The following is a 72,089-nucleotide window of genomic DNA, read 5'->3' on the forward strand; positions in this document are numbered from 1 at the left end:
TACACTGCTGGTGGAAGTGCAAAGTGATACAACTATTTTGAAAGTTTGGCAGTTTCTATAGACAACCACCTTATAGCCCAGCAACTTCACTTCTAAGCATTTAACAAAAAGTACTAACCAATCTGTGTGTGTGTGTGTGTACATGTGCACATGCAGTATTACATGTCTATATCTCGCAGATGTAAACTCCTTGAGAACAGGGACTTTGTTGATATTCTTCATTATTCTTTCTCCAGTCATTAGAACATAAGAGCAACCTAAGAAAACTTTATTACATTAATCCATGTGAACTGGTTCCCACGCCCTTCTCAGTCTGGAGGCACTTTAGACAAGGTTCAGCTTATCCATGACCATCTGGGTTTGTTCCTCAAAATTACACATAGGTCTGAGCCTCCCAATCGCATAAGACTCTTCCCTTTTTCTAGACTCCATGCCTGTATTAAAATGCCCTAAAAGGCAGAAAAATGTGCAGAGAAGTGTGTTGGCTTTGGAGTCAGAGAGACCAAAGTTCAAATCTTACCTCTGCCACTTACGAGATGTGTGTTTTCTGAGCCTCAGTTTTCTCTCCTGTAAAGTGGTGCTAATAATAGCAACCTTGAATGGTTGTTGGGAGGACAAATCTCGTGTGAGTACTTAGCACCTGGTAATCACTCAATAACTGGTGGGTATTATCATTATTGTTGTTGTTGCTGCTGTTACTGTTTTAGGACCCTCTATCTCCTGGGAAGAGCCTTGGCTGGGAAGGGACTAGCCTGGGGGTGGGGAGGGCAGCAAAGAGACAAGTGCCATGAGGGACACCCCTCCAGGGTCCACACTGAGCTCCCTTCTCAAGGCCTGGCTCCCTTCCCTACCTGTGCCTTGATTTGTTTTTCTCATCTCAACTCAGAGCCTTGCACTGCATGCTAAATTCACATTTACATGGAAATACCATCCTGTGAGTCTGGCTCAGGCTCCAGCCTGTGTGGGTTTTCTTTCCAACCCAGGTCTAGCATCCAAAGTGCTCACTCTTCTTCCAAGAACCTGTCATCTGAAATCTGAGAGCTCCCTCGCTCTCCAGTCAAGTTACCGCTAGTAGTGCTATGGGTGTCTTTCCTCTCCGAGGACTGACCTTTCCTGGGCAGCAGGGATTGTAGTTGACTCTTCAGTAACCACTCTCCCAAGCGTTTGTCTCCTCTTTTTCAACTGAAGTGTTGAGGTTATTTATAATTTTTGAAACAAGTTTATTAAGGCGTAATTTATACAAAAAGCCACCTTTGTGTTGTACAGTTTTATGAATGTTGACAACTGCATGTATTCATGAAACCACCACCACAATCAGCATGTAGTCAATCCTCTCCCCTGACCCTCAGCCCTTGGCATCCCCCAGTCTGCTTTTAATTCCTCCAATTTTGCCTTTTCTAGAATTAGAGCAGTTACATTTGATAGAGTTATTTACATGGTTAAATTTAAATAAACTAGCTTGCTTTTTATTGTCTTTTTGTCACATCGCTTCTGTGTTGTTTCTCTATTCCAGCCTTCTTTTGTATCAATTAATTTTTATGATTCCATTTTATCTCCATTATTGACTTACTAGTAATCTCTCCTTTTTTATTTTTATAATGATTGCTCTAGCATTTACAGTTTCCATCTTTAATTTATTACAGTCCAACTTCATATATTATATTTATTCACCTATAGAGGAATACTGTTATAGCAGAATATTTTCCTTTCCTCCCTCCTGTCCCTTGTGCTACTGTTGCCATAAGCCACACTTACACATGTGTTATAAATCTCCAATACATTGTTACTATATTCTCTTTTTATGGGCAATTATCTTTAAAATAGATGACACTGAAAAAAATATTTCATGTTTACCCTAATTCTCACCATCTCTGGTGTCCTTTTCTGTAGGTACCACTGAATTTCTATTAGGTATTATGGACCATCTGCATGAAAATGTTCCTTTAACATTTTAACATTTTCTGTAGTGCAAGTCAACTTTTGTTGATCTGAAAAATTTATTTCATGTTTGCTTTTGAAAGAGAATTTTTCTGGGTGTAGAATTATTGATTGAAGGAATATATATATGTATGTATATATGTATGACATATATATATGTATGTATGACATATATATATATGACCCTCCATTTTCTTTGAGACTACAGAGCTTCTGATGAGAAGTTATCTATATTCTTATCTATAATTCTGTATGTAATTTTTCTTTTTCTCTGGCTGCTTTCAATATTTTTAATCTCTGGTTTCTAGCAGCTTAACTGTGATGTATCTGGGGGGAGTGTGTGTGTGTGTGTTTTCCATATGGGTTTCTCTGAACTTCTTGGATTTATGGCATGCTTCTTATTAAATTTGAAAAATTCTCAGCAATTCTATCTATCTATCTATCTATCTATCTATCTATCTATCTATCTATCTATCTATCTATCATCTAAATCTATCTATCTACCTGTCTATCTATCTATCTATCTATCTATCTATCTATCTATCTATCAATCAATCATCTGTCATCTCACTATCTCTTTCTGTTAATCTTCTGATCTTCTGGAACCCCAGTTATATGTATGTTAGACCACAGGTTTTGGATGCTCTTTTTTTTTAAAATCATTTTCTTTCTTTTTCAGTCTACATAATTTCTACTACTTAACCTATTTTCCATTTTACTGATTCTTTCTTCTGCTATATAGTATGAAATAAACCCATCAAAGCAATCCTTTATCTCTGATTGTGTTTTGTAAAATTATTTCTTGCATTTCCATTTGGATTCTTTTTTTAAAGTTTCCTTCGTTTCTGAATTTTCTGGTCCATTCAAGCACTTTTTCCACATCTCTAACTGGATTATTTAGCATAATTATTTCAATATAATTATTTTGAAACCTCTGTCTAAAAATTCCAACCCCTGGATCATCTTTGAATCTGGTTCTGTGACTGCTTTCCACTTGTCAGTGGGTTGTTTTTCCTTGATGATTTTTATCTCATAGTTTTTGAATAAATCCTGAACATTGTGAACATGACAGTAGACGCTGAGGTCAGCAGCGTTTATGCCCAGAAATGAACACACTTATTCTTCCCTGAAGACATTGTGACGATGATTTGAGTCACATCTAGTGGAGTTGAGTTTAGTTGGGTTTTGTTTGTGCTACACTCTTAAGTGCACCCAGGTTTCAAATTCCCCAGTAATGGTCTCCCTCTACCTTATTCTCCTGTTTGAGGCCCTTAGAGATTCCAGACACAGCCTAGCTCACACTCAGTCTATCTAAGAACTCATTTAAAAAATTAGCTGTTTTCTTCATTCCAGTTTTAATGGTGGCTGCATCTTCACCAAAGCTCTGCTAAGTGCGAAATCATTTATATTTCCATCTATCCTCAGTGGGACTGGCCAGTGTTTAAATTTTTTCCCCTGTTCTCTTCTGTATTTTTAAGTTTTTTTTTTTTTTTTTAAATTACTGCCATACAAGTTATCACAAACATAGTGCCTTAAAATCACACTCACTTATTATGTTACATTTCTGTGGGTCAGACGTTTGGGCACTGTGGGCTCAGCTGTTCTCTTGTGTCTTTGTGTTAATAGTTTTTATATAATTTTTAAAAATCAGCCATTATTTCTTCAAATATTTCCCCTACTCTTTTTTCTGGGACTCCAACTGCATGTGTGTTAGATCTCTTGATAGTGTCCCATGGGTCACTGAAACTCTGTTAGTTCTTTTTCCTTACAGTCATATTTTCCCTTGGTGCTTATGTTTGGATAGTTTCCATTTTTCTTCATCAGTTACACTCATCTTTATTCTGTAAAGTCTAATCTATTGTTAATATTCCTTAGTAAAATTTTTATATTAAATATTATATATTTCAACTGCTGAGCTTCTTATCATTTCTGTCATTACTATTTAGTAGTTTTCTACATATAGATATTGTACATATTTTGTTAGATTTATACCTATAAATTTCAATTTTTTGTGCTATTGTGATGGTATTTTTCTAACTTTAAATTTCAGGGCAGGCGCAGTGGCTCGTGCCTGTAATCATACCAGTTTGGGAAGTTGAGGAGGGTGGATCACTTGAGGCCAGGAGTTCAAAACCAGCCTGGCCAACGTGATGAAATCTCATCTATACTATAAATACAAACAAATTAGCTGGGCATGGTGGCTGGTGCCTGTAATCCCAGCTACTTGGGAAGCTGAGGCAGGAGAATGGCTTGAACCTGGGAGGCAGAGGTTGCAGTGAGCTAAGATTGCACCACTGCACTTCAGCCGGGGGGATAGAGCAAGACTCTGTCTCAAAAAAAATTCAGTTGTTCATTGTTGCTATATAGGAAAGTAATTGACTTTTATTTTGACCTTGTATGTGGAAACTCTACTGCACTCATTTTCTCATTCCAGAATGTGTTTTACTTAAGATTCTGTGAGATATTCTACAGACAATTATGCCATTTGCAAATAAAGACAGTTTCATTTATTCCTTTCCAAACTATATGCTTTCTATTCCTTTTTTTTTTTTTTTTGGTCTTATTGCACTATCAGTTCCAGTATGATGTTGAATAGAAGTAGTGAAAGGAGACATCCTTGCTTTGTTTCCAATCTTCTGAGGAAAGTGTCTCGTCTGTCACTATGTAGTGTGATATTATCTGTGGGTTTTTTCTTTTTTCTTTTTCTTTGGTGGTTGTTCTTCATCAAGTTGAAAATGTTTCCATCTATTCTCAGTTTTCAGAGATTTTTTATCATAAATGAGTGCTGGATTTTGCCAAATGGATTTTCTACATCAATGATCTGATCATATAGTTTTTCTTCCTTTTTTTAGAGACAGGGTCTCACTCTGTCACCCAGGCTGGAGTGCAGTGGTGTGATCATAGCTCACTGCAGCCTTGAACTTCTGGGTTCAAGTTATCCTCCTGCCTCAGCCCCCTGAGTAACTGGGACTACAGGTGCATGCCACCATGCTCAGCTAAATTTTCTTGTACTTTTTGTAGAGATGGGATCTTGCTATGTTGCCTAAGTTGATCTCAAACTCTTTGCCTCAAGCAGTCCTCCTACCTTGACTTCCCAAAGTGTTGGGATTACAGGCATGAGCCACTGTGACTGACCTAAATTTTCTTCTTTAGCCTATTGATATGGCAGATTACACTGATTGATTTTTGAATGTATATACCTGGAATAATGCCCACTTGGTCATGGTGTATAGTTTATTTTATACATTGTTGGGTTTTATTTGCTAATATTTTTAAAGGATTTTTGTGGCTATGTTCATGAGATATACTGGTTTTAGGTTTTCGTTTCTTGTAATGTTCTTTACCTGGATTTGTTATTAGAGTAATGCTGACCTCATCATAGTATTTTAATATGATATTTAATGAAATACTAAGTAAAAAATATGTTAAATGATTAACATAAATTTTACTGTTAACCTTTATATAATGTCAATTTTTAATACAAGTGTAAGAGTATTTAACTCATGTGTAGGATCTTCAAAATCATATAAACTGTATTTTGTAGCCTGTCGTAGACATATATTTAATTCCTACCAGAATGGTGGAAGAGCTCCATAAAACAAACTCAACCGTGCTTATTTCAGTTATTGATGTATGCATATTCTACCCACACTCTACATTTGACTTAATGATGATAAGGAAGGATGGAAAGGAACTATGGTTGCCCTGTCTTTCCTTTTGGTTCTATGTCATCATTTTCAGCATAAGCAGTTGGTTAATGCAAAGAAGTAACACAGGTGAGAAAGGATGTGCTGGGATTTCTTGGTCACACATGCTTCATGCTTCTGAGAAGGCCATGGCCTTCTTCCTGTGTTTGAAATAAGTTCTGGTTCCAGTAGAAAGCATGCCATCTTGGTGCTGTCTGTGACGCCAGATACTCAATTGTAAGATGTAACATACTTACCTTATTCTTACTTTAAAAAAATTATGATAAAATATACATAACGTAACATTTACCATTTCAACCATTTTAAAATATACAGCTCAGTGACTTTAGTGCATTCCTATTGTTATGCAACCATCACCACCACCACTCTTCAGAACTTTTTCCATTTTCCCAAACTGAACCTTCATACCCATTCAGCAATAACTCCCTAGTCTGCCATCTCCCTTTTTCTTTTCTATTTTTATGAATTTGACTACTCTAGGTACATCATACAAGTAGGCTCATACAGTATTTGTTCTTTGTGACAGGCTTATTTCACTTAACATAATGTCCTTAAGGTGCATCCATGTTGTAGCATGTGTCAGAGTCTCTCTCCTTTTTAAGACTGAATAGTATTCCATTGTAGGTATATACTGCTTTTTATTTATCTATTCATCTGTTGATGGACACTTGGGCTGGTTTCATCTTTTGGCTATTCTGAATAATGTTGCTATGAATAATGGGTATACAAATATCTGTTTGAGTTGTTGCTTTCAATTCTTTTGGGTATATACCCAGAAGTAGAAGCATTGGATCATATGACAATTCTATGTTTAACTTTTTGAGGATTTGCTATACTGTTCAACATTTTACATTCCTACCAATAGTGCACAAGTGTTCCAATTTCTCCATATCCTCATTACCACTTGTTATGTTTTTCTTTTTCTTTTTCTAAAAAAATTAGTAGCCATATTTCCATGAGGTACAATGATATCTCATACTCACCTTGAGTGTCTCTGAACTTCCATGCCCCATGAATGGCAGGGAACAGTGGGCACACACATAGGGGGTATCTCCTTAGCTGACGAGTATCCTCTGTCCCTTTGGACTTCACTTTTAAAACACAAGTTCAAAGATAAAATTGTTAAAAATTTCAGAACTGTGATAACTGAACAGTAAACCAAGTGCAGGTGTCTTCTAAGCACAGGGCCCTGTGCCAATGCACAATCACATATGCGGGAAGCCACCTTGCTTCTGCTTTGTGTAGGAGAAAAGATGGAGGTGGAGGCTGGGCCAGAATGGCAAATGGAAAAAGAAGATCTAAAGTGCCGAGGCCCCATTGCAGTCTCCTAAGGCCCTTTATTTTACCGTCGCCACACCTCTGTCCGTGTCCTATATCCTGCCCACAGTGTTGTCACCCCTTCATGATCAGTCAAATCCTGCCAATCTCAGTTCGAATCCTATTTCACTAGGGAAATTTTTCCTGGCTTTCCTGACCCAAGGCATCCCTTCTCAGAACCTTCTCAGCATAAATTTTCCACATCACCCATATGACAATTAGCCTGGTCCTGACTCCTTTAAGTCAGTCATGTCTCTCCAATTATATGTGAGACTCCTGGGGGCAAGGTCTGTGTCTCTTGCTTCTGTAATACCTCACCAGGACTGCACAGCAAGACTTGCCCCTGGCTATCTTACCCTCCCCTTCCTCCTCATCCCACTGAGAATCCAGCCCAACCAATCAGACCTCTCCACGTCCTCCTCATTTGCCCACGTGCATGCTCTCAAATTCATTATCCCTCAGCTGTGAATGCCTGCCCTTCTTGTCAAGGGCTGTCCAAATCCTACCATTTTCCAAGGTCTCACACAGGGCAGTAAATATGACATGGATTTACAATTTACAAATATCTCATTCTAAATCCTGACTCTGTCACTTTCTGGATAGAAGGGCTGGGCATATCCAGAAAGTGATATTCCTTCCCCAAGACTTTGTTTCCTTCTTTGTAAATCCAGGGGTTGATAATAACCACTGTGAAGGGTTGTTGAAAATGTAATGGGGGATATTCATTTAATGGGAGAGATAACAGGACAGTATAATGAATTAGTGTATGCCAATACATTTAAAACTTAGATTAAATAGACATCTGCCTTAAAAATATAACTTACCAAAAGTGACTAAAAAGAAACAGAAAGTCTGCATAGTCCTAGGCTAATTAAAATAAATTAAATTAGAAGTTAAAAATTGTTCCATAAAGAAAAATATTAGGCATGGATTGTTTTGTAGGTGACTTCTACCAAGGGAACTTCTCATTCCAAACTTTCAGAAATTAGAAAAAAGAAGACAGTTCTCAAATAATTTATAAGGCTACTATAATCTTAATACTAGAACCCAGAGCAAGGTATTACAAGAAAAAAAGGTTATAATTCAAATACTTCTCATGATCATAGTTGTAAAAGTCACAAACATGGTCAGGCGTGGTGGCTCATGCCTGTAATCTCAGCACTTTGGGAGGCTGAGGCAGGTGGATCATGAAGTCAGGAGTTCAAGACCAGCCTGGTCAATATAGTGAAGCCCTGTCTCTACTAAAAGTACAGAAATTAGCTGGGTATGTGGTGTGCACCTGTAGTCCCCGCTACTCAGGAGGCTGAGGCAGGAGAATCTCTTAAACCTGGGAGGCAGAGGTTGTGGTGAGCTGAGATCGTGCCACTGCACTCCAGCCTGAGCAACAGAGTAAGACTCTATCTCAATACATACATACATACATACATACATACATACATACATACATACATAAAATAAAAATAAAATCAGAAGCATGATTAAATCACTGAATTACTAAATTACTGAATAAAAACCATGCATCATGACCAAGTTGGGTTTATCCTAGGATCAATTAATATTAGAAAAATCTATAAGTGATTGTTGCTATGTTAACAGATTAATCTCAATAAATGCCTTTGGGAAATTTCATATCCATTAAAAAATAATAGTCAACAAACTAGAGATAGAAGGACATCTTTTTTTTAACCTGGTAAAACACTTTTACCAAAAGCCTACAGCATATGTTGAAATGTAGACTAATTTCCTTTAAAACCAGGAAAACACAAGATGCTTTCTCTTACCACTTCCACTCAATATTGTGTTGGAGGTCCCAACCTCCCAGCCAGAGCTAGTGCATAAAGATAAGAAAATCAAATGAAAGGCTAATGAATGCAAAAACAACCAGACCAACACAAAATGTCATGATTCTAACATGTTTTGACTGCATTCATAGGAAGTCCAAAAGTATTTACGAAGAAAATTACTAGAATTAATGAGACTCAAACCAAGTGTTTACCAGCAACAGTTAGAAATCATAGTTGAAAAGATAATATTTACAATAGCAAACTACAAAATATACAAACTACAAAACTACAAAATACAAGGGACAGGAGAATACATCTGACAAAAAAATGCTCAAGATGTTTCTGGGGAAAATTATTGAAAGGTACTCAAGACTTACATGTGCAGAGATATATTAAATTCATAGATGTGAAGACTTAATATTGTAAAGATGACAGTTCTCCTTAAATAGTTCCACAGATTCAATAAAATTCCAATAAAAATCCCAATAGCATATTTAAGAGAACTTGACAAGCTGACTATAAAATTCATAAGAAAAAGGATAAGGGGAAAAATAGCCAAGGCACACCTGAAGAACATGTTGGGGATTTGCCATTTCAGATATCAAGATTTATAAGCCACAGTGATTAGAAGTAGACCTTGATTTAATTAAAAGGTCAGTGGAAGAGAGCAGGTGTCCAGAAACCCTTGCATATGGAAAGTGTACATCATGCAGCTGTCGTTGCAGACCAGCGGGGAAAAGGTGGACCATGCTGCAACAACTGGTTATGCCCACGTGGGGAAAAAGTCAAATCCCCAACTTGGAATACCAAAAAATCAATTCCAGATGGATAGAAATTTGAATGCAAAATGCAAAACTGAATATTTTAGAAGAAAATATGGACTATTTTTATGACCTCTTGTAGGGAAGGATTTCCGTACTAATGCACTAACAGCGCAAACCACAAAAGGAAAAGAGGGAATAATTTGACTAAATCACATTCAAGGCATTCTGTTCTTCCAAAGACTACAGAACGAAAAGTGAAAAGACAAGACTTAAATGGGAAGAAGATATTTACAACATGTAATCAATAAATGACTTACCCTAAATGGATATAGGACTCTTGAAAATCACTAGGATAGCAATAAACGAATGGTAGAAAATTAGGTAAAAGATATCAATAGGCATTTCACAGAAGAAGAAACCTGAAGGCCAAAAATCATTAGAAGATATGTTTCGTTTCATTAGTAATCAGGGAAATGAAAATTATGAACACAGAGAATTACCATTTTACACCCACCATTCTGGCAAAAATGTAGAAGCCTGACAAATTTGGATCTGGGTATGGAGGAATGAAAACTCTTATAGCCGCTGCTGAGAGTGGAAACAGACAGCCACATTACAAAACAGCTTGGCACCGTCTTGCAAAGTTGAACAAACACACCCACCACAAGCCAGCAATTTCCCTTCTAGAATGCACCTCAGAGAAGCTCCTAGGCAGGTGCATCAGGAAACTTGTACAAGAATGTTCATAGCAGCCTCGTTTGTAACAACAAACAAACACATGGAACTCCCCAGAGAAAGCAAAAAACTAAGACCAACTCAAACATCCATAGATAGGAGGATGGACACATGAATTGTGGCATATTCCTGCAATGGAATACCGAACATCAACAAAGCGAATGAACTGCAGATACACGTGTCCACACGGACATATCTAGAAATGATGCTGAGTGAAAAGCCAAGCCACAGAGATCCATCCACACGTAGCTAGGACATTTGTATAAAGGTCATACGCACGCAAAACTAAACAGTGTCTCGCGTGGCGATATAGACATATGTGGAGGACTTGCAAAGAAGAGATGGACAAGATGAACACACAGTGCAGGACAGTGGTCACCCCTGGGGAGCACTGGAGGAGACAGCGGGGGAGGGTCCCAGGACCTTCAGTGCCCTTGGAAATATTCCACTTCCCAAGATCTGATTCATGGCAGTTAATTTTATTGTTATGCTTCATAACTTATGCATTTGTTAAATAGAATTTTTATAAAAACCAAATAGTGTATCATAAAAAGAAGAGGTCTAGTGAAGTGCTATATTAAAGCTCAGCACAGGGTCTAGCAGACACAAATTATGCCAGCTAAGATTGAACACACTTTTTCTGGAGTCAGGCACTGCACCAAGTGGTTGACCTGCAGTTTCTTTTAGTCTTCACAGCAGCTCTATGATTGGCACCTGTTTTACAGGTGAGGAAACAGATATCCACATAGGTGATCTATGTGACTCTCCATAGGTCCCTCTCAGACACTGTATCCCCACCTCATGCACAGCAGGAGCTCAATAGGTGGTGAGGCCACTCTGATCCCTCTGTTCCTATAGCAGTACCTCCTCCATGACAAGTATCATGCTGGATCTTGCATTCCTCTTATGCTAGCAGAATTCTTTGCAAGCTCCTCTAGTACACAGTGCAAAGTTGCTACTGTGCCTGCTCTGTATTTTCTGTGCCAGTGCTGGTATCCAGCAGGAGCCTAATAGGTGCTCAATGTTGGTTGAGGTGTTGTAGAACTCATCTCATGTGTGGAGGACCCGAAGAAAGGCTCTATCCTGTTGGCTCAAGTGTCTCGAAGAAGAGAGCTCAGGGGCCATGAGGAAGGGGTAGGAGAGTCGGGCCCTCACCCCAGGAGCTGTAGCCATGGATGTCCATGAAGGCCAGGCCCAGCGCTCATCCTCCTGCATGGTGCTCTGGTCTGTGAAGCTCTGGTTTATGGTGCTCTTCATGTGTGTCCTCTGGTGGTAGTTGACAGTGGCCTTGGTCATGTTCACCGGCTTTCTGGGGAGAGGGTTTGTGGGGAGACACAGGCACTGTGTGGGGCTGGACAGCACCCAGAGGTGGGTGGGGAGGCCCCACAGTCAAGGGGCCTTGAGGCTGGGAGCTGGCAGCTGTCCTAGAAGCATCTCTAGATGCTGAGAAGCTCTGCCTCCATCCTTCACTCACCAGACCCAGAGAGCTGCTGCCCCGAAAAGGGGCCGACAGGGTCCCTGTTCTGAGGACCTTTGCTGAGAGAAAGGCATGGAGCAGCGGTGACCTCGGGCCGGGATTCCGGTCCTAAGTCTCACTGGCCCCGCGGGCTCAGAAAAATGAGAAGAAAAGTCACTCTGGGCCCACTCTGATGTCACAGCAGACAGCTGCTCCCACTGCACCCCAAACTAGGAAGGTGGCTAGACCTAGAATCAGATCAATATTTTTTTATTTTTATTTTTTTTAGCAGTGGGGATGGGCTGCATGAAGCCATCCTCCCTCCTCCCTCACCGCGTGGGTCTGGCAACAGCCCAACTGAGAAGGAGTTTCTTTTTTTTTTTTTTTGAGACGGAGTCTCGCTGTGTCGCCCAGGCTGGAGTGCAGTGGCGTGATCTCGGCTCACTGCAAGCTCCGCCTCCTGGGTTCACGCCATTCTCCCGCCTCAGCCTCCGAGTAGCTGGGACTACAGGTGCCCGCCACCTCGCCCGGCTATTTTTTTTGTATTTTTAGTAGAGACGGGGTTTCACCATGTTAGCCAGGATGGTCTCGATCTCCTGACCTCGTGATCCACCCGCCTCGGCCTCCCAAAGTGCTGGGATTACAGGCTTGAGCCACCGCGCCCGGCCGAGAAGGAGTTTCTTGTCGGCAGAGGCTGAGTTCCAACCTGGGCTTCTCAGTCCTGTGCCCATTCTCCCCAGAAACCACCAGGCCTGGGGCCATCACCCACCACAAAGGATATGGAACAGAAACCTGCCCAGGGTCCATCTTCCTGCCACCCCCCAACAGCCCATCCAGCTGCTGGAAGCAGCAGGGGGAGAAGGTGAGAGGCCCAGGTCCCTCCACTGGGGAGGCAGAGCTTCAGGAGTGGCCTCTGGGCAAAGGCCCTGCACAGCCCAGGCCTCCAGGCCCAGTTTCATGCATAAGGACAGCAGTTTGTGACCCTGGAGGAACTTGGAGCAAGTGGGAGGGAGAGAAGGAAGTGGGGAGGCAGGCGACAGCTCCATGATCAAGGGGCCAAGAAACAGGCACAGGGGAAATGGCTTTGGACTCTTGTGAAGGCTGGAGAAGGGCCCAAGGAGCCCAGTCACAAGGAAGGCTCCAGAGGAGAGCCTTCTGTTCACCTGCTCGGCCCTACAGCATGCAGAATGTGAGGTAGACTTGAGAACGGACTTCCAGGTTAGGAGGACCCAGAACACTGACCATCCATGGGGACGGGGAGGCCAATGAAATGATCTTCCCAGACAGGAAAACTCCAGCCAGTCTGTCCTGGGGTAAGGGAAAGACAGGATGACCTCTGGATGCCCCCTCCTGCCAGGACCAGGATGTCCTTCCTATGCTAAGAAGATGGCTGTGTCCCCACTGGGACCACTGCTGTCGGGCCCTGATGATGGCACAGCCTTCCCAGCCTGGATGGGAGACGACTCAGCAGGCCCAGGCTTCCTACCGCCAGCCCCTGCCAGGCTCTGGGCGTCACCCTTGCTTTGGCCCAGGGTGGAACCAAAGCCCCCTTTAGGAGCAGGCAAGGATCATCCTCTGTGGCCATGACCTTGACCACCTTGAGTGGGGAGTTGTTGGGGGAAACAGAGAAGGAGGAAGGGAGGAGAAGAGAGAAAGGGATAATAACAAGGAGAGAGAGAGATGGGGAAGGGGACAGAGAGAGAGGGAGGGACAGGCCAGCAAGCCACAGGGAAGACAGATATGGCCATGGAGAGAGGACAGCCGGCCAGCCTGGCTGAACATGGAGCCCAGAGAGGACCCGTCAGTGAGTGGATGCTGGCCTAGAGGGCGGTCGGTCTCCTGTGGTGTGCCACAGACTCTGTTCCCAGCCCAGGACTCTTGGCCCACCTGGAAGAAGAGCTACAGAAACAAACCAACCCGATCCCCAGAAGGTGGAACCCGGGAGGGACACCTAACGCTGTTGGCGTCCAGCTGAGCTCAATGCGAGATTAAGCAGAGGGAATTTAATACAGATTCTTTGAAAAGTTCTGCATCTGGTTTTGGAAACTAACTGCACAAGCAGCAGGGAGGGAGAGCTGCCCGTCTGCGGCCCCTACAGAAGGAGGGAAGGAGGCTCAGCATGAGTCGCTGGGTGTTGAGTTGCTGAAAAAGCTCATGTCGGGAAACAGCAAGGTAAGGAGCCCTCCAGGGAGGAGGAGGTGAGAGATTCGCCGTCCTCGGGGTTGGCCTGGTGCCCTCTGGGCCTGCTCTGCGAGGGAGGGAAAACCAGCACAGGTGTGGGAGGAATGTTCTGGAAGACTTGCAGAGTAGAAGACAGAGACAGAAGGCAGAGTAGCATCGGCAGGCTGTGGAGTCAGCAGGAGTCTGGGTTGTGTCCCAGCTCTGGCACACTCTGCGACCTCCCACAAGTCCCTTGGCCTCTCTGAGCTTCAGTTTCCTCATCAGTAAAATGGGAGTGATAAGAGCTTCTGTTTCTCAGGGTAGTTGTGAGGACTCTGTGTCTAGAACTGAGCACCAGTGCCACATTTGTTGGGCAGCCTCCTCCTCGTACCCGCACATTATCAATCTTGTTCCTCTGGAGGTAGGTAGATTTCTAAGGCACCCAAACTGCCACGTAGCACCACCACCACCACCGCAAAACTCTGTCCCCTCCACTATGGCCCTCACTACCCCAGCCCCACCCCCACTGAGAGTCACCTCTAGGCCCCTGCTGGGGAGGAGTCAGGGACTTGCTATATTGGGGCATCTCCTGTGCTTCAGACTTGATGAGGACTTCACATGTGTAGCTGGGCCTGAGTTCAAGTCAGACCCTGCCACTGATCAACCAAATGGTGTGGGCAAGGTGCTTTCATCACAGTTTCCTCATCTGTGAAAAGGGAGTCAGAGCTGCTTTGTGGGTCAGGATCCAAGAAGGAAATGTTCTCTGATTTATCCCGAGTGACATAACAGTGCCTGGCACACAGTAGGTGCCCAATAATTAATGTACTCATGGATGATGTACCTGAAGTCCTGGCACATAGTAATCACTCATTAAATGACAGTTTAAAGTGTTTTTATTGGGAAATTGTTCAAGGACTAAGCCAGTAGACAGAGCTTAGCGTCGTGGGCAGGCTGCCCTCCACTGCCTTGCTGGTAAGTTCTCTCTCCTGCTTCAACCTGGCCTTGGGCCTGGTTCATAAAGGGCATCCCCGCCAGTGCTCTGTCCTCCCCCTGACATCCTGCTTATCTGCTCCTGGCAGCCCTGGGATCCAGTGCCATCTGGCCCAGAGTGCCCAGCCTGGCAGTGGCTCTGCCGAGCAAGTGGGGAGGGGCGGAGCTGACTCTGCCTCTGGCTCCCTGGGTGACCTTGGGCAAGTCCACATTTTCTCTGCAATGCAGCATCCCCATTCCTAAATTGAAGTGCTTAGACCACAGCGTCCTGGGCTGCCTGATAGGGAATGAGAGGTCAACAGGCCTGGGGGGAGGTGGTCAGCAGAGAGGTCTTAGAGGCCCCCACCTGCTTCCAGCCAGATTTGCTGCCCAACCTTCATGCGATCCATGTACCGGGCTCCCAGGGGAGGTTTTTCTTTTCAGTTTTGTTTTCTGTATTTTGAGGACAATTCTGTTAGATTGGAAGTCATAAACTACGTGGCAGTTCTACTTTCCGGGCTCTGAGCCTCTACATTTCTAAATGCTGAGATCCTTAGAATCCGAAATCTTGGGTTTATGAAACTGCAAATTGCCCTGATTCCAAGTTCTGGATTCTAAGGCACGCTGGGGTTCATGCTGCCCTCTGCGAAATGCACTAGGAAATGCATCCCGGGCACACTCCAGCCCGGACTTTTCCTGGGATTTTGCAACACTCTCATTGCTCAGGGTCAGCCTCCTGGGTCAGGGCAGACAAGCCAGCAGATCTCCAGGTCCCCCTCACTTCCTTCCAACACAACCTCCCTGCTGAGCACACTTCCCTGGACAGCACCTGGCAACCTTGGTTAGCATCTCAAGTTTGAGGGACTGAGCACATTGGCCTGAGGCCAAGGACAGGCCCCAAGAAGGTTTTGTGATGTCTCCACCTCTCTCTTGCCACAGAGCCCAGAGCCAGCATCCAGCCACCATCATCCTGTGGCCCAGCCACGACGGCTCCCCTTCCCCAGGCCTGCTCCAGGCTCTGCCAGGGTCCATCTGTGTCCACCTTCACAGAAGCATCGCTGGGCCCTGCTGCCCAGCCTGAGAGGAGGAGCCCTCAGTGACGAGGGGCCCTGAGGAGGGAACTGGCAGGAAGCCCTCCTTGACCCTAGGCCTGCCAGGCCACCATCTTCTGCTCCCACAGCCCTGGTCCTCAGGATCCACCTCCTTAGAGCCCAGTATGTCTCCATCCTAATCCTGAAGGACTGAAGGTACTCAGAGGGAGAAGCTCTCGGGGGCTTACCTTTCTTGGTGAATCCCATGTGCTCCCACCAGTCTCCTGGAGGCACAGACCATGGGTCTCAGGGCTGCTCCCTGCATGCTCCTTCTCCCTCCTTGGGGCTGGAACCTTAGTGAGGACTCTTGGGTTGGGCTATCTCGAGAGGCCTCCCTCATTCATCTCCCCCTGTCTGGTTAATGAGCTGGAAGCTTCCATAATGAGGCTGCTTTATCATTTAACCTGCTGCACCAGTGGTAGAGAGGGAGGGTGGAATGGGGGAAGTGGCTGGGGGAGGTAGGGGTGTCCAGCAGCCCCAGGGTCTACCCACAGAATAGCCCTCAGTGTGGAGGGCTCAGTAAGAGAAAGGAGGGGCTCTCCCACATGCCCTGTAGCTCTCACTGGGCAAGTCCCCCATGCTTGTGAAAGGTAAGGGGCTGGGGAGCTGGTTCATCCCACTTCACATTGGCCCTCCCGGTGATGCCAAGCTCACCCTGCTCAGTCTAGTCCTGGTATTTCCCAAAACGCTCCTACAAAAGCCCCTCTGGTCACCCTATGCCCCTGCCTTGCTCCTGCTGCAATGGCTCCTGTCTCTGTTCTCTGGACCACTGGGCATTTGCACACGCTGTTTCCTCCTTCACCACCTCCACTTCCCCTCCCTGGCCTCCTGTGGCTCCCCCGAACTTCTCCAGTCCTAGCTCTACTCTCTGCACTATGAACAACAGTTCACTCCTCTGTCCTCCCCATGGGACTGGAAGCCTATTGAAGGTTGGCTGCTAGCTCAGCTGCCACTGTTTCCTCAGAGTGCAGGCTGGCACCTGGCACCTTACCCAGCATTTATTGAGCACTATGTACGAGGACTGTGCTAGTTCTTTACAGACAGATGTCAATTAACCTTCAAGGTCATCTTCAAGGACATACTGGAGACAGGGTGGAGTTGGGGCTGGAAAAACGCAGACTTGAAGCCCATGCCAGCTGGATTTGGATCCTGCACTTACCAGCTGGGTGATCTTTATGAAGTTACATAAGCTGTCCGTGCCTCAGTTTCCTCATGCAAAATGGAGGTAACGACAGTACCTCCATCATAGAGTTGTCTGAGGATTAAAAGAGTAAATATATGTCTATATATACACACACATTTAATACAGTACCTATGCTAATTGCTTTGTGGTGTCAACTACTGGCATTCCTCCCATTTTGCAGATGAGGAAAGCCTCCTTCTCCCTCCATCCTTTCCTATCCCCTGTGCCATCAAAACTAAATAGATTCAGGGAGCTCAATAAATGCTTGCGTGCTTGTTCACTCAGGCTTTCGTGCCAACTGAGGGGCGTGTAAGTTCACCATTTATAAGTCAATTGTATTTTTATGTCCTAGCAACAAAAAAAATTTGCAAGTGAAATAAAAATACTGTTTATTATCATGACAAAAACCAAAAATATATACAAAGAGATTCGACTAAAAAAAATATACAAGACCTCCCTGTGAAGAGTACAATAAAAACGGTCAAAATACACCCATGGGCACTTCACAATAGATTTATCATGGCTGATAAACATGGGACAAAATGGACAATATGATTAGTCATCATGGAAATGCAAAATAAAACCATAACAAGATGCAATACTCTCATCAAAATGGCTAAAGTTACTGTGACCTACCTTACCAAGTGTTGAGAAGGATGTGGAGACACTGGAACTCCCTTCCCTGCTGGTGGGAATACAGGCGGGTCCAGCCACTTTGGAAAACAGCTTGCCAGCGTCTTACAAAGTAAAACATATGCCTGATCTGTGACTTGGTGGCTCCAGCTATTTTCCCTAGAGAAGCGAAACAGACACCCACGGAAATTCTGTCACAAGAATGGCAGTTTTATCTGTATTAGCCCCAAATGACTCAACATTCCCATTTCTTTCCAGTTTTTCCAGAGACACCTCCTCATTAAATCACCTGTCCAAGAATCGCACCTGGACCTCCCTCAGCTGCCACCTGAATCTCTGACCTCAACCAATCCCTATGCCAGGGGAACGCAAGACTGATTGGCCACAGGCTGGGAGCTCCGCGCTCCCCTGAGCCTGGGTGGGGAGTGATTCCTCAAGGACGAGAAGGGAGAGAGGCGGAGCACTGGTCCCCAAGGGAAGGGGCACTGCGGGTGCGGCAGAACCATCATGCGTTGCTGATGGTGGGGTCAGAATCAGGGGGCCTCAGACAGATGTTCCTGTGTCCCACCCTATAGCCCTGCCCACGTCCTTCAGCTGTGGAGAGCGTGGGCTGCCAGCTGGGCCCTTTTCTGGGGAATCATCCTCAGCTGAGGGAGCTGACTGCTGACTCATCTGAAAATGCCTGCGAGTTCTCACCTTTCCCTGGGATGACCTGCAGCCAGTCACTGGCTGACACAGGGGTACAAAAGGTCTGGCTCATTCGTGGAGGCAGGACAGTCATGTGGTGCCACAGAGGACACTCCAGAGCTCCCCATGGGCCCAGGTCAGGGCTAGACTAGATCAAGCCCATGCCCTGACTTGGCTTCTTGCCCACCCTCTGCTGCTTCCCTCACTCCCCTTCTCCTGAGCATGCGCCCTCTGCAATCTCACATGTCCGCATGAGGCCCCATCTCAGGCTCTGCTTCTAGGGAGCCCAACCTATGCAGAAGCCCAAGCTGGCTCTCACCCACATGCCCGCCCTGTGCAAGCTTCCCCGTGGATCTTCTTCCCTGCATGGGGAAATTTGTCCTACCCCACCAGGCTCCAAGGTGGGCAGCCAGCATCCTCTTGGAATCCTTCTCAAACCCAGACTCCCAGCAGGAACTCAATTCTCCCCACATCTGCTCTGGGTCCTCAGGAAACCCAACGTTCAAATCCCTTTCATCTCCAGGTTGATTAACAGAAGATTACAAGCAAGCTTCAGAAGGAAGAACAACCAGTGTCTCCCCAGGGCAGACACTGTCTGTTGATAAATACCACCAATATATATTTTTCTCATTTTTATATAGATATACAGAACTAAGCTGATTAATATATTCTTCTTTCCCTCTTAGGTCTAGGACTACAATGGGAATCTTTTTGCCCCATAGTGAACTGTGTACCAGGTTTCAATAAAGGTTTTATCTTTGCAATTACAGTTCATTAATAGATTTACAAGGGAAGGAAGATGGCGAGGTCTAAGAGGATTGTTTCACGTTTCCTCTCTCTTAATTACAGTTATCTCCTGGACCAAAGCTCGTTGAAAAACAGAGAGAAAAAAGACACCCTTTCCCCATCTGTTCCAGATATAGGTACAATTAATAAGGGAGAAGACAGGAGCTGCTCCTGGGCCTCCCGCAAGCTGAGACCTCACCACCTCCTCTTCAGAGCTGGCCCGTAGGTGGGAGGCTCAGCCACCACAGCTCGGCTGGCATCAGGTATCTTGTCATGGGGAAGGTCCACCCTGGGGATTTGGATAAGGACAGGCTTGGTTCTCTCTAGGGCTACTGTTTCTAGGGGACCTACTATGTGCTAGAGGCTTCACAGGGGGTTTCTAATCTTAAACTTGTCTAAGTTTTAAACTTCACAGTGATCCATTTTACAGATCTGTTTTACAGACAGAGAGTAACTAAGGCGGATAGATGGGTGCAGGGCATTGGGCGAGGCACAGGGAGCAGGAAGGGGGCTGAACATTTTACAGATGCCAAATGGAGACTCAGAGATGTCCAGGGCTTGCCTAAGACACTCCAGATTAGGCTGGAATTGCAAGCCAGTCCTGTGACTCCAACTTACCTGCTATTTCCACTTTTTCTTTGCTGTTATTTGGTGAACCTTTCTGGGCCTTAGTTTCCCCATCTGTGAAATGAGCCCCAGAGACTGGAAAAGATGAGTATAAAGGTCTTAGACTTTGGGGTGGCGTGTTTTGAATGGGATGGGTGCTGGAATGGCAGGTGTGGGGCTGGTATGGGGCAATCTGGCACCGGGGCATCTGAGTCTCCAGAAATGAGGGGCCTCCAGTCTCCCACACTAGCAATCTGCTCAGACCTGGTCAGAGAGAGCTGATTTCATCCCTGCCGTTTCAGGGACACCAGGAGCTCTGATCCCTTTAACCTCCTCCTCCCAAAGGCTTCTGAGGTGGGCAGTGACCTTGCTCACAGGGCAAATCTTACGAAAGAAGACTGTATTATCAGGGATCACACCCCTTTTCCAGCCCAAGCACCTCCAGGCTGGAATGCAGTGGCACGATCTCTGCTCACTGAAACCTCCGTCTCCTGGGTTCAAGGGATTCTCATGCCTCAGCCTCCCGAGTAGCTGGGATTACAGACACGTGCCACCACACCTGGCTAATTTTTTGTATTTTAGTAGAGATAGGGTTTCACCATGTTGCCCAGGCTGGTCTTGAACTCCTGAGCTCAGGCAATCCACCTGCCTTGGCCTCCCAAAGTGCTGGGATTACAGGCTTGATACACTGCGCCCGGCCAACCTCCTGGATCTCTTACTCCAAGGGATCTGTGTGAGTGTCCCTAAGTGGGCTCCTCTTTGGTCTCCTAACTTTAACTGTCCAAAGGCTTTGCCTGGTCAGGGGGTGGCAGCCAAGACCTGACTATTATGAGGGGTGGTGATGGGGCACTTTGGTGACCAAGAGAGTCCTAGCCAGTTTTTTTTTTTTTTTTTGAAATGGAGTTTTGCTCTGTCACCCAGGCTGGAGTTCAGTGGCGTGATCCTGGCTCACTGCAACCTCTGCCTTCTGGGCTCAAGTGATTCTCCTGCCTCAGCCTCCTGAGTAGCTGGGATTACAGGTACGTGCCACCACGCCCAGCTAATTTTTGCATTTTTAGTGGGAACGATGTTTCACCATATTGGTCAGGCTGGTCTTGAACTCTTGACCTTAAGTGATCTACCCGCCTCGGCCTCCCAAACTGCTGGGATTACAGGTGTGAGCCACTGCACCTGGACTCCAGTTCTTAATTTATTGCAGTTGTCAAACTTTTTCTGTAAAGTCCAAGTGATCAATATTTTAGGACTAGTGGGCCAAGAGATAAATCAAGGATATAATATAGGTATGGTATAATAGTTCCCGCTTATCCATGGGGGCTACATTCCAAGACCCCCGGTGAATGCCTGAAACAGTGGATAGTACAGAGCCCTATATATGCTATGTTTTTTCATATACATACCTATGTTCAAGTTTAATTTTAAACTTAGATACAATAAGAGATGAACAACAATAAGATAGGACAATTATAATAATACACTGTAGTAAAAGTTATGTGAATGTGTTCTCACTCCCTCTCAAATTGTCTTCTTGTCCTGCACCACAGGCACCTGGAGCCTTGGAAAACGAAACTGCAGATAAGGGAGGACTACTGTATTCGTGTGACCAGAGAGAAGACAAATTTCCACAATTGTAAGTGATACAATTAAAGATGTATTAATGAACACTGAAGTTTAAATGCCATATAATGTTAACATGTCATGAAAGATTATTTTTCTCTTGACTTTTTTTATCATTCAAAAATGTAAAAAATCAGTCTTAGCTTATGGGCCACGAAAAACAAACAACAGGCCAGGTCTGAACGGTGGCCGTAGTTTGCAGAGCCCTGGTTTCTTCTTGCCTCTCAGCTTCCAATTTCCCCGAGAGCGCCTGCTCCTTAACGGACTGGACTCCAAGCCTTTCTTTGCAGCGAGCACGATATCAAGCTTTGTCAGTAGAGGGCGCCAGAGGGACACTGTGGAGTAAGGGGCCTCTTCACGGTCCACAGTGCTCTATTGCGCATTTTCTTGTTCCTGTTGCATCTTCTCTTAGGGTACGAACGCGGGGGGATCTCCACTGGGGCTTTTCCCCAGCTGTGCACCCAGAATGCATGGTCCCTCGGTCACCTCATAGCCCATCCTGAGCCCAGTGCCCATCTTGCTGTGGTCCAGCCCACACCTCCACCTGCACCACACGCACACCACTCTCTGTCCTGTGCCCAGAGAGATGTTTCCTGCCTGCTAGCCTGACCTGCATCTACAAACCAGCGCCTCTGCGACCCAACACCTTCTCTGCCATGCAAGGGGCTGCAGTCACAGATATCCAGCGAGGTCGGGACCCCAGCCTCGGGGGCGAGCGCTTCCAAGGTTGTCTTCCTCAGCCCTAGCGTGCTGTTCCGATTCTTCCCGACATCGTTTTAGCCACTCCTCTATCATAGTTTAATAATTATGTATAGAAATTCTCTCCTATTCGGATCACTGTGTGGTTTCTGTGTCTTGATTGAACTCTGATGGACAGATCCCCAAGAAGACCCCTCAGGCACCCTGGAGAGAATGGAAGCTCCCTAATCCAAAGAGTGAGTGTGAGTCCAGCTCAGTCACTGTGTGTCTGCTGCGTGGCTCAGATCACGTGACTGCACCTCCCCGGACTCAGTGTGTTCACCCGGGAAATGGGGAGAAAACTTCCTTCTCCAATGGATGCTGAGACTGTGAAATGAGACCATGCATATGGAGCACAGAGCAGGTACCTGCCGGTGTTCAAGATGGCAGAACTGCACCTTCGTGAGTGTCGTGGGGATCACATGTGGAGTGACCGGCATAGGGCCTGGGGGGAAGTGGAGGTTCAAAACCCAACCTCCCTCCCTCTCTTCCTCCTCTCCTCATTCTCTCCCAGGACACCCCTCCCTCAGGCCCCTAAGGCCCTAGCTTCTCTCCCCAAGTCACCCTGTGTAATGGTTAATACTGAGTGTCAACTTGATTGGATCGAAGATGCAAAGTATTGATCCTGGGTGTGTCTGTGAGGGTGTTGCCAAAGGAGGTTAATATTTGAGTCAGTGGGCTGGGGAGGGCAGACCCATCCTTAATCTGGTGGGCACCATCTAATTAGCTGCCAGCGAATACACAGCAGGAAGAAAAACGTGAAAAGGTGAGACTGGACTAGCCTCCCAGCCTACACCTTTCTTCCATGCTGGATGCTTCCTGCCCTCGAACATCGGACTCCAAGTTCTTCAGTTTTGAGACTTGGACAGTTTCTCCTTGCTCCTCAGGCTTGCAGACAGCCTATTGTGGGACCTTGTGATCATGTAAGTTAATACTATATATATATATATATATATATATATATATACACACACACACACATGCCCTTGGATGGCAGAGAAGGTGCTGGGCCTTCCCCAGCCCACTGACTCAAATGCTAATCTCCTTTGGCAACACCCTCACAGACACATCCAGGAACAATACTTTGCATCTTCAATCATATATATATATATATACGTGTGTGTGTGTATGTGTATATATATGTATATGTGTATGTATGTATATATGTACATATATATGTATGTATACACACACACGCACACACACGTATATATCTCTCCTATTAGTTCTGTCCCTCTACAGAACCCTGACTAATACAGATTTTGGCACCAGTAGTGGTTCTAGAGGAACAGAATATTGAGGATGGAGTTTTTTCATTGGCTTTGGGGTTTCTGGAGTTGGCTGCTTAATATGGTTAGACTCAAAATGCTAAGGACTCTACTTCTAATAGTATGGAGAACACTGATAGTCCTTGGGAGGAACTGTTTAGAGAGTTACACAAAATAAATGCATTTGACACTCCTGATTCACTGCTCATGAGAAGCAAGGAGTTTAGAGACTCTTTACATAATATTTTTAACCATATGTGGAGAACCAAGGAACATAATAAAGCTGGTTGGTTGCCCCTAAGTTCAGTAGATGAAGCAATGAAAGAAAATGATGAACTCAGGGATTCCATTCTCCAGGCTTCAGAGGCAGATACTGAGCCTCAAATCTGCTAAGATTGCCCTGAGTGACAGTCTCATCTCCTGTAAAGAAAGAGCTGAAATTGTGGGAAAACAGACACAAGCTATTATCACGACAGTGGCTGACCTGCAACGAAAGGTGCATGCACAGCCTCAGCAGGTGCCTACTGCTAAAAAGAGGGCACTGATTGGAAGAGAATGGGACTCTGCAGCTTGAATGGGGATGTGGGAGGACTCTGAAGAGGCTGGGGACACTGAATTTGTACACTCTGATGAACCTTTTTTGCCAGAAGGAACAACTTCCCCATACCTATTAGTGGCAACATCCCCTTCCTGACCCATGCTGCCATCAGCCTTTCCACCTTTGTCTGAGGAGATAAACCCTGTGCTGCCTGAGGCAATAGTGATGGCCTCTCCTGAGGCAGTTGCCAGGCAAAATAATGTTGATTTTCCTCAGGAGCTACCCCCAATGCCCCTGTTTGCTTCTAGACCTATAACTAGACTAAAGTCTCTGTGGTCCCCTGGAGGTGAGTTTGAGAGTGTGATCCATGAGGAGGTGCACCACACTAAAAAAGAATTGTTTGAGTTCTCTATATAAAGAGAAGTCTGGAGAACAGGCATGGAAATGAATATTAAGGGTGTGGGTAATGATGAAAGGAACATACAGTTGGATCAGGCTTAATTTATTGATTTGGGCCCACTAAGTGGGGACTCTGCTTTTAATGTGGCAGCTCAGAGAGTTAAAAAAAGGTTCTAATAGTTTATTTGCTTGGTTAGCTGAAATATGGATTAAAAGATGGCCCACAGTGAGCACGCTTGAAATGCCTGATCTCCCTTGGTTTGATGTAGAGGAAGGGATCCAAAGGCTTAGGGAGAGTGGGATGGTGGAGTGGATTAGTCATTTTAGACCTACTCATCCCAGCTGGGAGGGTTCAGAAGATATACCCTTGACCAATGCCTTGTGAAATAGATTTGTGAGGGCAGCACTTGCATCTTTGAAGAGCCCAGTAATTGCTGTTCTCTGTATGTCAGATCTAACAGTGGGAACCACAGTCACTCAACTACAAAATTTAAATACAGTGGGAATAATTGGATCCCGAGGTAGCAGGGCCCAAGTGGTGGCACTCAGCTGTCAAAGGCAAGGTGGACGTAGCCACCATAATGGACAGCAGAGACAAAGCAGCAATCAGAATAGTCTGACTCATGCAGAGCTCTGGCACTGGCTAATTAATCATGATGTTCCTAGAAGTGAAATTGATACAAAGCCTACTGCATTCTACTTAATTTATATAAGGAGAAAACTTCTAGGTTGAATGGACAAAAGACTAATTTGAATTATAAAAACAAATAATCATGGTTCCTCAATCAATTTCCAGACTTGAGCTGGTTTATGAACCGAAAACCTCTTGAATGAGGGAAGGTCAGGTCCCCTTGAAGAAGGACTCCACTACATTACCAACAATTTATGCAGTGAATCTTTCTCCCATTGTTCCCCAAGGTGACCTCCAGCCCTTTACCAGGGTAACTGTGCATTGGGAAAAGGGAAATGATCAGACATTTCAGGGACTACTAGACCTTGGTTCTGAGCTGACGTTGATTCCGGGGGACCCAAAACATCATTGCGGTCCTCTAGTTAGAGTAGGGACTTATGGAGATTGGGTAGTTAATGGAGTTTTAGCTCGGGTCTGACTTACAGTGGGTCCAGTCAGTCCTTGGACTCATCCTGTGGTCATTTCCCCAGTGCCAGAATGCATAATTGGCATAGACATACTTAGCAGCTGGCAGAACCTCACATTGGCTCTCTGACTGGTAGGGTGAGGGCGATTATGGTGGGAAAAGCCAAATGGAAGCCATTAGAACTGCCTCTACCTAGAAAAATAGTAAATCAAAAACAATATCACATCCCTGGAGGGAATGCGGAGATTAGTGCCACCATGAAAGACGTGAAAGACGCGAGGGTGGTAATTCCCACCACATCCCCGTTCAGCTCTCCCATTTGGCCTATGCAGAAGACAGATGGATCCTGGAGAATAACAGTGGATTATTATAAGCTTAACCAAGTGGTGACTCCAATTGCAGCTGCTGTACTAGATGTGGATTCATTGCTTGAGCAAATTAACACAACTCCTGGTCCTTGTTATGCAACCATTGGCTTGGTAAATGCCTTTTTCTCCATTCCTGTCCAGAAGGCCCACCAGAAGCAATTTGCCTTCAGCTGGTAAGCCCAGCAATATGCCTTTACTGTCCTACTTCAGGGGTATATCAACTCTCCAGCTTTGTGTCATAATCTTCTTTGGAGAGACCTTTGATTACTTTTCGCTTCCGGAAGATATCACACTGGTCCATCACATTGATGACATGCTGATTTGATCCAGTGAGCAAGAACTAGCCAACACACTGTACTTACTAGTGAGACATTTGCGTGCCAGAGGATGGGAAATAAATTCAACTAAAATTCAGGAACCTTCTACCTCAATACAATTTGTAGAGGTCCAGTGGTGTGAGGCCTGTTGAAACATTCCTTCTAAGATGAAGGATAAGTTGCTGCATTTGGCCTCTCCTACAACCAAGAAAGAGGCACAATGCCTACTGGGCCTATTTGGATTATGGCAGCAATGCATTCCTCATTTGAATGTGTTACTCCAGCCCATTTATCTAGTGACCCGAAAGGCTGCCAATTTTGAGTGGGGTCCAGAACAGGAGAAGGCTCTGCAACAGGTCCAGGCTGCTGTGCCAGCTGCTCTGCCACTTAGGCCATATGACCCAGCAGATCCAATGGTGCTTGAGGTGTCAGTGGCAGATAGGGATGCTGTTTGGAGCCTTTGGCAGGCCCCCATAGGTGAATCACAGCAGAGGCTTCTAGGATTTTGGAGCAAGACCCTGCCATCTTCTGCAGATAACTACTCTCCTCTTGAGAGACAGCTCTTGGCCTGTTCTTGGGCTTTGGTGGAAACTGAATGTTTGACTATGGGTTATCAAGTCACCATGCGACCTGAACTGCCTCATGAACTGGGTGCTTTCTGACCCCTCAAGCAATAATGTAGGTCATACAGAGCTGTATTCCATCATCAAATGGAAGTGGTATATACGTGATCGGGCTCGAGCAGATCCTGAAGGCACAAGTAAGTTCATGAGGAAATCGCTCAAATGCCCATGATCTCGACTTCTGCCACCCTGCCTTCTCTCCCCCAGCCTGCACCAATGGCCTCATGGGGAGTTCCCTATGATCAGTTGACAGAGGAAGAGAAGACTAGGGCCTGGTTCAGAGATGGGCTGCACAATACTTAGGCACCACCTGAAAGTGGATGGCTGCAGCACTACAGCCCCTTTCTAGGACATCCCCAAAGTACAGTGGTGAAGAGAAATCTTCCCAGTGGGCAGAACTTTGGCAAGTGCACCAGGTTGTGAACTTTGCAAGGAAGGATAAATGGCCAGATGTGCAATTATATACTGATTCATGGGCTGTAGCCAATGGTTTGGCTGGATGGTCAGTGACTTGGAAGGAGTATGGTTGGAAAATTGGTGACAAAGAGATTGGGGAAGAGGTATGTGGATGGACCTCTCTGAGTGGTCAAAAACTGTGAAGATATTTGTATCCCATGTGAGTGCTCACCAATGGGTGACCTCAGCAAGGGAGGATTTTAATAATCAACTGGATAGGATGACTTGTTCTGTGGACACCACTCAGCCTCTTTCCCCCGTCACCCCTGTCATCACTCAATGGGCCCATGAACAAAGTGGCCATGGTGGCAGGGATAGAGGTTATGAATGGGCTCAGCAACATGGACTTCCACTCACCAAGGCTGACCTGGCTACGACCACCACTTAGTGTCCAATTTGCCAGCAGCAGAGACCAACGCTGAGACCTTGATATGGCACCATTACTGGGGGTGACTAGCCAGCTACCTTGTGGCAGGTTGATTATATTGGACCTCTTCTATCATGGAAAGAGCAGAGATTTGTCCTCATTGGAATAGACACTTAGTCCAGATATGGGTTTGCCTCTCCTGCACACAATGTTTCTGCCAAGACTACCATCCATGGACTCACAGAATACCTTATCCACCATCATGGTATTCCACACAGCATAGTAGTAGAAGAAGGTAGTCATCAATACCAGCTATGACCACGTGACCAGCTGCAGAAATGAGGACTGTGACTGTCATGAGTATTTCCTCCTTCCTTGGTTAAAAACATGTTTGTGCATGTATACGCTTGTATTCTGAAAATATCTTCATTTTATTTCCTTTTGCTTTATCATGTGACATAAAATTTATTGACTTCATATCAGCATTTAAGTAATGTTAACTTTATGTAGTAGTATTTGGGTTGGGGATTGGTGGGTTTCCAGTTGTACAAAGGATAGTTGTATTATTTTAGGCGTAACTGTGACCTTATTGTCTTTATCTGAAGATTATGTATGATCTCAGGAGATGTGTATAGGGTCAAGTTGACAAGGGATGGATTTATCATGGTTAATATTGAGTGTTAACTTGATTGGATTGAAGGATGCAAAATATTGATTCTGGGTATGTCTGTGAGAGTGTTGCCAAAGGAGATTAACATTTGGGTCAGTGGGCTGGGGAAGTCAGACCCACCCTTAATCTGGTGGGCACCATCTAATCAGTTGCCAGTGAATATACAGCAGGAAGAAAAACGCGAAAAGGCAAGGCTGGCCTAGCCTCCCAGCCTACAACTTTCTCCCGTGCTGGATGCTTCTTGCCCTTGAACATCGGACTCCAAGTTCTTCTGTTTTGAGACTCGGACTGGCTCTTCTTGCTCCCCAAGCTTGCAGACTGCCTATTGTGGGACCTTGTGATCATGTTAATACTCTCTCTCCCTCTCTTTCTCTCTCTCTCTCTGTCTCTCTCTCTCTCTCTCTCTCTCTATATATATATATATATATATATGAGGGCAGGGACCTTGTCTGCCTTCTTCACTGCTGAAGAAGTTCTGTCCCTCTAGAGAACATATATATATATATATATATATATATATATATATATATATATATATATATAAAAGTTCTGTCCCTGACTAGAGAACCCTGACTAATACACCCTGGGACCCTGCAGGCTCTGGGGTCTGAGATGTCCCCTCAGCCTTGCTGGGAGCTGCCTGTGTCACCGCATCTGTGCGGTTACTATAGCAGCCACCTCAGCTCAGGGCAGGGAAGTGGAAAACAGGCCAGAGTGTGACGAGGATGCACGTTCTCATCTGTCCCCTGAGCCCCTGGCCCCACAATGCATCTCCCAATACTGAGGCTGTGGGCTGCTCTCTGGGCCTTGAGCCGAACGCCTGTCCCGCCTTGGCCCAGGGTGGGTGAGGGGCTTCCCTCCTTTCAAGTCTGGCCAGAGGCAGCCGGGGAGGCAACTTGGAGAGAAGTCTGTCTGGCCAGGCCCCAGGGCTGCAGGATTGGTGCATGCCCTTGGCTTGACCCTGAGAGACCCCCCTCTCCTACCACACGGAGACCTCTGCACCCAGGGCTGTGGAGGAGTTCACCTGCCAATCACCCCCGTTCCTCTCCTCCAGGCTGGGAAGCGCAGCCCAGGACTTGCCTCCATTCCTGGCAGGCCTGCTGGGCTGGGTGGGTGAGTGGGGCTGAGTGTGTTATAGGGGGCTGCTGGGCGGTGGAGGAGGGTGTGCCTATAGTCTAGGGGTGGGCTCCTGGGACCCCCAGCTGCCTTTTCTCATCTGGCCAAGTGAGTCCCTGGTGGCTGTGATTCGGCTGTCTCTGGGCCCAGCTGTGGCCTGGAAGGTCTGTTTGTGGCTCAGGCCTCAGGCGGTCCCTTCCTCAATCCTCTTATGGTGAGTCATGCTATTGCTGACTCAGTCCCACCTGGTTTCCTGAAGGTGTCACTCGATGCCTGGATCTGGCAGTGAGCCCAGCTCTCTGAGAAGGTTCCAGGGCTCCCACCAGCCTGCCAAGATCCCATCTTGGGCTCATGGTAGCTTCCTTTCAAGTGGCAGGTCAGGATGAAGGAGGCTTTTCATTCCTTCCAACTCTGGTTCCAGTCCTGGCTCTGAAACTCCACTTCCTCACTGGTCAAGTGGGGATTATAACTTCCTGGTCACAGTGCTGGTGCAAAGACCCACTGCGGGTAACGCCCGTGGGGGTTTGGAATGTGGCAGAGTTGGGGGAACCCTTCTCTCCAGGGTGGGGTGGGCAGGAAGTCCTGCCTCCACTTCGTGCTGTGTGACCTTGGGTTCATGGTCAACCTCTCTGAGCCTCTGTTTCCTCATCTGTAAATGGAGATGTTGTGATGATGAAATAAGAGCAAAGAAGACAAGTCAATGTTCAAACTTTGTTTCCTCAATGAGGCTTCCCTGGGCCATTGTATTTAATTCTGAGCCCTGCCCCCACCACACGTCCACTGTCCCACCTCCAGCATTGTGTTTAATTTATTTATACATTATGTTTATAGTTTATTGTCTGTCTGCCCCACTGGAATGTCAGGTCCGTGAGGGCAAGGATGCAAGTGGCTAATAGATGAGATAATTTCCAACTCCCTTCCCTCCTTCCCTCTTTCTTCCTTACAAATACACAGTATACCAGGACTGATGCCAGACCCCTAGCATTTCAGCAGCGAAGAAGGCAGACAAGGTCCCTGCCCTCAAACAGCCCTCATCCAGCAGTCAAGACACACATTAAACAGGCAGAGGGGAGGAGCAGCAGGCCTTTGGTCCAGTAGTGCCAGGGCCTGCCAGGTGCCTGAGCCTCAGACTGAAAAAGTTTGAAAGTATCTGAGCCGAGAGCCTGGCTCTGCACAGCCTGTGGGAGCTTCTCCTTGACCTTCCCCCAGGGTAATGGTCAGAGCCTTTCCTGCCAGCTCACAGGGGCTCAGGCCTGGCTAGCTCGGGGGCTATTACAGGGGAGGCCCCTGAGGAGTGAAGATGGGAGTGGCTTGTGCCTACCCCATGGCCAAGTCTACTGGGCTCTGGGCTCTGGTTTCCTCTCTGTGGCAAGTGGCCCTAGGACCTCAACCTTCCTGCTCTGGAGCTGCTGAAGTTAGGGTGGGCGGAGAGGGGCTGCCCTGGGATATCCTGAGGGACCCAGTGTGGATCTGGCCTTTTCCAGAATTCCAGCCCCTCCCTGATTATTCTCCCATTTCTTTCCTTCCCCGGGAATTAAATCCCTTTCCAGAGAAAACTGAACTGACCCTGGCAGGACAACCGCTGCTCAGAGCCCACTGAGAATACAGTCAATTAAATGGGGAAATAGGGAAGAAGACCTCCACGGCAGGGCAGGGTGAGTTCATCAGAAGAATAAATAGACACGAAACGACAGGGGGCTCCTGGCTTCCAGTTCTTCTGTTGCTTTTTATCCAAGCAAGACGAACCAGAAATCCCAATGGCTCCACACTGCACTTGTCATCTCCCCAGTAATTAATATCCCTGGGTAAAAATCTGTTCAGCTGGGAGTACATCTGCTGAGGTGCTGGCCCCACGGGCTTTGTCACCTGGGACCATTTAGCCCACTCAGCTGTGGGAAGCGGGTGCAGGGGACCCTAGGGACTGATTAATTTCTGTTATTATAACAGACAACACTGTGGAGGAGCCCCCAGCAGGCCACAGCAGGGATGCACCCACACTGGCCAGCCCTGGGCCTGGGGGGTGGCGGGTCGCGGGAGGAGAGAAGCCAGATTTCCCGTTCCTCTTTCTCCAGGCTGGGGGGCAGTGGTGTCCCCTGGAAATTATAGGTAGAGGAATCCTAAAAGTAGTTTACAGATGATGTCAAGTACCAAGGCCTTCCTGGGAAGGATCTAACTCTGCTTGCAGGTTAACCAGGCTCAGGGGAACGTGGAGAAGGAGTGGGGGCTCCTGGAACCATTGGTTCCCCCTAAGACCCTGGATCCTTGAAGGGAGACACTAGGGTGAGCCAGGTGATGACACGGGATGGGGACCATAGAATCAGCAACCAGGACCCCGCATTCTAATGCTAAGAGGAGCTTGGTGATGATCAGCCCAACGCCTTCCTTTTGCAGATGCTGAAATGTGAGAGGGGAGGGTCTTGGGTGGAGGATTTGCAGATCTCACGGTCCCTTCCATGGCATCTGTGACGCACAGAATCTTGGAATTAGAGCTTCTTTCATAGACTCAAAGATACCTTAATGGAGTATTTGAATCATAGAACTGGAGAGTCTTATCCCTTTTACAAAATCCCAGAATTACAGGATCACAGATGCATTCATAGAATCACAGACCCAAAGAATCTTGGGATTAAGAATCGCTAGGAAAGACTCAGAACCACATTCACAGCAGGCTTGGCCCTGAGAAATACAGAATGATCCAGGAACACGTGGAGTTGAAATAGACATGGTGGAATCACCATCTCAGCACAGGACGTGACCTTGGTCCAACTCCCCTGGAAATGCAGGAAGCCCTCTCTTCACCGTCCTGAGTAATGATTTGAACTCTGGTAGGGACGGTGAGATCACCACTTGACAGGACCACCTATCCCATTCTTGGGCAGATCAGGCTGCTAGTGCTGAGCCTACATTTGCCCCCACGTGACCCACCCACAGCTCTGTCCTGGCTCCTCCAGGAGCTGAACATGTAAGGTGATCTGGACACCCACACAGAGGCTTAACCCAGCCAAGGACAGCTTGATCCTTGGCCAGAGGGGTCTGTCTCCCTCTAGGGAAGGGTCAGGTACCAGGAACAGATGGAGCAGATTGGCTCACCTCAACCCACTTCGGTTCACCTGTGCACATGAGCAAGAGGTGTCCAGTCTGCTCCTTTCTGGAGGAGGGGCCGGTCAGGGGCAGGGGCAGACAGGCAGGAATGCCCACTGGGAAAGAGGCTCAGGGGGGCCCTGGGAGAAAGAATGATGCCCCTTGGGTCCCCAGAGGCAGGGAAAATCCAATCGTGGCTTCAACTGCAAGGAACTCAGCACACACACACACACACACACACACAGACACACACACACAGACACACACATACACACACAGACATACACACACACAGACATATACACATACACACACAGATGCACAGACACACACACAGACACACAGACAAAGGCACCCCATACGCCTCCAAGAGAATACACAGCTATGAGGCTCAGCATCTGGTGCCCTCCTGCGTCCAGCTCTTCTACCCCTCTGGTCTTGTTTCTTGCTGCTTTCTCAGATGCTGCATAGGACGGCCCTTCACTTCTGTTTGGGTCAGACAGGGTCATCTTAACTAATGGCAGTTAGAGGACAAGTGAGTTGGGAAAAACCCAGGAAAAGTCTTGCAAATCCAGCACATCCGAACTATGTGCCACCTCCCCTCCCTCTCTGGAGGCCCAGAGCATCCTGTTTTCCTGGTAGAGGGGTCCAGGCTGGCTCCTGCCCCTGTCCAGGGTCCCCTCAATCCTGCCTCAAGGCTCACCCTCTCACCTCTCAGGTTAACGTCCCCTCCTTTCCTGTGGATTCTTGCTGTTCCTGCCGGTGTATCTGCTAATCCCTGGCTGGCCTCCCTGAGTCTCCCATGCCGAAGCTTCTTCAAAAGAACTCCACACTCGCATATCCGGGAATAATTTTTGTTTTCCAGTGAGCAGGGAAATGTTAATTACCACCAGCACCTTCCTTGTCTCTTTTGAAACCTCCGTCTCAGAGCTGTGTGATAAAGGAACTAAATCCTAATTAATAACAGACAGCACCATTCTGAAATTGTGTTTTCCCATTCTCAGAGATTATAATCAGCAAGGGAGGATGAGAGAGAGAGGCGGGAGGTGGGGGAGAAAACAAGAAAAGAAAGAAAACAGTTCTTCAGCTGGGGGAGGAGTCACAGGGCTTTGAAAACACACAACCAGGCCTCTGGTGGGTCCCTGAGATGGGGGAGGAAGCAGGTGACTGTGGGCGAGACCAATAAAACTTGCAGAATTGGATTTTCGTTTCTAGACCACTGATATCTGGACACATTCTGCTCTCCATGTTGTGGTGGAAAGTTGATTTGTTCAAAGAAAATAAAATGTGCTGCTGAGCGTTCCGTGTCCTGGGTACAAATCTGGAAAGGCGGAGAGCGGCGGTTTCCGAGTACAAACAGCTCTCACCCAGCTGCTGCTGTGCCCATTGTAGGCAGGCCACTGCGGGTAGGATGCGGCTGCCAATAGAGCAGAAGCAAGTCCTTGATAATCACAGTGGGCCAGGTTTTCTGAGCTGTAGACTGACTCTGTGTCTGGCAGCCTGATGGGGCAGGCAATGGCATGGGGACAGCAGGGGGCTGGCGTGGGGGGACACTGGAGGAAGGGCACTTCTGGCTGGGTGTCCATGGCCTCTGAATGTCTCCAGGCTTCTCAGGCCCTAGGGTAGAAATTCAGGAGGTAACAGGGAGACCTGGATTTCGCCAGCTCTGAGGCCCTCCCACCTTAGAGGGAATCTGGTCTCTTGCAAGCTGCCTGAGAGCCACTGGGTGTCTCAAGTGGGCTCAACAGCCAACGGGTCAGCTACGATCAGAGTAGGGAGGCAGCTCTGTTCTCCCTCCTGCTGCCCCTGACCTGCACTTGGGAAGCCACAAGAAGGACTTCAAGGGCCTCAGTGGGGATGAAAATGCCTAAGAGGCTGGGTCCTCATGACCTTTGAGCTGCCCATCCTCAAGCTTCCTGAGTGGGACATGGTTCTATGCAGAAGTGGGGAGAATGTCTGCTCTCAGTTCAGCAATACATTTTCTCCTGGGTCCTGAGCCCCTAGAAAGTGCCAGTCCCTAGCAGCAGTGTGGTTAAAGAGCCAAACAAACAGGGTTTCTGCTCAGACACCTAGAATCTAGGGAGTGGCAGGAGCGCACGCTCAATTGCTCCCCCAAAGCCCAACTTTGTAGGAGGAGGAATAACTGTGTCCCTGAGCACGCTAATGGTTCCACATACCTGCACAGGTATGTGCTGCCTCTGCCAACACGTTCCGCTGTGTGGACAGGCTGGGCAGACACAGAAGAACAGGGGCTGCTACAAGGTTGAGGGAGCCCATACGGGGAGGTGGTAACAGGGAATGGTCAAGGGTGCAGGCCTCGGTGCCAGGCCTCCCTGGGTTCATTTTCTGATTCCATCAAATGCTGAATGTGCCACCCTGCAGAAGTTATAGAACCTGTCTGAGCCTGTTTTCTCATTATCATTTCTTTTTGACAGATGGAGAAATGAGGGGCAGAGAGATTAAGTGACTGGCTGGAAACCATGGCAGTGTGAAGTATCAGAGCCAGTCAGTCTGCTTTTAGAGTTCAGGCCGTCAAAGGCCACAGCATCTTGGGTGAGACTGACAATTTGCATTTCTTTTTTTAGAAGGTTTATTGTTTTAGAGACAGAATCTCACTCTGTCACCCAGTCTACAGTATAGTGGCATAATCATAGCTCACTGTAGCCTTGACCTTCTGGGCTCAAGCAATCCTTCCACATCAGCCTCCTGAGTAGCTGGGATCAGACATGTATCATAATTTCCAGCTAATTAAAAAAAAAAATGTTTTTTTAAGATGGAGTCTTGCTATGTTGCCCAGGCTGGTCTTGAACTTCTGACTTCAAGCAATCCTCCAGCCTTGGCTTCCCACTTCCCTCCTGGAACCCCACTTTGAAAACCACTGGTCTACAGAATAAAGGTGGTGTGGAGAAGGGCTGGGGAGGAACATTTATGGAGCGTCCACCATATAACGTGTCCTGCTTTGTTACAAGGGCCACAGTGAGTTCATCTCAGTTTCCATCTCTGTAAAATGTGAAATGGGTTTGTTGTGAGGCTCCAATAAGTCAAAACACCATGTGAAGTGCTCAGCACAGGGCTGTGTGCAGTAAGTGCCCAGTGAAGTGTTAGCTGGTCCTGTCACTCTGCTTCCAGGCGGTTCTGGAGCTGCATTATCCCAGTTAATCCCCTCATGAGCTCTAAGGACTAAGCTCAGACAGAAGATATTTAATGGAAAAAAAGATGAATGAGCCTGGCCTGAGGTACTCAGGGGTCCTGCTGGGGCAGTGTGGCCTTGGGTTGGACCTGGAGGTTTGAGGAGGGGTGGGTGAGAGGGCAGGGTGGGGATCTCTTGACGTAGGCAATGTTTTTGGCCTTGCAAAGTGACAAAAATAGCCTTTCCATTAGATTCATGCTCAAGAGGTGTCCTGGGAGGGTGTGGGTGTGACTGAGGCAGCAGGAGAAGGCTTAGGCCCTAAGCAGGGGGCAGGAGACTGAGGGCAGGAGCTGCTCTCCTGCTGACCTGCTGTGTGGCTTGGGGCAGGTTCTTAACTGTCTTTGGTTTCACAGCATGTGATATGGTTTGGCTGTGTCCCCACCCAAATCTCATTTTGCACTGTAGCTCCCATAATTCCCACGTGTTGTGGGAGGGACCAGGTGGGAGGTCATTGAATCACGGAGGTGGGTCCGTCCCGTGCTGTTCTTGTGATAGTAAGTCTCACAAGATCTGATGGTTTTATAAAGAGGAGTTCCCTGCAAAATTTCTCTCTTGACTGCTGCCATGTAAGATGTGCCTTTCACCTTCTGCCATGATCCTGAGGCCTCCCTAGCCACGTGGAACTGTGAGTCCATTAAACCTCTTTTTCTCTATAAATCACCCAGTCTTGGGTATGTCTTTATCAGCAGCGTGAAAATGGCCTAATACAGCATGTCAGCCCAGGAGGGTGTCAAAAATAATCCAGTCCAACCCCATTCTTCACACATGGGGAAGATGAGGCCTGGAGAGGGGAAGCAACTTGCAGGAGACCCCTCAACGTGGATATCTGAGTGGAAGCAGAGCCTGCATTTCCGGGCCATAAGAGTGGCTCTTAATCTCAGCACCTACTCATCGGCTGGGTCATCTTGAACAAGTTACCCAACTTCTCTGAGCCTCAGTTTCTATACCTCAGGAAGCCCATCCACAGAAAAGAAACTCATTAAATAGGTGGGCTTCTCTTTCAACAGCAGCCACTGAAGTCCTGGTCTTTGCAGACATAGGTCCTTCATAGCCGCTGCCTGCTTCTGTTTCTGCCTCTCTGGTGAAATGGTTGCCTGGTTTCTAGGCCCAGACCGGGGCTGATGTATCTGCCTGTCACTGGGTGTCTAATGGATCATTGGACAAACTGATTTTTGGTTAAATCGGTCATTTGATGAATTGATATTTGCTAAATGGATTTTCAGCAAATTAACCCAGACTCTCTACGTCTGAAGGCTGTTCAAAAGATTAAATGAGATAATCCATGAGAAACATTTAGCATCGGGTTGGCACATAGTCGGTACTCACTAAACGTTAGCCATAATTATTATTTATTATTATTATTACTGATACTGTCATGGTTGTGACAAAGTACTACAGATGCTGGGCAAGGGAGGGAGAAGCTTGGTGGAGAGGGTAGTGGGGCAGATGGAGTCAGTAGCTCAGGAACAGGGTGGGGCCTCAGGACCTGTCAAGCCTGATCCCAGGAAGAGGCCCGGTTAGGGACCAAGCCAGAGCCAGGTAACAGAGACGGCTAAGCTCAAGCTCTCAGAGCAAGGAAGGAGGCCTGGGGCTAGGACTAGTCCGTCTGTCCACAGCATTGGTCCCCGAGCACAGGGTGGGACATGGTTTGAGGGCAAGGTTGGGGGTCAGGTAGCCAGGGCCCAGCCCAGGCTCTGATGGCCTCTGGAGCCGTTTCTTTAAGGGTTTTTATGGCTCTACCACTCTGAGCTGCAGGATCACCTTTCTCCACAGTCTGAGCTCGCCGGCAAGCAAGGTGAATGTTCTTTGCTTTAAAACAGCCTCCCTGGGTGCCTGGAATCCCCGCTTAGCATCATTCCCCTTGGATGATGCTATTACCTCCCCAGAGCCCTGGGAGGGGCCACTCCAGCACTGGCTGTGAGCACCTCTGTGTCCCCACCCGGAGACACACATCTGCCTAGGGAAACGCACCTGACTGTTTTAGCCCAGCACCCTGTAACTACCCCCAATCCCAGAAGAAAGGCTGCCTTTGGGCCTCCATTTCCCACAGTGATGAGCACTGGGAGGCTCAGCTTTGTCTCTCTGTTTCTTGTTGATATGGGCAGGGGCCGTGGCTGCGCCTGAAATCTCCACACACTTTACAGTTACCTTGGACACAAAAAAATTCCTTTTTGCTTAAGTTGATTTGGGTTGGCTTTTCTTTTTTGAGACGGAGTCTCGCTCTGTTGCCCAGGCTGGAGTGCAGTGGCCGGATCTCAGCTCACTGCAAGCTCCGCCTCCCGGGTTTATGCCATTCTCCTGCCTCAGTCTCCCGAGTAGCTGGGACTACAGGTGCCCGCCACCTCGCCCGGCTAGTTTTTTTTTTTTTTTTGTATTTTTTAGTAGAGACGGGGTTTCACTGGGTTAGCCAGGATGGTCTCGATCTCCTGACCTCGTGATCCACCCGTCTCGGCCTCCCAAAGTGCTGGGATTACAGGCTTGAGCCACCGCGCCCGGACTTGGGTTAGCTTTTCTATCACTTACAACTGAAATATTCCAAAAGATTTTTCATGTTGCTCTGTCTTTGCAGGGAGGAGCCATGGGCTCACAGTGCTGAGCGACTTCTGTGCCAGGTGCTGGCCTCAGTGCTTCCTCCCAAGTCATCACCACAGCCCTCTGAAGTCATCATTCCCATTTTACAGATGAAGACACTAAGGTCCATGGAGATGGAGTAATCTGCCAAAGACCTTGAACTGGGAACTAGCTGAGCCACTCTTCCTGCACCCAGCTGTCTTCCCTTGAGGCTCAGCGCTCAGGCCCTTGGGTGTCAGAGGACAGAGAAGGAGGGCACCATCCAGGCACCTCTACAGGCCAGTCTACCGACCTGCCCAGCAGAGAGTCAGGGGTGGGGTGGTACCTGATGTGGGGGTTGAAATCTGAGTACTGGCAAAAGGCAGATTTAGACAGAAAGGATTTTTTAAAATAACGGTTAAACAACTTTAAAATAACGGTTAAACTACTCTCCCCAAGTAGTTGGGCTCGTGTTTATGGTTAACCAAGGCTCTTTTCTCCCTCCCCAACCTGGGCAATGGCAGGGGGCGGGGGCTGGGAAGGATCCCTGTCTCCTGGCTATCCCCAGCACCCATGGCTTCTAAAACAGGCACATTTCGAGATATTCAGGAAGAAGAAGGAAGCTGAGCCTAGATCTGCAATCTCTTACTAAAACGAAAGTGATTTACAGAAAGCTTAAGCCACAGTGCTCATGCAGCTGGCACCGACTGGGTGGCCACCCCGCTGGGCTGCAGGTAAGGAGGTGGGGGCTCAGGGAGGTTGAGAGCAGCAGAGGAGGACCCAAGCCCAGTTCTACCTGCCACTCGGCCCTGGCTCTTTTTTTTTTTTTCTTAATACTTTAAGTTCTAGGGTACATGTGCACAATATGCAGGTTTGTTACATAGGTATACGTGTGCCATGTTGGTGTGCTGCACCCATTAACTCGTCATTTACATTAGGTATATCTCCTAATGTTATCTCTCCCCCCTCCCCCACCCCACGACAGGCTCCAGTGTGTGATGTTCCCCATCCTGTGTCTAAGTGTTCTCATTGTTCGATTCCCACCTATGAGTGAGAACATGCGGTGTTTGGTGTTTGGTCTTCTGTCCTCGCGATAGTTTGCTCAGAATGACGGTTTCCAGCTATTGTTGGGGGCGCCTCCGAGGTTTTGTCACTCACTCACTCACTCACTCGCTCATTCACTCATTCCCTTATTCCTCCAGAAAACACGACTGAGGCCCCATCAGGAGCCTGGCCTCTGGGAAGACGGTCCAGTAAAGACCGCAGAGAAGACAGGCAGGGGGTCCAGAGGGGTGGGGAGGAGCTGGGCAGAGGACGGCACATGTCTGCTTTTGGGGATTGAGGGCAGAGAATGGGGCGCTCTGCTGGGAGGGGCTGAAACCCACTGGGGCTGGCTTAAATCATAGCTGGGACCTATTCCCTGGAGAGGTCTGGTGGAGCCTGGGCCTGCTGGAGGGGACCGCTCTGCCTCCTTCCCTCCCTCCCTCTCTGGTCCCAGCTCCATGTCCTCACTCTCCTGCCATCCCTCTACCTCCCTTCTTCCCTTACTCAGGTCCTACAGGCGCACTGGGCCCAGGTCCGGCTCTCGGGCCAACCCTGAGCTTATTGGTCTGCCTGGGGTCAGGTGTCTGCCCCGGTCCAGTCAGCTGTGGCAGGGGCGTGGCTGCACAACACGTGCAAGTGCGGGGCGGGGGTCATCTCCGGGTGCAGAGGGGGTGGGGGTAGGGGTGGGGGGTGGCACCCCAGGAAGGGACTGGCCGGGATCCTCACAACAGCACTTGGAGGAACTGTTTCCGTGTTAGGGATGAGGTACTGGAGACCCTTGGAAGCAAAGTGCCCGACTACCTGGGTAGCAAAGTCTGGACTTGAGCCCAGCCTGTCTGACTTCAGGTTCATGCTCAGAAGGATGCGCCATGCTGCCCTATGGCGCACCAAGCCCTGTGCTGGGGACACAGATGGAGGGCACACTGTCCTGCCCAGTGCAGCCCCATCACGAGTCAGGAAGGTCGAGCCTTCACAGTGGGTAATGAAAAGTGTGGGGGTTTGGATGGTTCCTCTATTTAGACCTTATTCTATAGATGGGGAAACTGAGGCCCAGATTGGGGCAGGGGCTTGCCTGATGTGCAAGACCCAGGTCTTCCAGGAGGAAAGTGTGAGGTGAAGGAGGGTGGTTAGAAGCTGTGGGTGGGGCTGGCTTTGTTTGTTCACAAAGGATGCAGGGGCTTGTGGATCGGACCTGGGCTACTGTTCAGTGCCCAGCACAGGCTTCAGTGGGATTCACGATCTTGTGTGTGGGCTCCAGGAGGATTAACTGGGCAGCCACGTGCAGGTGGATGGAGAGGAGAAGGGAAGAGCTACTGCCTTGAATTCAGGTCCCGTGGACATGATGTCATGCTAGGTGGTTGAAAAGAAAAATACAAGAAAGCCACAGCAATACCATCACCAACCTGGTAAGAGTATCGTTGAGCATGGAGTTCAACCTGCATTGGAGACTGGGAGCTTTTGAAAATGAAACGTTGTAAAGTTTGCATTTTGCAGGAAGAGAAAGAGGGTGAGGGCACAGTGATGGGCATAAAAGTCACTGGGAGGGACAGGAATAGCTTTTGTTTCTTATCTACTTCCAGGAATCCTATTAGGGGAGAGGACTGACAGCGACAGCATTTCCCCACTGGGGGTGGCCCCGCCTTCCTGGAGGTAGTGGCCTGATTGTCCAAATGTCCCAGAATCCTCCAGAACGTAAGTGCGCTGGGAGCAGGGACTTCTTGTATCTTGTTCTCGGTTTATCTCCAGAGCAGCATCAGATGCTCAGTAAAGATTTGGTAAATGAATGAATGAATGTGAAATCCTGTGTTTCCACCAGTGGGGGAGCTTTTCCTTCACTCTATGCTCATTCAGATCGGGGATTATGAACCCAATTTTCAAAGTAAAGAGCTCAGGTTTAGACAGGTTTAATGACTGACTCATTTCTTTACAGGGATCAACTGGGACTTGAACTGAGAACCCTGGGCTCCCAGCGTATTCTCTATTGTGTGCTAGGGGTGCTGCGCCATGCTGTGGGTCAGAGTATAGACTCGGGGCACAGGCAGACCTGGTTCCAGTCCTAACCTGCCTTTTCACAGGTGTGTCATGGTAGGTGACTTGGGCCTCAGTTGTGTTGTGAGGGTTAAGTGAGAAATGAGTATGGAGCAGGGGTCCTCAGCCTTGGCCCTACTGAGGTATTTGGGCCAGATAATTCCTCATTGTGGGGACTGTTCTGTACATCAAAGGGTGATTAACAGCACCCCATCCTGTACCCACTAGATGCCAGTAGCACCGCGCACCCCTGGATATGAGAACTGAAAATGTCTTCAGACATGCCAAAAATTTCCTCTGGGGAACAGCATGGCCCCTGCATGGGAACCGCTAGAGTGGAGCACCTAGCCCAGTGGCGGGCACAGGGGAATGTTACTTTATTATTATTATTATTAATAATATTATTATTATGATGATGATAATCAGGATGATTGTCCATGGGGGCAGGGGCCTCACCTGTCTTGTTTACTGCAGCATCCCTGCAGCCTGCCCTGGCCTGGTACATAGTAGGTGCTCAGTGCATGGGACTGCAGCCCCCAGACTCCACTGCCAGCAGCCTGGGGTCTTCTCTGTTCAGCCGGATGGCTTCTCCCTGATGCCCCATCTGCCAAAAAAAAAGCAGCAGTGGACTCTCAAGGAAGGAGCAGTTTCTTGGGATTTTCAGTCTCTCTCTCTCTGTTCCTGTTCTCACGCTCTAGTACTGTGCCAGTTGGACTCTGGCAGAGCTGGTGGTGAAATGACAGGGATCCAAGGTTTCAGGCCTTTTGCTCCGACTTTTATCCCCCGATTTCACGCAGCTGCAGCTCTCACTGCCACTCAGCTGGAGAAATGTCAGAACTATATTAAATCATAGGGCATGAGTGAGCAGTAAGATGGTACTTGTCACCACCTCTTGCTGTTTCCGAGGCTCTTGTGCCCTGACTTGGCCTGCCTTGTGCTCTGAGGGCTTCGCTCATTTCCCCTGCCCTGCTCCAGAATCACATCTGTGGAATTTGAAGTGACTTTCCTGGAATGAGACCTGGAGGAGGCAGGGTACATTGGTCCACAAGACATAGCAAGTGGTGGCCAACATGCCAGACCCAGGAGCCCAAGCCAGGGTGGTGCAGGGGCTCAGGGGCCAGCAGAACCGACTTGTTAAAGGCAGCTGACGGCTGGAGTTACTTTTCCCCCTTTAAATTGTATTAGTATATTTTAACCACTTGATTGAAGTATAACTGATATATGAGGAACTGCCCTATTTAAAATGTTCAATTTGATGTTTGACATACATATACACCCATGAAACTACCCCCACGATTAAGATAGTGGACAAATCCATCACCCTAAACTTTCCCTGTGCCCCTTGGCAATCCCCCCAGCCCACCCCAACCAACTCCCCTCTGCTGATCTGTTTGTCGCCACTATAGATGAGATTTCATTTTCTAGAGTTTTATATCAGTGGAATCATGCCGTGTCCAGTCTTTTCTTCAGACCGACTTCTTTCACACAGCGTTATACTGAAGTTTATTTATGTTGTTGTGTGTATCATTCGTTCGCTATGTTTTTAATGGTGAGTGGTATTCCGGTGTATGGATGTCCAACCATTTGTTTATCCATTCACTTGTTAGTGGGTGTTTGAGTTGTTGCCAGTTTTGGGGCTTTTATGAATAAAACTGCCATGAACATTTGTGTACAAGCCTTTGTAGAGAAAGTGCTTTCTTTCTTTGGGACAAATACTAAAGAGTGCAATGACTGGACATACGGCAGGGGCATGTTTTTTAAGTTTTTAAGACATAACATATGTACCATCTCCCAAAGCAGTATATGGCACTAGTGCATAAGTTTTAGTTTCTCCATTTCCTCACCAACATTCAGTCACGGTAACTTGACCTAATGTCTAATGACAAGGAATATCTTTTCCCTAATGTCTAATGACAAGGAATGTCTTTTCATCTGCTTACTTGTCTTCCTTGTTTTTTTTTTTTTTTTGAGAGAGAGTCTCGCTGTGTTGCCCAGGCTGGAGTGCAGTGGCACGATCTCGGCTCACTGCAAGCTCCGCCTCCCGGGTTCATACCATTCTCCTGCTTCAGCCTCCCGAGTAGCTGGGACTACAGGCGCCTGCCACTACACCCGGCAAATTTTTTGTATTTTTAGTAGAGACGGGGTTTCACTGTGTTATGATCTCCTGACCTCGTGATCTGCCTGCCTCGGCCTCCCATAGTGCTGGAATTACAGGCGTGAGCCACCGCACCCGGCCCTTTGTTGTATTTTTTAGTAAAGTTTCTGTTCAAATCTTTGGTCACTTTTTATTGAATTGCTATTCTTCTTATTATTGAGTTTTCAAAATGTGTACATATTATGAATATAAGGCCTTTATTAAATATATGGTTTGTGAGTATTTTCTCCCAGTCGATGGCTTTTTTCTCTCTCCTTTTTTTTTAAGAGCAGAAGATTTAAATTTTGATTGAGTCCAATTTGTTAATTTTTTCTTGTATGGTTGTGCTCTTGTGTTGCGTCTAACAAATCTTTGCCTAAGCCAAGGTCACACATATTTTCTCATTTTTTTTGTTTTTTGTTTTTTGTTTTTTGTTTTTCCTAGAAGTTTTATGGTTTTAGGATTTGTATTTAGACCTATATTAAATTTGGGGTTAATTTTTGTAAGTGGTGGGAGGTATGAACCAAGATTCTTTTCATTATTTTTTTTGACAGGGTGTCATTCTGTCACCCAGGTTGGAGTGCAGTGGTGTGATCATGGCTCACTGCAGCCTTGACCTTCTGGGCTTAAGTGATCCTCCCACCTCTGCCTACCAAGTAGGTGGGACTACAGGTGCATGCCACCAGGCTGGGCCAATTTTTGTGGGTTTTTTTGTACAGACAGGGTTTTGCCATGTTGCCCAGGCTAGTATTGAACTTCTGGGCCCAAGAGATCCTCCCACCTCAGCCTCCAAAAGTGCTGGGATTACATGTGTGAGCCAAAGTGCCCGGCCAAGATTCATATTTTTGCACATAGACATCTGATTGCTTCAGCATAATTATTGAAAAGACTATTTTTTCCCAGTGAATTATCTTTGCACCTTTATCAAAAATCAGTTGTCTCTATCTGTGGGTCTATTTCTAGACTCTGTTCTGTTCCGTTGCTTAATTTGACTATTTTTCCATCAACACCACACTATCTTAATTATTGTAGTTTTATAATAAGTCTTGAAATCAGATAGTGTTAGACCTCTAATTTTTTCTTCTTCTTTTTGGCCATCTAGGTCCTTTGCATATCCATAGGAATTTTAGAATCAATTTGTCGACTTCTATTGAAAAAAAAAAGACTGTGGGGATTTTGCCTGTGATTGCATTGACTCTATTGATCAATTTGGGAAAAAACTGACATATTTACAATATGGAGTCTCCCAACCAAGAATACGGTGCCTCTGTGCATTGGTCAGGTCCTCTTCAATTTCTCAGCAATGTTTTGTAATTTTCAGAGTTCAGTTTTAGCACATCTTTTGACAGATGTACTCCAAGTTTATATTTTTATAGTATTGTACATAGTGTTTTTAATTTTAATTTCTGGTTTTCATTGCTAACATATAAAAATACAGTTATTTTTCATATATTGATCTTTTACTTTGCAACCTTGCTAAACTCACTTATTCATTCTAGTAGCTTCTTCTATAGAGTCCATTATATTTTCTATAGAGGCAATTATGACATCTATGAATAAAAGCAGTTTTTATTTTTTCCTTTTCAATCTGATTGCTTTTGTTTCTTCTTCTTGCCGTATTTCTTGCCTAGACCAGTACACATTTGTATAGATGTGGTGAGAGCAGGCATTTTTCTCTTCTTCCTGCTCTTATACTATTTTACTGTTAAGAATGATGTTAGCTATGGGTATTTCATAGATGCTCTTTGTCAAGTTGGGGAAGTTCCTCGTTTGCTAGGATCATTTTTCTAATTAATATTGAATTTTATTTAGAAAGTTTGACATCTATTGTAATGATCATATGGACATTTCCTTTTTCAGTTTCTTAATGTGAATTACATAGTTTGATTTTGAAATGTTAAACTAACCTAGAATAAACCTCACTTGATCATGATGTATTACCCTTTTATTATTATTGGATTTGGCTTGTTAAATTTTTGTTATGAAATTTTCTGTTTATGTTCACAAAGGATATTGGTCTGTGGATATTTTTTTTGTTAATGTCTTTGCCTGGTTTTGTTATCAGGTTGATGTTGGGCCTATAGAATGAGTAAAGAAGTGTCTCCTCCTCTTTTAATTTCTGGAAAAGTTTGCCTATGCTTGGTGTTATTTCTTCCTTAAATAATCAGTTAAGTTCTGTAGTGAAGCCATTTGGGACTGGAGTTTTTTGTGTATGGAGAAGTTTTTAATTAGAAATTCAACTTAAAAATTATCTACCGTGTCTACTTCTTGATTGGACTTTGGTAGCTTGTGTCTTTCAGGGGGTTTTCTGATTTCATCTAAGTTGTCCAATTGATTGGCATAAAGTTGTTCATGATTATCCCCTCATTATCATTTTTGTATATTCAGAATCTTTACTATGTCTTGTTTCTCAATTCGATGTTAGTAATTTTCATCTCCTTCCCTGCTCTCTTGCTCTCTCTCATTTCTAAACTGTCTGTCTAGAGGTTAATCAATTTTATTGACTTTCTTGAAAAATCAGTTTTTGGTTTTTAATGATTTCCTGTGTCAATGTTCTGATATCTATTTTGTAAGTTTCTGCTCTGTCCTTTACTCTTCCTTTTTTCTGCTGAGTTTGGGTTTAATTGGTCTTTTCTCCCTTAGTTTCGCAAAATGGAATTTAAAGTCATTAATTTGCAATCTTTTTCTTTTCAAATACAGATGTTTAATGCTATAGTTTCCCCGAAGTAACATTCCCCAAATTTTCATATGTTGTGTTTTTATTTTCATTCATTTCAAAATACTTTTACATTTCTCTATTGATTCCTTCTTCAAGTCATGGGTTACTTACAAGTGTGTTATTTTAATTTCCAAATATTTGGGGGACTTTCTCAGATAGCTTTCTGTTATTGAATGTATTTACATGGAGATCAGAGAATATATTTTGTATATCTTGAATCCTTTTACGTTTATTGAGGCTTGTTTTACAGCCCAAGGTCTGATCAATATTATAAAATGTTCTATGTCCACTTGAAAAGAATGTACAATCTGCTGTTGTTGGTTGTAATGTCAGTTTAGGTCAGTTGAGTTAATAGTGTTGTTCAAGTCTTCTATATTCTTACTGACTTTCTAGCTATTTACTTTAATCGGTAATTGAGAGGAGGGTATTGAAAGGTCTCATTATAATTTTGCATTTGTCTATCTTAGAGATGGTATTTCTGGGTCATTTGGCAAGGATGTGTTTAGCTTGTCAAATCATTTTCCAGAGTGGCTGAACTATTTTGCATTCCCACCAAAAATGTATAAAAGTTCTAGATGATCTGTTTCCCTGCTAGCATTTGGTATTTTATTTGAGCCATGCCAATGGGCATGTGGTGGAATCTCACTGTGGTTTTAATTTGTATTTCTTTCATATCCAGTCCTGTTGAGCATCTTTCCATGTGCTTATTTGCCATCTGTCTATGGTCTTTCATTAAACATCTCTTCATATCTTTTGCCCATTTTCTAATTGAATTGTTTGTTTATTTAACTGTAGAGTTTTGCGAGTTCTCTATATATTCTAGACATCAGTCCTTTGTTGGATAAGTGTTTTGCAAATATTTTCTCCTACTCTGTAGTTTGTCTTTTCACCATTTCGATGAAGTTTTTTGAAGAACAAGAGTTTTTAATTTTGATTAAATCCAATTCATCAAATTTTCCCTTTATAAATTGTACTTTTGGTTTCAAGTCTGAGAACTCTGCCTCACTCTAGATTGTGAAATTGTTTTTCCCTACGTTATGTTCTAAAACTTTTATAGCTTTGCATTTTACACTTAAGTCCATGAACCGTTTTCAGTTAATTTTGTATAACATGCGAGACTTAGCATGAAGTTCTTTTTTTTTCTTTTTGGCCTATGAATGTTCAATTGTTTCAACAACATTTGTTGAAAGGGCTATTTTTTCTTCATTGAATTACTTTTGTACCCTTGTCAAAAATCAGGTGGTCGTATTTTTGTAGGTCTATTTCTGAGTTCTCTGGCCTGTTCCATTGATCTGTATGTCTATTGTTCTTCAAATATCTTTCCCCACATTTTAATTATTTGTTTTCTTTTCTTATTGTTGAATTTTGAGAGCTCCTTATATAGTTCGCATACAAATTCTTTGTTGTAGATGTCGTTTGCAAATATTTTCTTCCACTCTGTAGCTTATCTTCATTGTCTTGATAGTCTGGTAAAACAAAACTTTTAAATTTGATGACATCCAATTTATCGTTTTTTAATTTTATGGACTATGCTTTTGGTGGTGAAGAGTTTGCTAAGAATCTGACGTGACATTCTAAAAATTGTACAGTTTTATGCTTTCTGTCTTTATCTATAATCTATTTTTGAGTTAGCCTTGTATAAAATGTGAAGTTTAAGTCCAGGTTATTTTGTTTAATTGTTTATGGATGACCAATTTTTATACCACCATTTTTAAAAAATGCTATCCTTTCTCCATTGAATTGCTTTTGTATCTTTGCCAAAGATCAAGTGGTTGTATTTAAGTTTATTTCTGGGTTATCTACCCTGTTCCATTGATTTAATATGCCTGTCTTTTTGCCAGTATCACATTGTCTTAATTACTGCAGCTTTATAATGTCTTAAAATCAAGATGTGATTCCTCCAACATTGTTTTTTATTTCCAAAATTGTCTGTCTATTCTAGCTTCCTTTGTCTTTTCATATAAATTTTAGAACCAACTTCTCTATATATGTAAACAATTTTTCTTTAACTTTTGATTAGTATTGCATTACATCACTTGGGGTTATCTTCCAATCTATGAACATGGCATGTCTTTTCATTTATTAAAGACTTTAAAAAATCTCTTTCAACAGCATTTTGTAGTTTTTAGCATATAAATACTATGCATGTTTTGCTATATTTACACCTAATTATTGCATTTTTCTTGGGGCTATTGTCAATAGTATTATGTTTTCAAAAAAATTTTCACTGGATATAAAGTTATATGTTAATCATTTGTGTGTGTGTGTGTGAATTATCTTTCAAAAAATAAGAAAAGATCTTACATTTCTGGTGCTCTTTATTTCTGTGTGTGTAGATACATATTTTCATCTGATACCATTTTCCTTTTGTCTGAAGGACTATCTTTAACATTCCTGTATTGAGGATTTTTACATGTCTGAAAAAAGTTTTTATTTTACCTTCATTTTGAAAGATATTTTAATGGTTATAGAATTATAGGTTCACAGAAATTTCTTTCAATACTTTAAGAATGTTGTCTCACTTTCTTCTTGCTTTTATCGTTTCTGAAGAGAAATAGGTTGCCATTGTTATCTTTGTTCCTTTGTACTTAAATTTTTTTTCTCTGTCGGCTTTTAATATATTCTTTTTATCACTGGCTTTAAGAAATTTCATTATGACGTGCTTTTTATCCTTTTTTTTGTGTGGGAATTTGTTGAGATTCTTCAATCTCTGGGTTTACAGATTTTACCAAATTTAGAAAATTTTCTGCTATTATTTCTTCAAGTATTTTTTTCTGCTCCAACCCTTTTGTCTTTCCCCTCTGGGGACTTGAATGGCCATTATATCTACCTGCTTGAAGTTGTTTCACAGCTCACAGATGCTCTTTTCAGTTTTGTAAAATTCTTTTTTCTCTCTGTATTTTATTTTGTATAGTTTCTATTGCTATGCCTTCAATCTTAGTAATCTTTTCTTCAACATAGTATACTTTTTATCTCAAACACTGTAGTTTTCATATCTTGAATTTTTATTTGACTCTTTTTTTTTTTTTTTTTTCCTGAGATGGAGTCTTGCTCTGTCGCCCAGGCTAGAGTGCAGTGGCACAATCTCGCCTCATTGAAACCTCTGCCTCCTGGGTTCAAACGATTCTCCTGCTTTGGCCTCCTGAGTAGCTAGGATTACGGCACCCACCATCATGCTTGGCTAATTTTTATATTTTTGTAGAGATGGGGTTTCACCATGTTGGCTAGGCTGGTCTTGAGCTCTTGCCCTCAGGTGATCCACCTGCCTCGCCTCCCAAAGTGCTGGGATTGCAGGTGTGAACCACTGTACCTGGCCTTGTTTGGCTGTTTAAAAGACATTTTCTATGTCTCTACCTAACTTTTTGAACATATAGAATACAATGTTAAGAGTAGTTTTAATGTCCTTGTCTGCAAATTCTAACATCTCTGTCAGTTTAGGGTTAGTTATAATTGATTGATTTTTCTCCTCATTGTGGGTCGTATTTTCCTGCTCTGTATACCTGGTAATCTTTAATAGGATGCCAGATATTTCCAATTTTACCCTCGTCGGGTGGTGAATATTTTTGTATCCTTATAAGCATTCCTGAGCTTTGTTCTGGGACCTAATTAAGTTGCCTGGAAACAGTTTAAGTCCTTCAGGTCTGTCTTTTAAGAATTGTTAGGTGGGACCAGAGCAGCGTTCAGCCCAGAGCTAATTTTCCCTACTCCCAAGGCAAGATTCTTCTAAGCACTCTACTTAATGCTCAGTGAATTAGAATATTTTCCAGTCTAAATAATAGGACCAGCTCTGTCCCCAGCCCAGTGCAAACACTGGGAATGGTTCTCTCCAGTCCTCTTGAATTATTGTTTCCCAGTCTCAGCTCTTTCCTTCACACATGTATGCCGATTGGTGCTCAGTGAAATACTCTCCGAGGATCCTCTGCAGATTCCCAGAGCTCTTCCTCTGTGCAGTTCTCTCCTCTCCAGTGTTCTGTGCTATGAAATCTAGCTGCCTTATTCTGCCAAAATTTCAGCTTCATCTCCTTAATTCAGGTGTCTCCTAGCTTCACCTGGTTCTCCCTTCTCATGCTGTGAAACCCTCAAGTCTGTAAGCCAGAGCAGCCATGGGCTGACCTTATCACATTCCTCTCCCAGGGATCACTGATCATTGCCTGAAGTTCAGTGAATTGAAAACTGTTGCTTCATTTATTTTGTAACAAGGTCTGGAGGATAAATTTAGAACCTGTTACTGCACCCTGGCAGGAAGTGGAAGTCTGGCACCTGGGTTTCCTGGCTGCTGTGAAAGGGCAGGGCAGGTCTCTCTCTCCCTTTCCAGAACTGAACAAAGTTAACATCTTCAACGCTCCATTAGTCATTGGCTTTGAATCTTGTTCCTACAAGTGTGTGTCTTCTTGTGGGCCATTCACAGGAACGGAGTTTTTCATGAATGATATTGCACCTCCTCACGTCTCAGATACTGTGGATTTTTAAAGGTCCGTCATCAGTTTAGTAACAGTTTTTTGGTGAACAAGAGATTTAAAGGTTTATCATTAGTTTAGTAACAGGTTTTCAGTGAACAAAAGACAAGAAATGTATTTTTTCAATTGTAAGACACATTCCACTCTTCCTAAAAAACAGATTTTATTTTTTAGAGTAGTTTTAGATTCACAGCAAAATTAAGCAGAAGGGACAGAGACATCCCATATACTCCCTGCCCTGATATGCACAGCTTCCCAGGTTATCAAAATCCCACACCAGAGAAATAGATTTGTTACAACTGATGAACTTACATTGACACATCACTATAAGCCAAAGTCTATGGTTTACCTTAGGGTTCACTCCTAGTGATGTACATTGTATGAGTTTAGACAAATATATAATGACATGCATCCACCATGACAGTATCATACAGAATAGTTTCACTGCCCTAATCATCCTCTGTGCTCCACCTATTCTCTGTGCTCCCTCCTTCCACCCCAACTCCTGGAAACCTCTGATCTCTTTACTGTCTCCATAGTTTGCCTTTTCTAGCATGTCATATAGTTGGACTTGTACAGTATGTAACCTTTACAGATTGGCTTCCTCCACTTAATAACATGCATTTAAGTTTCCTTCATGTTTTTTTTTTTTTTTTTCATGGCTTGATAGCTCATCTCTTTAGCGCTGAATAATATTCCATTGTCTGGATATGAAATGGTGTCATCTGTCTCAGGAAATACCTGAGGTTTGTTGTCCCATGCTAAACAAATCGAAGATGTGGACACACGAGTGAGTTTAAGAGCAGAAAGTTTAATAGGCGAAATAAAGAAGAGAGCTTCCTTGTGCAGAGGAAGGGGTCCCGAATGGGTTTCTGGGTTTGGGGTGAGATGCGTTTGGTTTTATAGATGAGCTTGAGGAGGTGGTGTCTGATTTACATAGGGCATAGTGGATTGGTTGGACCAGGTGTGCCATTTACATAGCTTGTGAGGAGGCTGGCCATCCCATCCTAATCTTTTATTATGTAAATGGGATTTTTACCTGGCTGGTGCCATGTTGCCTGCTTTGCTTTGCACACGTGGCAACAAAGAAAAGGGAAGAGGGAACCCTCATGTGAAGTATATCTGACTTCCAGGTTTCCCTTTACTATTGGAACGACTGCTGGCGTTCACCTCTGCAGGCTGCCAGCTTGCTCATCTATGCTTGCAGCTTGATTTTTCAGGCCGCTTTCTGTTAGATAAGAAATGATTTGGGGGCTACTTTTTATTAAAAGAAAAACCTTACCAAGGACTCCTTTACCTTCCCTAACTGCCTAAGTAATTTCTTTTTAGCCCTGTATCAGACCTGCCAGTTTATTTAGCCATTCACCTACCGAAGGACACCTGGGTTGCTTCCAAGTTTCAGCAATCATGAGTAAAGCTGTTATAAACATTCGTGTGCAGGTTTTTGTGTGGATCTAAGTCTTCCGCTCCTTTGAGTAAATACCAAGGAGCATGATTCCTGGATGGTAAGTGTATGTTTAGTTTTGAGGGGAACTGCCAAACTGCCTTCCAAAGTGGCTGTACCATTTTGCATTCCCACCAGAAATTAATGAGAATTCCTTTTGCTTCACATCCTCACCAGCATTTGGTGTTGTCCTTGTCCTGGATTTTGGCCATTCTAATAAATGTATCATGGTAGTTCGTTGTGTTAATTCGCATTTCCTTGATGACATATGATATGGCGCATCTTTTCATATGATCATTTGCCATCTTTATTGTCTTTGGCAAGGTGTCTGTTAACGTCTAATGGGCTATTTGTTTTCTTGCTGTTGCTTTAAGATGTAGACCAAAATTAAGATGTGGAGGGAGAAATAATTTCATACAAGTTTATTAGAATTACATTTGAGAATCAATCCAGGAAGACACACCAACAAAGCTAGGTGTGTTCCCAAGTCTGTTACAAGTTGGAATGCTTTTGTAAAAAAGTTTAGGAGAAGGGAGGGTACTCCATATCAGAGTTGTCCCTTTCGGAGGGCAGAATACAAAATTTGTCATCATTGGCTACAGATGCCACATACAAGCTAAGAAGTTTTATGTAGAAGACAATCAGTAAAATTTCATGATTCAGAAACAAATCAGTGTCCTTTTCAATGTCAGTAGGTTATGTATTAATCTGTCAACAGTTTGAGGAAGTAACAATAACATTTGAGGGACTCACAAGTAAGATTCTTTTTTTTTTTTTTTTTTTTTCTGAGATGGTCTTGCTCTTTCATCCAGGCTGGGGTACAGTGGCAGGCTCATGGCTCACTGCAGCCTTGACCTCCTGAGCTCAAGCAATCCTCCCACCTCAGCTTCTCAAGTAGCTGGAACTACAGACATGCACCACCATGCCCATCTAATGTTTGTATTTTTTGTAGAGATGGATTTTTGTCATGTTGCCCAAGCTGATTTCCAACTCCTGTGCTCAAGTGATCAGACTGCCTTGGCCTCCCAAAGGGTTGGGATGACAGGCATGAGCAATCACACCCAGCCTTCTCTGTATATGTTGAATAACAGCTATTTATGAGGTATGTCTGTTGCAGATATTTTTTCTCAATATATGGCTTGTCTTTTCATCCTCTCTACATTCTATTTTTTAGAAATAGGACAATGCAAAAAACATCTTAAGGAAATGCAGAATTAATAGCTAATATATTTGAGGTGTCCACTCTATGTCAGGCCCTGGCTCACAGCTTTGCAGGCATGATCTCATTTAATTCTTCCAAGGACATTGTGAGTTGGCTGCTATTATGCTGTGCCTTTGAAAGATGAATAAGTGAGGCTCAGAGGGGTTGATCTCATGCCCAAGCTACCCTAGCTAGTCAGTAGCAGAGCTGGGACTGGAGATCAGGATGGCTGGGCGCCCCCAAAGTCGAGGTGTGCAAACACTGGGTCCTGGAACCCTTGGGTTGGTCAACACACAGGCACAGAGCTGAGGCCCCAGAGCAGACGCAGGTCACCCTGGAGCGAGCTCACCCTCCTTCCTCTCCCATGCCTGCATCTCCTGGGCTCAGTGCAGATGGCCGTCTCCCTAACTCACGCCTTGCTCTGTCGAAGTTCATGTCTTGGCAGTTGACTGCTTCTGGAATTGGGGAAAGACAAAGAAAACAAACATGATTTAATTTTTTAAATGACACCTTTTTCCTTCAGATGAAATTGTAGTTCTCTGAAGTGTAGTGCTTTATTTTCTTGACTTCAGAAGAATATGTCTCATTTTTTGTGGTGAATCTTAGGAGATCCGTCTTGCAGTATGGTGGGAGGGGCCTGGGGTCCTTACTAGACCTGCCCCCTCCCGAGTTCTCCTGGCTATCAATCCGACAGGGCAGAGGGGTATCTACTGAGGCACTGAGTGTGCCCAGCAGGTGTCGTCCTGCACCTGCTGGAGGGGTAGCCCCAGGAAACTAAAGGAGCCCTGGCCTCGAGTGGGAGAGGGAGGCTGAGATCTTGACTCAGCAGCTTCTTCTCTGCACTGCCAGTGACCCAGGCCCTGTGCTGCGCCTTCGCTGTGTTAAATCATTGAATCCCCCTGCGTGCTCTGTGGCATAGGTGTCATTACTATCTCTGTTTTACAGATAGGGAAACTGAGGTGCAATTTACTTGTCCAGGGTCAAATAGCCGCTATGAATGGAGCAGGAGACGAAACCCCAGGCTGGGTGCGGCTGAGGGCTCCTGCAGTGAAGATGAACTCGAGCCTCAGCGACTGACCATCCTGTAATGCGGCCTCAGCTCCCTCACTTGTAAAACGGAGAGGGTGACACTTCCTTCGGGGTTGGTGGACAGGGAAGATCAGCACAGGGCCCCTGGGTGCCTACACCTGCCAGGGCCTGGGGGCTCCTAAGGGCAGCCTTATCCAACCCCTTCTGTTCCTCTCAGGATAAGTGTCAGTGGCTTTAGTCAGCGCCTGGAGAGGCTGGGCGAGGTAGGCCACACCAGGTCAGAGGCAGGGCAGGGGAGGGCAGAGTCTCCTGCTTACACCTCCCTCCCCTGAGACAGCCATAGTGGCTAACTCAGAAACGGCCACACAACGTGCTGAGCCTCCACCCAGCTCACAGTGAGTGCTCAGTCAGGGTTGGCTATGTTTGCCCTTTGTGGAGGGCTTTCAATGTAAACTCTGCAAGAGGGTTTTGTGCTTTGTCCATTGCTGGTGTGTTTCCACTGTGGATCCTCAGCCGGGCTCAGACCCTTCCCTGCCTGGCTCAAGGCGGTGTCTGCAAATCCTGCCTGGAGCCTCCCTCCTGCTCTTGGCAGCTCAGGAAAGTCCATTGCTGGCGCCAGGGGTACAAATGTGGCTGAGCTGCTGCCTCCTGTGCATTGTCACTGAGGCACTGGGGTCCATCTCCCTGTCTCTGTCTCTATCATTCTCTCTCTCACACATAGTAACACACACAAACACATACATACAGGCACTCACATACATCCATGCACACACGACACACACACACACACCCATGCACATACACTCACATACACATTCACACTCACACATTCATATGCAGACACACACGTACACATTGATATGCAGACACACACATCGCATATTATTCACACACACTGCATTTCATATACACATTCACATTATATGTGCGCACACATGCACTCACACACACATATGCACACAGACACACACACCCATGCACACACTGACATACTCTCACAGCCATGCACACTCACACACACATTCACACACATATGCACACTCACACACACATGGACTCACACCCATATACACACACACATACACACATTGTGCACTCACACACCTATACCTCACATACTCCACTCTCACACCACACATATAGGTATTTCATGTATATATATAGATTTCTTTACATACTTGTATTTTCATATATTCACACACATTAACACACATTCATATATACACTACACATGTACACACATTCACACACACACGCACACACACATGCACACATGTACATATTCTCACACGCACATACATTCACAAAGATGTGTATAGAAACAAGCAGTCACACACACACTCAAACCAGACAACACCCACACACACGCACAATGCACTTGCTCTTACACTCACCCACCCTGCAAACACACATAAAATTCCCCCCCACACTAACACACTCACACACATGCTCATGCACATACACATGCTCACATGCACACTCACATGCCCACCCGCCACATTCAAACATACACACTAACACACATATGCTCACTCACATTCACACATGTACTCACATGTACTCTCACACACATGCACACTCACATTCACACATGCACTCACACATGTACACACACGCACACTCACATTCACACAATACGCAGTCACATGTACATACGCACACACATTCACACAACACACACATGCACACACACATGTACACATTCACACAACACACTCACATACACACAAATGCACACTCACATTCACACAATACGCAGTCACATGTACATACGCGCACACATTCACACAACACACGCACATACACACACGCACACTCATTCACACAACACTCACACATACACACATGCACACTCACATTCACACAACACACACTCACATGTACACACTCCCACGCACTTACACACACATGCACATGCAGCGGGATCTGAACTTTTCCATCTGTGGAATGCCCCCACCCCTCCCCGCATGGTTTTCTGGCCTTGAGACCGGGCAGAATCATTGGCCAGGAACCCAGGGGCTCCAGGAGGCACCTTCCTCCTTGCATGAGCCTCTCTCCTGGGTGATTCTTAGTGACTACTTGGTGCCCCCTTTCTTGAAAATGGGAGATGCTGCCATGGGGGAACGAAGCACCTGTCCTCCCCCTCTTCAGCCCCTCTCATGCTGCAGAGACAGAGCAGATTTCCAGGGTCTATCCTGTCAGTGGTTTTGATGTGTGAGGGGCACAGACCCCACATAGTGGCTGGACTCTGGTGGGAGACAGAAGGTGCTGGCGGGGAGGTAGAAGGCCCCAAAGCCATTCATCCCTCCCTTCCACATGTGATTCCCCAAAGGGCTGTCTCCGTTGGGGAGATCACAACCTCCACGGGATGCCTGAGTTTCCCTTTCCCTGAGCTGTGTCCACTGTGATTTCTTTTTGGTCTGCACTCTCCGTATTCTTCAAGGGCATCTGGTCTAGGCATCTCATTTCTGCCCTGAAGAATGAAGCTCAGAGAGGGGCAGTGACCTGCCCTAAGCCACACAGCACGTAGGGGCAGTTTCAGGACCATGGCATGGACCTCTTGACTCTGGCCTGAGTCTTTCCTTGACTCTGGCTGATTGCGACAACCCAGCCAAAGAAAGCGTGCTCTGGGCTGTGTGGTCCTGGGCAGCCGGTGTCAGTGCTGGGACAGCCTCAGTGCCAAGCAGCCTCTTTTGTCTCAAGCCTGGCTTTTGTTTCTTTCTCTTAGGGATTCCAATTTGGGGAGTATTTTTTGTCTGTTTTTAATTCTCTCATCTTTCATTGTGTTTTCTTTTCGGGTAATCCGTAGCTTGCAGGCACCAAAATATGGCATGAACATTAAAACGAAATGAAGTAAAATATAATTGAACATATTTCTTTCATGTCCGAGAACGATTACTTGGATTACTTTCCCTGACGTATCCCTATTTCCTCTTCGCTCCTTCCTCTTTTTGTCTGAGGTTTTCCTCCCCTCCCTGGAATCTCTGGGATTTGAATGACTCCCTGGCCCCGGCTCATCAGAGATCCACACACGATCCTGACTCTACAGACCTCGTCCCTGTGATGGATAAACCACGTTCCCAGGGCTGAGGGGCGGGAACTGTCAGTGTCCTCATGGACCTGGGAGGGGTCCCCACTGATGATGGGGAGGGTGGGGGTCCACAGGTGGGACTGGGAGGGTTTCCCTGGGTGCAGAGACCCTCCTGGGCACATGCTCCTGGTGGGTCCTTCTGTTGCTCTAGAGCTGAGGCTGCAGGTTTGTGATCCTGACTTGCAGCCAAAACAGCTATCGGGGTCCCCAGTGAGTGGTGAATCAGCAGAGACTCCCCAGACACAGCCGTGGGCTCAGGTTCAGGTCAGGAGGGAAACAAGGCATTGGAGGAGGTGAGCAGGAAAGGTGCTGCTGCCTCAGCCTACCCACTGCGTGGCCTCGGACCCATGACCTCACTTCCCTGGGCCTCAGTTTCCCCATCTATAGTATGGGCCTATATGGTCACAGCACAAGGGATTATATGGAGGATTAAACCAAACAATGCCTGTAACATGCTCAGCACAGTGCCTGGCACACGGTGGGTCCTGAGTGAATGGAGGCAGGTAACAGTCATTCATCCATTCACTCACCCAGCCCATTGTGAGGCCTCCTATGTGCCAGGCCATGCACCAGGCATCAGGGAGAGAAGAATCAAACCTCCTGTTGCCTGGGGTAGCTCATGGTCTAGTGGTGAGACTGGAGCCACCTCTGGGAGAGGGACATAGCAGTGTTTGTGGGAACAGTGAAGGGACAAGCAAAGTCAGGATTCAGGGGAATCAGAGGAGGCCTCGTGGGGGAGGTGACGCTCAAGCTGAGCCTGGAATGGGGCCTGAGTTCCAGGGGTCAGGAACTCAGGGTGGTCAGGAACTCAGTGGGGGGTGTTCCAGATGAGGACAACAGGGCAATGATAGGGAAGCATAAAGAGTGGGGGTGGAGGTGCCAGGGGTGGTCTGACTGGGCCTGAAGCCTGGAGACTGTGGTGACAAGTGGAGGGAGGTGAGGCAGGGAAGGCAGGTGGGGCAAGAACACAGCAGACCTGAGTTTGGACTTTGTCAGGCTGGTGCTGGGAGCCATGGATGGTTGAGGGGCAAGAGAGGGCTGTGGTCAGAGCGTCAGGTCCTTCCACAGACGGCAGCCTTGAGTGAGAGCCACAAGCGAGACAAAGTGACCGTCCTTTCACCCCTGTTGCTCAGGCTCCACCTGGGACTTCACAGAGTAAGTGTCCTCTGTGTCCCTGATGTGACCTCAGGGGCTTATAGGTGGAGACGTGTCCCCAAGTCCCCGAGTCCCCCAGGCTGTGGCTCGGGGCCCCTGGCCCTGCCTCCTTTCATCATGTGTCACTGTGTGTGTTTTTCAGTCACCCTTCTCTGAATAGCACTCCTCCCTCCTTACCCTTTCCACTAGTGTTCACTGAGCTCCTGTGATGTGCTGGGCACCATCCTAGGGGCTACGGCCGTGAACAAGCAGATGACAGCCCCAGCCCAGAGCTCACAGCTCCACGGGGGCCCAGACGGTCACCAAATAACTGGGGATCTCCCCTGGGATCAGTGCACCCAGGACGAGGTTGCAGGGGTAACATTTGTGTTTTGGGAGGGCTGAGCACCTGGCTCAGAGCCTGCACACAGTAGGCACAAAGCAAATGCTGATTCTTTCAGAGCTCTGCCCACTTGCTCCTTCACCAAGATCATGTGACACTTATGGCCAAATCAGTCTCTCTTCCCCTCCAAGGTGGAGACTGGCTTTATCTACACGTGACCATTTGCTTCAAGGCCCCTTGGTGGACCCTCGCTGTTAGAAAGTGCAGCTCCAGCCAGAAGATCCCTGGGCCTCTGGGCTGCCAGGCACAGGAGCACAGCAAGGTGGGCCACAGGCCTCCCAAGGCTGCTGAGGGCACTGCGTGGGCCCTGGCTGCTCAGCCTCATCTCCTGAGAGCAGGTGTGTGAACCCAGGGCCTCCTGCTGGGCGGGCACTGTGTGCTGTGTTGGCTCCACAGACACAGAAGTGGGGGACCCTACTGTATCCTTCTCCCCCACTGAGATTCTCGGTGACTGCACCAATGAGAATGGCAAGAGGGAGATTTCAGAGCCACCAGAAACCTGACAAAAGGTGTTTCTTTATTGTTTCTTTCCCTTCAAAGGACTTGGAATGGGGATATAGCAGGAGCTACAGTCACAGGCAGACACCAACAGTGTCTCAGGCTGAAGACCAAGACTCTGAATCCCTGGTTCCTCCTTAGGACCTGGGACCTGCCTCTCTCCAGCAGGGACACCAGGCATGACTGGAGGGAGGTTGGGGACAGACTCAGGGCCTGGTGGAACCTGGAGCAGGGCAAGCATGTGCTTCGAGGGAGAGCAGCAGACCCAGGCTTTAATGGGAGCCTTTCTGCACACAGACCTCAGTCTTCTCTGAGCCTCGGGTTCCCCTTCTGTGCAGTGAAGGGGGGCTATCAACAGGGCTGGTGAGAAGATGAAGGGGGACAGTGCTGGTGATGGGACTAGGCACACAGCAGATGTGCTGCTAGAGCCTGACTTTCCTTCCTCAAGTCTGCCTGGTGCGTCCTGGGTACTTAGGGATTCAAGCAACCTCATTCACAGATGACAGTGAGGACAGAGCTCCTCAGTACGGGAACTGCAGGACCATCTATCCCTAAAGGCCATGGTGATGACGTTGCTCCCTCTGAGGACACAGCCTTGTGGGCCTCGAACGCTGTTCAGGTTTCTGAGTGACCTCGAGAAATGCAACCATCCCTGGGATCTCACCCCGAAGCCTCCACAAGCTGTGCACATCGAGATGGAGGGGCAGGCATCCAGGAGCGAGGTGTGGGCAGAGACGGGGTGATGATGAGGGTGAGGGTAGTCAGGGTGGAGGAAGGGGGAAGAAGGCGTTGGTGACAATAGCAGTAGCCAACACATCCCCACTTGCAGATGAGGAGACTGGGCACAGAGGAGCTGAGTGCATTTTCCACAGTCACACGTCGCTGGGGTTCAAACCCAGGAGATGTAGCTGCACAGTCGGGCTCTCAACCATGAACCTGAAGAGGGAGAATGTGGATGAGGCACTCCGGGGAGCCCACGGCAAGCCTGGCACAGTGCACCATCCTGCCCCCATGTCCCCGGTGTGAGGTGACAAGCTGGGGCAGGGCTGTCATGCATGGCACCAGTAATTGACGAGGGCAGAGCACTCAGGTCTCTCTAAGGGGAAGGAACTGCTCAAGGGCATAATCTCAGGCTGGGGAAGCATTGATCTTGGCATAGCGATCACAAATCTACGTGTCGGGCCTATAAATCGCCCATTTAATGGGCCTGGAGATACCGTGGTGGGGAGGCCTGGAGGAATTATGGTCCATTTGGTGCTTCCACAGGCTGGGATGAGGCTGCAGGTGGATTTACCAGGGAAGGGCAGGGTTGAGTCTGGGCAACCAAGATGGAGTGACAGGGTCACTGTCCAGCTCCAAAGTCACTGTTCAGCTCAGGATCCTCCAGGCTCGAAGCATCAAGTGAGATAGTTAGATTGGGAACCATTTGGTAAATATCCCTCCCTCCCTCCTTCCCTCCCACCCTTCCTCCTTTCCTCCCTTCCTTCCTTACATAGGCAGGAGGGTAACAAATCTGAACCCTAAGCACGTGTGTCCACAGGCACATTTATAAGGGCCCACACCTGTGGGGACTGGAGCACCTGCTGTGCCCTGATGGGCTGTGTCCACCTAGTGCCAGCCTCACAGAGCCCAGAGCAACCCAGACCCCTTCTCTCTTTTGTGGCTCCCAGAAAAGTGAAAAATGAAGGAATATTAAAACAGAGTCACACACAGGGATATAGGTTGAATGTTTACATGTACAAATTAATACCTTCATTAACAAATGTGTGGTGCACTGTTATTGTATGAGTCACCAGATAATCACAGGGACTATTAGAAAGCTCATTTGTTCCACACATGAGGCGGAGTAGATGGGAACCATGACCCGTGTAGAAGAAAGTTAGATGAAGGTCTTGCCTGCCTTCCACCTGTGCCCGTATTCCTGGGGCTGTGGGAAAATCTCTTAGAGGCAGTGTCAGAGGGTCGCATTTGAGGCCTTGGAGAATGTGAGGTATATGGTCCTTCCCCAGCACACACACACACGCACACATGTGCACATGCATGCACGCATGTGTGCACACGCTCACCCTCGGTGGGGAGGCAGTGGATCTGGTCTTTGCAGGCATAGGTTTTAGAGGTGAAGGCACTATGTGTTATTCTTGTCACTTTTTGAGACGGAGTCTTGCTCTGTTGCCCAGGCTGGAGTGCAGTGGCGTGATATCTCGGTTCACAGCAACCTCCGCCTCCTGGGTTCAAGCGATTCTTCTGCCCCAGCCTCCCAAGTAGCTGGATTTACAGGCATGTGCCACCACACCCAGCTAATTTTTGTATTTTTAGTAGAGATGGGGTTTCGCCATGGTCTTGAACTCCTGACCTCAGGTGATCCTCCCACCTTGGCCTCCCCAAGTGCTAGGATTACAGGCATGAGCCACGGTTCCCAGCCCATTCTTGTCATTTCTGAAGACAAGAATGGAGAAATGGCACGTTTGTGGTCAGAGGGAAGCTGACACTAGGGAACATCTTAGAGGCATTTCTGCAAGTCATGGATCGCACATGGCCCTAGACCCTCTCCCTGAGGTCTGCAGGGAGGGCCTGGCAGGGAGGAAACAGCTTCCTCATGAGGTCCTACTGTGTGCCATAGTGTCTGGTGCCCTCATATCTGTGGGCTTCTGGACCTGCAGCTCCCTAGGGTGGCAAATGTCATCAAGTCTGTTATTTTTACAGAGGAGGAAATGGAGGTAAGTAACAAATGCCAAATCTTATGTTTGTCTAGTTTGGTAAACTCTTTACAGATATTTTAAAAGGAGGAAAAATGCTGTTTCTACGAACCCTCCCTGTGCTCCTCATGACTCCCAGGGAAGCAGAGAGGATGAGGGCTGTGTGGGTCTCAAACTGGTTTCCAAGCCCCTGCCTGCCGTGGCTGACTCCTCCCTCACACCGCCTTTTCCAGGCGCCAGAAATGTGAGACATCGGTGGGAAAAAGAACCACAACAAACAGACTCATCCATTTTGCCAAAAACTGGCTACCCTCCCTGGATAACCCACAATTATGTCAAGCGGTTAACAGAATTCTCATGATGGAATGGGTCTTATTTCCTACCTTGATCCTATTTGCTGGGAAAACGAATTCTGTCAAGTCTCTTGAAGTCGACTGTCAAAGTAAAGCATTTTGGGGAAGACAGATCTCTCACTCTGATGGCAAAATTCATTTGATTTGATTCTTTAATCCAGTCTGCTTGCAAAACCTGGTGCTGAAATTTTAAAGCCTGTTCTCTCTTCTCCCTGCTGCCCCCTCTCTTGGTGCCCTGTCCTCCATCTCTTAGAAAATAATGTAGCAAAGAATTGCAGCTGGTGTAATGATGACCATTTGGTTTCTCACGACTATTTTTAGGGAGAAAATGACAGAGCACAAAGCCTTTTCTTTCAGTGTCTGTTTGGGGAAGGGAGAGAGATGCTCACTGTTAATGCCAGCAGGAACAAGAGCAAGGGCTCAAGGGGATAGGTGAGATTTTGCAGACCTGACATCTATGGGGGCAGGAGGGACATCTGGGAGGGTGGAAGTGCCTCCATCCTTGCTGAAGCAGGGGGACAGTGAGCACTGATTTTTTTTTCTGATCCGTGGTTCCCACCCTGAACCCTCTTCCATGATTCATCTCCAAGAACCTGTAAGCTTTTGTTAAATTTTACAAAGCACTTCTGCATCCATTATGTTCATTTAATCATTAATTGACTCCTTGGCTCATTCACGTATTCATGTTATGTAGCTCCTGGTAATTGGGGTTCAATGTGGGTTGTGACCCACGTTGACAGATGTGAAGCTCTGGGGTGACAGAGACTGACAAGACACATCCTTCCCCTGCAGAAGTCCAGGCTCTGATATAGGAGAGTGTGCACAGAGAGCAGTGACCTGGCCTGTTGAGGATTATGAGGACATGAGTTGGGCACATAGTAGGTGCTTGCATCCTGATGGATGCATTGGGTACCAAGTAGCAGAAACCAACAATAGTGACTCAAGCAATTGATATATGTAATGATCATGCACAAAAGGATGTCTGGTGGGAGATGGTTTCAGGGTTGTTGAGATGCCATTCCGTGTAATCAGTGGTGGGGACACACAATGGGCAGGCTGGTGACACTGTGTCTTGGTTGTGAATTGGCAACTCACGTTCTTTGTGAAACAGGATACAATGATTTTGAACATAAGTGTATGCTAATGAGGGATAATTACACTCCACATTTATAAATTTATCAAAATATGCAAAAACCATTTCTGACAATTATACACCTACAGGCGCACCAGTTTAATAACTGCTCGAGGCTTCTTGCCAGCACCATAATGTGAGCTTGGGTACCATGTGGGACCAGAAACCTGCAGCCCAGCCCTGCTGGGGAGGCCTCCACTGTCGCTGCTGCCAGCCCCACACAGACCTGACCCATTGCCACCCTTCTTAGCCTTCTTGACCCTCCCAGCTCCCCAGAGAGACAGCCTCATCATCAGACCCTGTGGGGTGGGACCTGGGAGAGACCCTGAAGACCCTGGAGGGCAACAGCTGCTCCTGGATATCACCACCGGGAAGAAGGAGGTGCAGTGATCCCAGGGTGAAGGTTTCAACTCCCATCTTTTCACCCAAGGCCACAGTCACTGGTGCTGCTGCCTCTTAAGCTTCACTCACTCTTCATTCATTTGTTCATCCCTTCAGCAGTTTTAATTGTGCATTGATTCTGAGCCAAGCCTGGTTCTAGGTGCTAAGGATGTAGCAGAGACCAAACTGCCCAGTCCTGCTGGCATGGGGCCTGCCATCAGGGTTGCTTTAATGGTGATTCCAAGGGCCAGACAGAGGACTGGAGGTTTCAGAGGAGTCCTTTTAGCCCTGACATCATATCTCAGTCTGTCCCTGCATATGCAGCCATCACTTACAATGAGGCACACGGCACCCTGCCATGCATGGTCCCTATCAGGCCATCAGGTACTCCCCTGCACCCATTAAGGAAGACACAGTTCTCCCACTCTGGAGATGGGGTACCAAGTGGTCCCAGAGCTAATGAGCAACGGAACTAAGATTGAAATCCAGGCCTCTCCCCATGGCCCCATCTCACACCACCCCCATCTCTGTGTCCAAGATGCTGTTGTGCTGTTCCAGGGTCCTGCGACATTTAGGCTTTAAGAATCAGGTGGTGTCTCATTCTTACATGAGACTATCCTACTGCTCTGTAACCCTTACGCCATGATTTTGGCAATTATCTTAAGCTTTGCACAGATAACCTCCAATGATGTTAACATATCATTATACCACTTTACTTAAGATGTTCACAACAACTCTCATCTTCTGCGAGTGTAGCTGTCAGTGAATCTACAAAAGGATACCTGACAATAACCATAAAAAAAAATTAGCTGGGCATGGTGGTTTGCACCTGTGGTCCCATAGTCTCAGAAGGCTGAGGTGGGAGGATTGCTTGAGTCTGGGAGGTTGAGGCTGCAGTAAGCTATGATCATGACACTATAGCCAGGGTGACAGAGTGAGATCTGTCTAAAACAAACAAACAAACAAAAGATAAAAAAGATACCTGTCCCCAGAATGCAGGATCGGTCTTCCAGCCTGAGCCCTCCCGCTTCCCTTTGAGATCACGTCCACATCATCTTCAGCTGCTCCCGTCTCCGGGGCCCTCTCTAAAGCTGAGTTTATGGCTGTCACATAATGTTATCAGCCATGACAATGGCAATTAGAACAATTATGTTGAACCATAAACTCCAGCTGGATTTAGGATCCACAGTGAGTCACAGCCTCTCAAGCTGTGGAGGCCGCCTGTCACCCCAGACATGTCTGATGGGTTCTACCCAGCACACAGCACTGGCTTAGTTATAAAGTTACAAAGTGACAGTTCCAGACTCATGCAGGCAGAAGGCACTGACCCTCTAGAACAGTGCTGCTGTGTGCCACCTGGACACTGCAGGGAGGTTGTTTGGGTTCCAGGCTCCAGTCTCCCATTCCTGCTCTGAGCCCTCATGTTCTCTTTCCTCTTTGCTCTGAGGACAGCATCTGGATGTAAATCCCTGGGAGTCCCTCTTGGAGGGTGTTGTTGCGTTTTGATTCTACACCCTGATGGGGGAGGCCTGGTTCTTGTTCAAGGCTTCCAAGCCCTGCCACCGGTGCTGAGAGGCAGTGTGGTCCATTGCTTAGGCCATAGGCTTTGGGTGAGTGTGATTTCCAGCCAGGACTCTCCTTCTTATTGGCCGTGAAACCTCAGGAAAGTTGCCTAACCTCTCTGAGCCTCATCATTTCTCCCCTCTGTGAAATGGGCACAGTAATACTGACGACATCAAGTGTTGTAAGCACTGGACGAAATGAAGCAACTGGAGGCAGATTTCTGGGTTCAAATGACACTTCCGGGACCCTCTTGGAAGTGAGAGTCTGGGCAGAATGAAGGGCCTTGGCTCCTCCTCTGTACCATGGTAAGTGACTATGGCAATCTCTCTGCATAGGGTGCTGCAGGGACTCCGCGACCTAATGTGAGTTAAAGGTCTGGCACACAATGAGTCCTCACTATTATTCTGCCTGCAGGCAAACACCTTGCCTCATTTTTGTGCATCAAGCACCTGATGCAGGGTCTGGGCATAGGAAAGACTTGACGTTCACCAGAGCAGGAAGAGCACAGACCCAGGAGCAGATTGCGCAGGTTTGAAATCCAGCTCCACCACTTCTGAGCTGTGTGACCTTGGACAGGTTTCTAAACCTCTCTGAACTTAAGTATCTTTATCTTTAAAATGGGGGAGGGAGCAGGCAATAATAGAGTCTCCCCCGAAATAAGTGAACGAATGCATGAAAAGTGCTTAGCAGAGCGCCTGGCACACAGTAAGTGCTAAACCAGTGTTCTCTTTATTTTAGGTTCCACGAGAATGTCACACAAAGGGGCCTCTAATAATCTCCTTTTCTGCCACTACTGCACTTAGAGATGAAGAAACTGAGGCCAAGGGACACTAAATCAAATGTTTGAGAACAAGTATATGGCCGTGCTAAATTATGCAAAGCGAACAATTAGAGAACAAAACGATCTATAATAAAGGGCTAATTGGGTGGGACCGATGCTAAGTGGACCAGGAGTCGGATGAGGGAGAGAAAAATGCACCCTGGGACAAGGATGGCCTTGGCCAGGGCCCAGGTGTTCTTGTTAATAACATTGAGTTTTCTTTTAAAATAATAATTTACACTTACTGTAAAACACTTGGAAAGCACAGGATATATAAAAATGGTGTATAAATCACTGGCATCCCACTTCCCAAAGACAGTAACTGTTAAAGTATTGGTGCTGTTCTTCATTCTTTTTCTATTCATATTCAGGTCTATCTTTTCATAAATGATTTCCCATCGCTAGGACTGTGTTCTGCTCGCTTCCTGTTTATCCTATTGGTGGGCCGGGGGTGGGGGAATCCTCCGACTTAAACAGTATGAAACGGCTAAATACACAACACCTGACGCTGGACAGATGCAATTGATGAGTTTATTAGGCACACACACAGCCCGAGGGAGGAGGACGCTGCATTTCATGTATGGCCACAGGAAACCTGCACTCAAGAGCAGAGAGGACCAGCAGGGGCCATGGGAGAAAGGTTTTGTAGTAACAAGAGGGTGAGGTGCCTGCAGAAGGATGTAATTGGTTTGAATAACTCCACGTTGGCAGAGAGCTGAAGTCCATTAGGTGGGGATCAGGTGGAGTACAGCTGGCCTGGCTGATAGAGGAACTAGCTGGGTGCGGGGACTTGCCTGTTGGGTGAGGGTATACCTGGTGGGAGCCCGGGAACTCACAATTAGGCCTTTGGGGTCCTGTGAGGCTCAAAATTGTCACGGCAGCAGATGAAATTTTGGAGCTTGCAAGACGGACTGTCAGGACAAGCTAGGACGAGATTTGGCAACTCCACTTTACCCTAAAACAACAAAGGTGATTTCTCACCCTTATTGCATGTCCACTGTGGCCAGCAGGGAGGGTTTGGCTCAGCACCAGCACCCGGGAACTGTTGCTGAGGGAGGCTCCACTGTCTGAGGATGTCAATGTCTCTGTGCGTGCTTCCATGGTCACTTTAGTAGGGCAGAAAGGACATGAGCACGGGCTGTGGATCTCAAATGTTCCATCTAGAAGGGACACTCACTACCTCTATGCACATTTCATTCACCAGTGCCAGTCTCAGAGCACCTAACGGGAAGGCCATGGGGAGTCGTCATTCTCCTGAGGGCCCAGGAGCAGAGACGGACATCTATACCCTAACTGTGTCCTCTTCGTGGAGCAGATGCAGATTTGGGGATTTCTTATCCGACACTCCAATGTGACCAGTTTCCATCTCATTATATACTCTTGGAAATTGTCCATTTGATTGATGTTCTGTAATTTATTTAAGTAAACTCCCATTTAAAAAATCTGGATAATTTCCTTTTTAAAAACTCTCCAGAATAATATTGCTATGGATTCTATTCTTGAATATTTCTCCTATAAGGAGATATTCAATAAAATGGTATGATGTTTTAAAAACTAATAATGCCTCATATTTATAGAGTGAATAACCCTTAAGTCCCATTGGTTCAACCTTAACATAAACCCCAATTCCCAATCTTCTCACCCTCTCCAGGGTCCCACCCTGATCCCACAGGCCTCATGTTTGGATTGGTGCAGTAGCCTCCTGGCAGGCCCCTGGCGCCACCCACTCTCCACGCAGCAGCCAGTGTGACCCTGTGACACTCAGGGCTGAGCTGTCTCTGGTTTGCTTCTAAAGTCCCACGGTCCTGCCTCATTGGGCACATCCAAGATGACAGCGTCCCCGGGCCTCCAGAGTCTCCAGCCCCCTCCCCTATTGGCCCACCTCATCTCCTCTTCTACTCCCCTCCAACCCCTCCAGCTCGTTCCTGGACCTGGGGCCCTTACAGCTCCCAGCTGCAGACTCTGGCCCTGCCCTTGCATCAGCTGGAACTTCTCCCATGTCTGTCCTGTTCCCTGCCACCTCCACCCCCCTCATCCTTGCCTCGATGTCACCTGCTCTGAGAGCCTTCCCTGACCCCAATTTACAAGTGTGATCTCTAGCACTCCCTGCTCCCTCCCCTGCTTCCTTTTCCTCTAGCGCCCTTATGCACCCTGTAGTCCCCATCTGATGCTTTGCATCTGTCTCCTTCTAGATCTGAGCTCCCCACACAGAAGCCTCATTTTGTTCTGGGCTTTCCCCTGCTGCCTGGGACAGCGAATGCCCAGTAGGCGCCCAGTGAGTATTTGCTGAGAAAACAACGACTTCAGCCCTGGTGATGTCCTACGGGGAAGATGTTGTCCTAAACAAGGGGCTGTCTCATTATTTCTCAAGGCAGCCCAAGGAAGCATGTTCTAGGGATACCCCTGTGTTTCACCTGAGCGCACAGACCTGGCCTGGCCTGGCTCGGCTAGCTCACTGTGATGCCCAGCTGCACCCAGGTAAGCGGGGTGGGCTTGGAATTCCCACCTGGCCTTGCCCTTGTAGAGGTGTGTGGCTGCTCCAGAGTGTTCCAGGGAGGGCAAGGTGAGGCTGGGGAGCCATGCCTCCTCCCCACACCATTGCCAGTGCCAGGAATCTTGCTAATTTGATGGGGGAACTGGCATTTCATTTGCACATCACAACTGGAGCCAGCAGGAGCATCCCTCACAGAAGTTCTGCTGGCTAAAAGAGGGAGACATTCTGACCTCCTCTCCTCCAGCCCCAGGGTATTTGGGACAAATTTGGTCCTGGGCCTTACATGTCCAAGACCTGCATCTCTGCTCAGGGCCAAGTGGGAGGTTCCTCTGAACATGCCCAATTTCACATTAAACAATCTTTGAGCTTCTGTTGGCATTGGCCCCATTTTCATGGACAGGGTTTTTGGGGGCCTAGGGCCTTGTGGCAGATGGGAAAATAATAATAGGAAAAATCCCTCATATCACAGGGGACAGCAAAGATGGTCTATTATGAAGTGAATGGAACCAACTCTTAGCTAAAAATAATTTGACTACATGACTCGTTCCCATCTTCTCCTTGTGGTCACCAGCGTGCACTTAGGCCTCTTTTCCTCTTCCTGATTCCTCCTCACCCTCACATGATGCCTTTTTTTGGTACCATTATTATTATTATTATTATTATTATTATTGTTATTATTATTATTATTTGCTTAACTAGGAGACAAGATTTTTTGCAGCATAATTTTTGTAAAGATCCTCCACGTTAAGGTAGGGGAAAAGCACAGCAGAGCTAATAGTGTACCTCCATTTGCAGGGACCAAATAAACCATTTTTCAAATTGCAAAAAAGGATTAAAAGCTAGAGTTCCATTAATGTCAGTTACAGCTGGGGACAGAGGGAGGAGTGGCCAGACATAGGGCCCACCCCACTGCCACCCAGCTGTCCTTGCTCCTTCTCTCCAGCCCCATATTCCCCAGTCTCCCCTCTTCTCCCCAAACCCATCCTTCACACTGAACCTTAGAAAGTTAATAGTCACAGTAGTAATGCTTATTGACAACAGTGTATGTTCCAGCTGCTGAGCTGATTACTTTATATTAAATAACATTTCCATTTACCCAAAATATCATGTATGTATTTTCCATCATTTCCCTATTCACTGGACAGTTACCAAACCCTATCATAGTCGCCACAACATTCAGGAAAGCAAACTAGTATTTCTTGAACAATTATTATATGCCAGCCACCATTATCTCAGCTTATCCCTACAATGATTTCTTTCTTATAAAGAAGTCAGGGCTCATGGCTCTGGATTAAGATTACACAGCACTTGCTCTGGGTCTCTTGGCCATCCAGTGAGGGTCTAATAGACAGTGACATCTTCTATTCACCTGTCTCTCCAGTAAGGCGCTCCCCATCTGATCAGGGGGCAGTATTATTATTGTTACTACTGCTGCCATTATTATAATAACCAACCTGTGGCAGCAACAGCCACAGCTACACTTCCTTGCAGAACCCACCATGTGATTTGAGCTGTGCTAAGCATCTACTCCTAAGATGACCTTTAACACACAAGGCAGGAGTTGGCCCTGGTGACAGAGACAGATAAGTGAGGCTAAGGAGTTGCCCATGGTACCAGTGAGTCAGTGCCCAAACCAAGACATAAACTCAGGACTGGTCCATCATTTTGGCTGGCTTTTAACACAAGGAAGTGTGATTTCAAGAAAGTAGAGGGGCCATGTCTGCAAGGTGGGAGGAGAAGCTGAGAAAATCTGGCTGCAGAAGGAAGCATGAAACGAGTGCAGAGAATCTAAGATGAAATCCATGAGGGGGTAGAGAGGCAGGGTTGCCTCCATCCCTGTTCCATGCTCAGTCAGACCCAGGTCCCGTAAGTCCCTTAGGACACCCCTAGAGCCAGTACCCTCCCTTCTCATTTTTGTTTGCTTAAACTAGACTGAATGTTTTCCTGTTATTTACAAGGAGCTCTAATTACATGCCAAATAAATAAATAAATAAATAAATAACCCAACCCTGTTCATTAAAAAATAAAATCTGCATTAAAAAAGCTCCATTTCTAATACTGAATGTCTTTTTCTCAGAGAGCCCTCATAAATAACAGAAAGGAGGTTTTTGCAAACCTTTATGGAAATTAAACCCACAATTTGGGCACACGCTTGTTTAACAAGTGATAATTAACTGCTGACAATATAATTTTAGCTTGGAAGAAAATGTGTTTTTCATGAAAAAGTAATCAAAGAGATCCTTGCATTGGGGAATTGGGTCTCGTCTGCAAGAGTTCAGCTCCTCTGCTGACAGAGGTTCTGGTTGGCACTGAGTGTCTACTGCTCCCTGCCAGAAATCGGGCATGACCCCAGAACACTAGGATTTCAGGTCCCTGGGGTTTTCATGCCCCACAAAATCCAGGGCAATTTCCAGAAGCCGACTCAGCCATCCCTTTCTCACTTAGGGCCGATCCTCCTCCTCTGGGCTTCTCTAGCTCAGAAGGTGCCTGGAGCTGGCTGGCGGGAGCTTAGTGCTGACTCCAGCTTCAGGGAAAGAATGAACACTCCATCTCTGCAGCCTGTATCATGCCCAAGGGTCTTTGGGGAGTGTATTCTATCCTCCCACTTCACAGAGGAGGAAACTGAGGCTTAGAGACATGGAGTTACTGGTTGAAGGCCACACACAGCTGATGAGGGCCTACCTGGAGAGAGATGTGAACTCTGACCATCTGATTCCCACATCACACCATCTCCACCTCATCCCCCAACTCCTTTTCTCTAATGAACTCATCTGTTCTGGCTTCAATTTCCTCATCTGTAAAATGAAGATAGTAATAGTATTCTCCTTGTGAGGCTGTTTGAGGATGAAATAAATGGATATATATCAAACACTTGTAATAGTGACTGACACATAGCAAGCCCTTCATAAGTGTTATCTACAATGTTTATTGGTTATTACTATTAATGCTAATACTTTTTTCCTCCAACCTGTGAACCAGTTGGCTCTGCCCTTTGATCATCTCTGTATCCTCTTTGGGACTCTGTCCAGGTTTACAGCATCTATTATGAGGGAATGTGATACTGAGTGTTGGGTGAGGAGTTGCTTCCTGGGTCCTGATGATCAGAGTCCTCTGAGGACAGACATGCCCATTTTCTCCTGGCTGCTGATACAAAAAAACTCCCCTTGTCCAACCTGTGCTCACCTGTAACCAACTACATCTGTTGGGACATTTTTGCCCCCATTTTCATCCTCTAGGTCTTCCCAGGAGCCTCCAGAATT

General features: G+C 46.5%; 2 long non-coding RNA genes across 2 annotated transcripts; both read left to right on the top strand.

Moving 5' to 3' along the window:
- The first annotated feature begins 39,957 nt into the window (after window positions 1-39,957).
- LOC103883043 lies at window positions 39,958-53,010 on the top strand. Its single transcript, XR_645101.4, has 4 exons — window positions 39,958-40,658; window positions 40,833-40,944; window positions 41,183-41,337; window positions 52,987-53,010. It is a non-coding gene; the product is annotated as an uncharacterized LOC103883043 (long non-coding RNA).
- Window positions 53,011-57,427: 4,417 nt separating this feature from the next.
- LOC116274938 lies at window positions 57,428-64,793 on the top strand. Its single transcript, XR_004183787.1, has 3 exons — window positions 57,428-59,230; window positions 59,433-60,112; window positions 62,143-64,793. It is a non-coding gene; the product is annotated as an uncharacterized LOC116274938 (long non-coding RNA).
- Window positions 64,794-72,089: the final 7,296 nt, after the last annotated feature.

This window comes from Papio anubis, chromosome 1, assembly GCF_008728515.1.
Source record: "Papio anubis isolate 15944 chromosome 1, Panubis1.0, whole genome shotgun sequence".
Taxonomy (NCBI): Eukaryota; Metazoa; Chordata; class Mammalia; order Primates; family Cercopithecidae; genus Papio; species Papio anubis.